The sequence below is a fragment of the Xiphophorus maculatus genome, chromosome 20 (genome assembly GCF_002775205.1).
Source record: "Xiphophorus maculatus strain JP 163 A chromosome 20, X_maculatus-5.0-male, whole genome shotgun sequence".
Lineage (NCBI taxonomy): Eukaryota > Metazoa > Chordata > Actinopteri > Cyprinodontiformes > Poeciliidae > Xiphophorus > Xiphophorus maculatus.
The window spans coordinates 640,330-712,418 of record NC_036462.1 but is presented as its reverse complement, the minus strand read 5'-3'; the positions used below and the strand labels follow the sequence as shown (position 1 = coordinate 712,418).

General features: G+C 39.9%; 1 protein-coding gene across 2 annotated transcripts; it reads left to right on the top strand.

Annotated features, from left to right (window-relative positions):
- Window positions 1-29,955: 29,955 nt before the first annotated feature.
- rybp (RING1 and YY1 binding protein) lies at window positions 29,956-60,551 on the top strand. Of its 2 annotated transcripts, none has more exons than XM_023325057.1 (5): window positions 29,956-30,109; window positions 30,745-30,870; window positions 51,946-52,263; window positions 52,928-53,026; window positions 57,336-60,551. In XM_023325057.1, exons 1-5 carry the CDS (start codon window positions 30,084-30,086, stop codon window positions 57,583-57,585), a joined length of 819 nt encoding a protein of 272 aa, XP_023180825.1. In that variant the 5' UTR covers window positions 29,956-30,083; the 3' UTR covers window positions 57,586-60,551. The 2 variants fall into 2 exon arrangements, with proteins under 2 accessions (XP_023180825.1, XP_005814371.1); XM_005814314.2 differs by having other exon boundaries at window positions 29,958-30,109; window positions 51,946-52,251.
- Window positions 60,552-72,089: the final 11,538 nt, after the last annotated feature.

Here is a 72,089-nt window from a genome sequence, read left to right as displayed (position 1 = left end):
TATCATCACATTTTTTTTGTTCACAGAAAACTTGCAGCTAAATGAAACCTAGTAGCTTAGAAAGACGTTGAAACCTCAACATTTTCTGCTGGATTTAAAATAGATCTGTTTACAAGTCAGCCATCTTGGCCTCCATTAAGCCTGAGTTGAACAATATTAATCCTGGGATAGATGAGACCAAACATGACCTAAACTCCTTCTCATGTGGACCTTTAGACACAAAGATTTAACAAGATCCCACATTACGTAAACATACCTTACAATCAATTTACACTTGTTTGTAAAGCTTTGAATTCCTTTTTGTAAAACAGATTTTACATCTTGTGGAAACATTCTCCACGCTATCTGCTCAACAAAGAATATTTCATGTGCTCAAACTGTGCTTTGTGCCGATAACATGCCACCCCTGTAGAGTTTGTCCTGATTTCATCACACTGTGGTGATTACATTGGAGCTGCATGAGCCTCTGCGTTTAACGCTTACTCCTGGGGCAAAGAAAACACAGGCACTATGGAGTGTTTCATATGTTTCAGCTGCATGAATGAGTACGACACACATCAGTCTTCCTGCATCCATTTCCACTAAGCAAGCACTCTCTTCACTTGACAAGGACAAGCTGCAATCTTCCTACATGACAGAGCAGTGAATCTTACACAGCTGCTTGACTCTTAACGGTGCGTTTCTTTCAAGACAGACCTCTTCCCAGTGCTATGACTGCAACTTGTTCATGCTGTTTGGGGCCATTAAAACAGCTGCACACTTATCTGCCTCTTTGACCTCCCAGGAGAAAAGATATAAGCATCTGTGTTATATGGAGCATTGTGTAGATAGTTTATGATGGTCCTTATTAAATCAGTAGAATTGGGACCATGGGAATGGGAGTGAGTCCTCTCCATATGGCGATGTTAACTTACTTGAAAACCAGCAATACTAACAGTTTTAATCATAGACATAATAAATAGTAGATGCCTCATGGAGCGTTTGTTGCCTATTGTCGCTGACGTGATGTAGGGCCGCCATCTTGTAGCGGTCAACCGCTCCACTCAGCGTTATGTTTGGAAGGCACAATACAGTATCAACGTGTTTCATTAATCATAACTCGCTAAATGCTAAACAGATTCTCACATTTTTTTGCTGGAAACCTTATTCAAACAGCTATAATAGCTACATGTACAAGAAATTTTTTTTTTAAGTTTTTTGAATTGGATTAATGGTTCAGCATATTTAAATACTCGTAGTGGGGAAAACAGAAAAAAATAGGAATAGAATATTCTGATTTTATGATGAGAATTTTACATCATAATCCATCCATCCATTTTCTTACACCTCGGTCCCTAGTGGGGTCAGGAGGGGTGCTGGTACCCATCTCCAGCGAGACATTTTGGGCAGGAGGCGGGGTCACCCTGGACAGGTCGCTAGTCCATCGCAGAATTTTACATCATAATGTTTTACATATTTATTTAGTAATATAAATATTTCTATAAGTATACAAACACAAAATACAAATACAGAGAAACAAAGATGATTCAGTAATAATTAATACTGAATAATAAATATTAGGAAATACATATTTATATGCACATGTACAGTATATACATGATACAAATATATCTATATAGTTTTTTCATGTTTTCCAGCCGAGGCGTTTTAGCTTCACAGTGATTCTGAGATTCTTGTGCAGTGAATCCGTCTCTCCTTAAAGACACTTCCCACATCTTTATCTTTAGAAAACCTTCAAAACAACAACAGGAGATTTGGGAGGTGTCTTACTTTGATAAATAATAATAATCATCATCATCATCAGCAGCTTTATTAAAGACACAAATAGGTCCATAGATAATAATAATAATAGACCATATTCCAAATAATTATGCAAGTGATATTTTCTCAGATTTTCTTAAATGGTCAATGCAAATGATGGTCAGTATAATTTGCAAGTCATGAAAAGTCATGAACTATTACAGTATAAATCAAATTTTCCTGAACAAAGCTCCCCATGAGAACAGTAATTTTTTTTCAAAAATAATAAACTCAAAATGCGCTGTTCCAAATTATTATGCACAGCAGATTTTCTAAACATTTTATGGATTATAAAGAACTGCAAACGGTCGTTCTTTGAATGTGCAGCATTAAGTGTTCACATGTACTAAAATCAAAAGCTATTTTAATCAAAAACATCTTAACACAGTGTTTCCCAACCCTGATCCTCAAGGCACACTGTCCTACATGTTTTAGAGGTTTCCCTGCGTTAATGTGCCTGATTCAACTGACTGCAGTTCAACAAACGCTGATTTCAATCAGTCATCAATTGAAATCAGCTGGACTGAAGCAAGGAAATACCTAAAACATGCATGGCAGAGTGCCTTGAGGACCAGGGTTGGGAAACACTGTCTTAACAGACCGAGTTCCATGTTAACATAGAACCTTCTTTGATATCACAGCACAATTCTTGATCCATTGAACTTGTGAGTTTGTGGAAAGTTTCTGCTTGAATTTCTTTGCAGGATGTCAGAAAACCTTCCTAGAGCTGCTGTTTTGATATGAACTGCATTCCATCCTCACATCTTCTGCTTGAGGAAACTCCAAAGGTTCTCAATAGGGTTGAGGTCAGAGGTCAGAGGAGGATGGTGACCATGAGTTTCTCCCCTTTGATGCCCATAGCAGCCAATGACACAGTGGTATTCCTTGCAGCATCAGATGGTGCATTGTCATTTATCTGCATTGTCATTTATCTGCGTATGTTTATGTATTATATAGAGTGTTTTATGTCACTGCATTGTTGGTTTTTATGTGTTTTAATTTTGATTTTTATTTGTTTAATCTTGTGATTGTACAGCACTTTGGTCAGTGGTACTGTTTTAAAGTGCTATATAAATAAACTTGCCTTGCCTTCCCTTGCCTCATGCATGAAGATGATTTTGCTACAGAAGGTACGGCTCTTCTTTTTGAACCATGAAAGAAAGTGATCAGTCAGAAAGTCCAGATACTTTGCTGAGGTCATTTTCAGACCTTAATGGACCCTGAAGCGGTTGACCAGCTCTCTCTCTCTCTGTCTCTCCTCATGATTTCGGCCCAAAAAATGACTCCACCACTTCCTTGCTGACATCACAGCCGTGTTGGGATGCGGTGGCCATCCAACACCAATCCACTATTGCGTCCATCTGGACCATCCAGGGTTGCACAGCAGTCATCAGTGAACAAGTCTGTCTGAAAATGCATCTTTATGTACGGGTGGGCCCACTGTGACCGGTTCTGCTTGTGAGCTCTGGTTAGGTGCTCATCTGGTGCACATACTTTACTACTAAGATGCTTTTCTGAATATTGTTTCTGACATGACTCTGTTTTATTGTCTTTGAATGCATGCCATTTTCTGTTGTTACTACCTGCTGGTTCAGGAAGAGTGAAAACTGACTCATTGCAATCTGCTGGATTTTATTAGAAAGAGACATTTTTAAACTATTTTGAATAATTAACTGTGCTTACTGTATTGTTTGATTACTAGGATCAGTTGGAATATATGTTTGATTGAATTGAAAAGATTTCTGTAATGTTCAAGACGACATTTGTTGTGAATGAGTGGACAATCTCAGAAACAAACTCTTATAGCAAGTAAGCAAGCATGTAGAAGCATGTAGTGACAGAGAGCAAACAATTCCTTATACATACACTGCTCAAAAAAATAAAGGGAACACTCAAATAACACATCCTAAATCTGAATGAAAGAAATATTCTCATTGAATACTTTGTTCTGTACAAAGTTGAATGTGCCAACAACAAAATCACACAAAAGTCATCAATGGAAATCAAATTTTATTAACCAATGGAGGCCTGGATTTGGAGCCACACACAAAATTAAAGTGAAATAACACTAAACGCTGATCCAACTTTAATGTAATGTCCTTAAAACAAGTCAAAATGAGGCTCAGTATTGTGTGTGGCCTCCACGTGCCTGTATGACCTCCCTACAATGCCTGGGCATGCTCCTGATGAGGTGGCGGATGGTCTCCTGAGGGATCTCCTCCCAGACCTGGACTAAAGCATCCGCCAACTCCTGGACAGTCTGTGGTGCAACGTGATGTTGGTGGATGGAGCGAGATATGATGTCCCAGATGTGCTCAATCAGATTCAGGTCTGGGGAACGGGCTGGCCAGTCCATAGCTTCAATGCCTTCATCTTGCAGGAACTGCTGACACACTCCAGCCACATGAGGTCTAGCATTGTCCTGCATTAGGAGGAACCCAGGGCCAACCGCACCAGCATATGGTCTCACAAGGGGTCTGAGGATCTCATCTCGGTACCTAATGGCAGTCAGGCTACCTCTGGTGAGCACATGGAGGGCTGTGCGGCCCTCCAAAGAAATGCCACCCCACACCATTACTGACCCACTGCCAAACTGGTCATGCTGAAGGATGTTGCAGGCAGCAGACCGCTCTCCATGGCGTCTCCAGACTCTGTCACATCTGTCACATGTGCTCAGTGTGAACCTGCTTTCATCTGTGAAGAGCACAAGGCGCCAGTGGCGAATTTGCCAATCCTGGTGTTCTCTGGCAAATGCCAAGCGTCCTGCACGGTGTTGGGCTGTGAGCACAACCCCCATCTGTGGACGTCGGGCCCTCATACCATCCTCATGGAGTCGGTTTCTAACCATTTGTGCAGACACATGCACATTTGTGGCCTGCTGGAGGTCATTTTGCAGGGCTCTGGCAGTGCTCCTCCTGTTCCTTCTTGCACAAAGGCGGAGGTAGAGGGCCTGCTGCTGGGTTGTTGCCCTCCTACGGCCTCCTCCACGTCTCCTGGTGTACTGGCCTGCCTCCTGGTAGCGCCTCCAGCCTCTGGACACTATGCTGACAGACACAACAAACCTTCTTGCCACAGCTCACATTGATGTGCCATCCTGGATGAGCTGCACAGTGCAGTCCCACACAAAGCACTGACTGGACATGCTTAAAAATAACATAGAACTTGTTCAATGTTCTTCATCTGGTTCTTGTGAAACCCCCACACCCTGTCCTGAGCACATGTCCAGGACCACATTGGGCAACTGCCTATATCAGGAGTGGGCAATCCTGGTCCTGGAGGACCGGTGTCCTGCAACTCTTAGATGTCTCCCTGGTCCAACACACTTGAATCCAACAGCTGAATCACTTCCTAAGTGCAGTCAAGTTCTCCATACTCCTGCTAATGACCTCATTATTTGACTCAGGTGTGTTGAAGTAGAGATACATCTAAAAGTTGCAGGAGACCGGCCCTCCAGGCCTGGAGTTGCCCACCACTGGCCTATATGGACAATATAAAAGAAACGTCACTATATTTGTATGTATGATTTTGACCTTGCATGCATAAAAAATTGCTTTGCTTATAATGTTTTGAAATCCATCTTGTATCATCATTCTACTGTGAAAATGCATCAGTAAAAGACCCAAACTAAAGTTCTGATCGACACAGGTCAGCCAAGAACAGAACAAGAACCAGAACATAGTATTCCTACACTTTTATATCCATGAGGAATATTAGGAACACCTGTCTGACGGGAGTTGAGCTACTACAGTCCACCGTGCTCTCATTCAAACTCTACACTGATTTGTCTTGCTGCCTGCTTCATTACTGGTGGTAACTGTATTTACATAGCTGCTTAGATCCAAGTGTTAGAAGCAGCCTCTTAATTAAATCAAATGCATTGTTGCACTCTTGTCTAAATGTTCCCCCAACAGACAGCAAAGGGCAAACTGCCACCCAACGCAAAGGAAATTAGGTGCATTAACAAGTCAATGAGAAATTCATGTGTGTATAATTTCACAGTGAGCACATCTGACCTTTGTTAATGATGCCACTCAGAACCCCGCAGGTGGTGTTTCTCAAATAAACTCCCGGGGGATCCTCCGTGCATCGCTGGAGCTGCGCTCCCTCCTCCTGACGCACGGAGGAGGAGAAAGGAAGAGAACACATTCTATTAAAAAGTGAAAACAAACGGAGAACATTGTCCGTCAAAACTCAGCAGGTGTTTGCTTTATTTTTTTTTTTTATCAGCTTTGTCTTCTTCCCCTTTAAAGCTCAAAACAGAAATTGTGTGGCAGAAAATTCCTGAGAGGCATGTTTTCATTTGAGAGTGCTCATCTGTGAATGCATGTTATTTTTATTCCTCTCAGCAGAAGACAGAGAGAAAGCGAGCGCGTGAGAGAGATGAAGAGTGGGTGAGGGGTGGAAGTGCTTATCCCATTCACAGGCTGGCTTTCTTCTCCTGTGGAGAGAAACAAAAGAGAGAGAGAGAGCGCGCATGAACAGTGTCCTCCATTCACAATTGCTTAAATTCACTCTTGCGTTTTTGCTGTGATAGATCGCTATTGAGATCTGCCTCCAGCCCATACTTGTCAAGTTTTGGACTTGAGAATATGGGAAATATTTATCCGCTGGACCAGGGGCCTGGGGTCTGTGGTCTGGGTGTTGTGAAGGGTTTTTTGAATGTTAATTTTCTTTTGTTAATATTGTATTTTACATGGGCTACACTGTTGCCTTGCAGCAAGAAGGTCTTGGGTTCGATTCCCGGCCCGGGGTCTTTCTGCATGGAGTTTGGATGTTTGATGCGCTGCTTGGAAGAACTGGACGGTTCCGAACTTCGCAAGGAGTCACCCCGGTCCTGCTCAACCTTTTAAACACACAGAAACTTTTAAATGTCCTTTTCTTATCATCTTTTAGTTTAATTTAACTGACTAATTGTATTTATTAAGGAAAAAGTGAAAATGTTACGAATTTCTGTATAATCTTGCAAATGCCATGTCTGAAATGTTTGAAGTATCAATAAACTATTTTGAGAGGGGAAAAAAAAGAAATCACAGTTTGACCTTTTATTGTTTTTGTTAAAAACCGCCGGGATTGACTTTACTGTTCTGAAATCTGACTTTCTGAAAAAAATTTAGTGGGTTGAATTTGTTAGATTTGTTTAATTAATCCAATGAAACAAACAATATTAATGTTTCATTTATTTAATTCAGATATGTCAACTGGTTCCACTAAACTAGGTTATTTATATTGAACATGAGAATGTTAAATTCAGTCAACTAAATCAGTCAACTCAATAATGTTGAATAAACTGAACTAAACTGGTGTAAGTAAATTCTTTTAGCATCTTGTAAATTTAACTTCAAAAGCCAGGAAAGTTAAAGTTAAACAAACTTATGTCTAAATTTTGGATTTACTTAAGTGAATCTATTTGTCTTTACTTAAATGATTATGTTGAAAGTAAATGTGTAACATTTAATTAACAAGGTTTAGTGGAAACAGTTGACATAACTTTTTCCCCCAAAAAAATCTTTTTATTGTCTTTTATATTTCAAAAGAGACAGAGACAAGTAACTCACAAAGACATAAAACACCAAGCAAAATCAAACGAAAACACATGAACAACTTAAACCTTCAAGGTGACAAACATTAGTTGATTGCAGTCAGACAGAGTACTTTAAGTTTGTTATCTCAGGGATGTATGTTGAGACTTAGTCCAAAAAATGTAATTACAGTCCATAAGGTAGGTGGAAGGTGATGGCATCGGCCTCCCTGAATTTAGGCTTCCAGACATCAGTAGCTCAGTTTTGTACATTTGGAATTAACATGAAGATAACAGACTTACAGCCACCATAAGAATAAAAACAAAAGCAAAATTAGTTACAGTACATTCAGTCATTCATCATAATGAGTATTTATATTTTCCAAGAACAGCAAAAACTTTTCCCATATATATTTTTGAACACAAAATATTTACCCTTAATCATAAAGCTGAATTTCTCCAAGGCAAGAGAGTTGCCTTGACAAGAGTTGACATAACTTTAAGTAAATGTAACATTTAATTTCTTATAGTGTAGGATTGTCAAAGAAAGAAAGTTTGTGCTATTCATTTGTATTCTACGACAGCATATTAGGGCCACTAATTAAAAAATAAAAAATAAAAATTTCAAGAAAAAAGCCATAACATTATGAGAGTAAAGTCGTAATATTGAGACTTTACTCTTGTAATACTACGATTTTATTTTCTTATCACATTGGAGAAAGCCTACAAAATAGTCCCCTTATTTTCAACAGCCTACAGGGGGCATCAACTTTTCATGAAAGCAATAGAAAAGTTAATCAAGGGACGAATGACAGATAAGTTGTTGTTTTTTTCTGGTGCTTGTACGCCCCTCCCACCCCAACCCTTCAGTACCTAAACCACACACCTCCGCCTGCCCTATCTGGTGTCACCCTGGGAAACTGCCTATATCGAAAAGCGGCGCAGCTAAAAAATGAGAAAATTACTTCATTGTATTGAAAAAAACCCAAATGAAACTAATATCTTTTAAATCAGTTTTAAATTTAAAAACATTTCTCTGTTGCTGTCCAAATGTGAAAAAATTTTGATGTGCACTGAAAGTAACAAAATGTGTTCAGTTCAAGAGGTGTACATTTTTTACAAGGCACTTAAAAGCAGAAATTAAAAGGACACCTGGTAGAGAAACACTGTGAGGTCAAAACGGTGCACAATTCTCATTTGAGAGACCTGAAATAAAGCATATTGATTACAGGACTGATGGCCCACCATCTGTCAATACAGCAATCTACCAAATTGACAGAGCCTCCCGATGCATCGTGCGGATCCAAACAGCTGGATTCACTCACAGAAACCAAACACATTGACCTCAGTCAAGCTGGAAGCTTTCCAGAGAGTCTGTGATTTATAATCCCTGAGATCTGGTGTTTCAGCCCACATGTGGGAAATAACCCAGGCTGTGGTTTAAACATGAGGCACAAAATGCGTTCATGCAGCTGCAATGCAAGAAAAAGACTGACTCACTCTTCAACAGACCTGGGACTCCATGTCACTTCGTCTGTGTGTACATGTGAGAATGTATTTATATGGATAATAGATATCATTCATTATTGTAAACTGATGAGTCTATAGAACTGCCTTGGCTTCAGCTTATTCCTTATTTGGTAAATTATTGGTTTTTAAAATAGTGTTTTATTTTGTTTCCTTTTTTGAATGTTGTAAATTCAGCAAAATAAAGCTAATCTGAATCTTGGATTTAACTTCAGTTGTCATGGCTTTTTTGTGACTTTTCTTGAGTAAATTAGTTTTTATTTCATAATTTCCACTGCTTTACTGAACTTTATATTGAGAGGTAATCATAAATATTATAGGAACTTTATTTTTGTGTGTCTTAACTCTCATTATGTCATTAAATTTTTTTATGCCTGGAGATTTAAAAAAACAAAACAAAAACTTAACCATTAATCAATCAAGGAAAGAAAAAGCAAAAAAGTTCAGAATATTAGCAGCATTTTCATAAAGTAATTGTCAATAGTACTTTGAACCAACCTTACATCTTTATAAAGACTTTCTCCCTCCACATGTTTGGACAGCAAATAAGAATATTTGAGGTAGACTGGTTTGCAGTTTTATCTCACATCACTGTATTAGCTGGAGTGACAGGTTCCACTGATTACATGCATACACATATGAATGGACAGGAATAGGCCAAAAGGTGCTGCATAAACCCTGACCCTCACCAATCTGATTTAGATTAAGTAGCAGCCTCTGGATGCTGAAACCAAGAGAATACTGATGTGTCGTTTTGCCTTGGCCTGACAAAGCCGCTGCTCTGTGGAGTACAATCTGTCATTTTCAACGGCTGAACTCTTCAGCCCTGCAGAGACTGCTGCTGGCTCACCTTAAGGGTAATCAATTAAGAGCCTTCATGAAGTCAATGTAGCTTGCATTTGGAGAAATGTTTACAGCGATGTACAGATCACATGTTTTGATTTCTGTGACTCGTCCAACACAATTGAGCAGTCACTGTGATGTTGGCAGCTGTGGGAAACCCAACCCACTGGATTATTGACCACTTTACCTCTGGAGAGTGCGGTCAACTCCACAGGAAAGTAGACATTCACAGCTTTTCATCACCGTGTCCATCTCAAACTGAATTTTAAAATTCTAATTTTCTGCAGTTTTCACTAACAGTTAGCAGGTAGACAACAGGGAATGGGAATCCTTGATCTAATATTTTGCAGCAGGTTGTTTGGCCAGCACTATCAGGACAAAAAAAGCCTGAATAAATTAATTATGATTTCCTCCCTGTTTGTTCATCTAAAGCATTAATAAGGATAAATACATTTTAAAATACAGTTACTGTGTGATACAAACCACACGTCTTTATGCTGTTCTAAAGAAGTGCATTACAAATGGGATTGCTTTTCAAGAGCAGCATTTGTGTTTGTCAGGCTTTAATTACTATGACACACAGTCTTGCAGTTACCAAAAAAAGATGTCAAATATTTCACGATAACGTTTGTGATGACGCCCACCTTGTATCTTGTATTCATGTACAGTTTCTCTGTGTAAGAGAATGTCTGAGATTCACCTTCAAGCATGACAACTACCCTAAATATACAGCCAGAGCTACAAGGGAATGGTTGAGATCAATGCGTATTCATATGTTATAATGTCCTAGTCAAAATTATAACTTTAATCTACTTGACAACATGTAGCAAGGCTTAAAGATTGCTATTTAATAATTGTCAATTGTCAACTGTCAATAATTTTCAAGCCCTGTTGCTAAGAACAATAAGTAAATCAAACTTTAAGAATTCAGCAATTAATAAAACAGCAATCTAATATCAAAGATTGTATGATGTGTCATAATTTTCAGGTCAACATTTAAGCCAGTCAGATGTCGGCTCACAGGAGAAGCAGCAGGAGGTTCCTGTCACTGTGTGGAAATGCTGGTGCAGAGTAACTGAGACGCCTGGTTGTAAAAACTGCAGCCACATTACTCTCATGAGATTGTGGCGTCTGCAGCTGCATGATGTCAGCATGAGCAATGATCCAAAATCAAGCCAGGTGCTTTGGCTGACTGGGAATCGGATAGATACAAGTTTGGATGTGGTTTCATGAACCTATAATGCTTTTGGTAACAGACTCATTTACCCATAATTCTCCAAGAGTAAAAGGCAAGAATTATTGGCCAAATAGAAGAAACATAAATCAAGCCTGCAGTAAAACCTCAAAGGGGCATTATTATGTGTTTTCCAGTCACATAATGCCATTTTATAGCACAATCAAGTAACCCTACTACCTCCAGTTGTTATAAAAATGCTGTATATATCAAATATGATCTAAAAGAAACTTGACTTCATAATTTAATGCCTTGAAATTGGGCACATGCCTCTTTTTTTTTTTTAATCGCCCCGCATGGGGTCTTTTTTTTGTGGGCTCTAGTGTCCGTTTTTCAAAGTAGGCTGACAGGAAAGGGGGAAGGAGAGGGGGGAAGACATGCGGTACATGTCGTCGGGTCCTGGAGTCGAACCCGCGACGGCCGCGTCGAGGCTATGTTTGCCTGAATGTGGGTCGTGCTAACCCCTCTGCCACCACGGCATGCCCGGCACATGCCTCTTTAAAATATCAAATTCACCTATGTTTCTGTAGTTTTCGGGTTGTCCAGTCGTATCTCGTCACTCCGCCGTTGGCAGACAAAGTCGGACCTACGTCGCTGGCCCAGCGAAGAATTTGCTTCCTGGGTTTTCCTTTCCAGGTCCAATTGACTCTGGCCGTGCACGGATTCAGCGCATCTTCCTCTGCCTGACAGCGGGGGAGGTGAGAGATCCGGGTCACGGCACCAAATAATGATAGGTATTTTTCCTTTCAAACCTACATAAACGAAAGAACCACAGACAACGTATATGAATTTCATAATCAAGCTTTTGCAAAAGGAGAAGGCTCTGCCAACTTCTCCTCCGAGCAATTCACAGAGCGTTCTGATCTGCTTTCACATGAGCTCCTGTTTTTATTGTCAAAGAAGAACAGGCAAGGGGGCAGTCAGGAAAAACAACAGAGGTCGTAAAGCTTCTAACCCAAACATCTAACAACCCAGTTCCAGATGTGATATCTGATCAAAGGTCCGAGCCCGGTTCAAATCTCGGTCAGTACTGTCAATAAAACAAAATACGACTGCTCACAAGTAGTTACTAAATTAGGAGGTGTTCTTGCAAAAGGATTTAAGGTCTGAGAAACTCAGTGTTATCTATTTCTCGTAAAGTTGAACAGACAGTAGTGACCTCCATACACACATAAGGAAGAGAACACTTTAAACAGAAAATCACAATGATCTATAGGCTGAATGTGAACTAAAGTAATAATAAAATGATAATACCAAAAAATCTCTAACATCATACTCTTTCTGAAACTCCACCTTCAGAAAATCATTACAACTATTAACCCTTTATCTTTTTTTATCGCCATTTCCCTGAGAAGTAGCTTTTATAATGAGGTCAGCAGATGTGCAGGTTCACTGGGTGTTTGCTAATTGCTGTTATCTTTCACTAATATTTTTATATTAGCAAAATTTTCTTCTTTTCAGAGAAGATTCCTACTTTAATCTTCTCAACGTGTTGCAAGGTAAATAAATAAAATTTTTCTTGAGAGTGCCATTTTATACCATTTTAGATAAGTATGTTACCTTCTGTTTTCAAAATGCTTCATATATTATATGACAAAATAAATTTTAATTTGTAATTTTATGCCTTAAAATTGGGTCTCTATCTTTGCTCAGTCAACCTTTATTTCAGAGTGGTTAGTTAGTAAGTAATGAAAGAGAGGGAAGACATGGGGCAAAGGCCATCAGGCCGGGACTTGAACCTGTGACGTCCGTGTTGAGGACTTATGCCTCCATACATCAGCTGTGTTTTACCATTGTACCACCAGAGCACCCCAAGGGCCTCTGTCTCTTTAAGAAACTCCTGCTTTTTCTGAAACTCCACCTCAAGGAAGTCATCACAACATCACTGCTCTATTAACCCTTTAACAACGTTTTTACCAGTGTTTCACAGAGAAGAAGTAACTTCTATAAAGAGCTCCGCAAATGCGCAGTTCTACCAGGTGTTTGCTAATTGCTGCTGGCTAGTCTGAAGGAGCTGAGTGTGGGAGGGATGCTCTGTGAGGCAAAAGTTTGGAAACTGCAACTCCAAGGAGGAGCTTAATTAATGCTCGAAGGTAGGTCCACCCCAGGCATTGCGCCGCTAAATGGTTGCCATGGAGATTAAAGGATTTCTCAATCATGCATGAAAGAATCAAAGTATGTTTTTGATAAGGGAATAATATAACATTATTCCCTGTCATATTATTCCAATTTATTTCTTTATATATTTATAAAGAAATAATAATATATATAAAGAAATATATTTCTTTATATATTTATAAAGAAATAAATTGGGGATATTACTGGGCCTTAAAAGACTGCATCCATTGGTACATGTGTAATGTTTTCATTACACATGTACCAGCTTTCATGTGCAAACTGTTAAAACTGAGGTAGTGACATTGTCAGATTTTTAATCAACAGGCTAGTAATTGACAAGCAAGGTGTGACTGTTTTGGTCTGTATTATGTTTAAAAGTTAAAGCGTGAGATTGGGTTGTGCATTTATACGCTGCACTTTCTCAGCTTGCAGGCCTTTTGTTCTGAGGCTCTTTGTGGAGTCTGCCTCAGACTCATAGAAACTCACTGCTGCTTAGTGAGTTGAAGGAGCTGCTTCTTTGCACACACACACAGACCCCCACACACTGATACACACACACACATATACAGCACATGCACAAAGGCTCAAGCTCTGCCAGCATTTTGTGGGATAATCTACCTTCCTGAAGGTTTGCTAAAGCACCCCTCCCATCTTCTCCTCCTCTCACCCCTTCTTATCAGCCCCCAGTAAGGAGTATGCGGTTTCCTGTCAGCTGCTGGTAGCAGTGAACGGCCTCTCCAAACAGGAACAAGCATGAAAACATTCCAAAGCTGAAGGAAACTGTGTCCTCAAATTTCCCCCGTTCCTTCCTCATCTGCCTACTTGTTCCCCCCACATTGTCCCTCCAGACATGTCCACATGTCTCATACTGCTCCTTCTGGAGTTTCACCATGGCAAGACACAGCACAACAAAGAATGAGCATGGAGATAAAGATGACTGTTGGTCTGTCTGAAGAGCAGGTTGGAGATGAGAAGTAATGTTATGAAGCAAAGTATGTGTCTATGACTCTAAGCCAAGGATGGTCAAGTAGACTGTTTTGATTTGGGACCAAAATTGAAACATTTGTTACATTTTCAGCTGGTGCAGTTCACGTTCATGCTTTGAAAAACCTGTTTCCCCCCCCTGCCTGTGGTGGCACTACACCATGAACCACTGAAGGACATGCCACAAAAACCTCTGAAGAAGACACTGGGCGCAACTTCCTTCCTCACAAAATGTGAACAAAAATTGAGAGGTGTCAGATTTTAGTGGTCTTTTGTTTTTCATAAAAGAACACAAAATATTTCTCCCACTAGGGTTGGAATCATATTTGTTTTGGTTGAAGTAGGCGGAGCTCCACTAGGGTTGCTAGGTGAGGGACAATGTTCGCCAATTGTGATGTCAGTATTGAAGGGATTTTGAAATTGTATGTTCGTATTTCTAACCTGATATAATGTGGAAAAGTTCAAGGCAAACACAGTATATGCTTTCACAAGGCAATGCTTTTCTTGCAGAGAAGTTAAAAACTACCATCATCAGAGTGTCTGTTCTCCAGAGCAGGAGTGGAAACACTTTCCTTCAGTGTGCTTGTTCACCCCCCTATTCTTTAAGTTGTTGGAGAGTTTGTTCGAATTGTACGAGGTTGAACAGAGAGCCAAGTCAGAAGTGGCTGTTCAAAGCGAGCGTGGCGGCAAAGAACTGTTTGAGGATCTGTTTGAAGAGTAAATTTGTGTAATGTCACACGAGATTGCTCTCTGAAACCAGACAGCAGGTGTGGATAAAAAAGAAAGATGGGCAGAAAAAAAATGAGCTAATTATATGAAGGCAACAACTACCAAAGCAGACAGAGGCGGCGTCCTGTGGATGTTTTCTGGCAGTTGAAAGAGGGAGGTGATGTAGATCTACATGGAAAAATAGCGGACTCTGGATGCTGTCACGATAACGCCGACTGCATCAAAGTCAACAAATATTTGGTTTCATGTCAGTGTGCATGCTCCAACATAAGGCTTTAAAACCTTGTCAATCTCTGTGGGTTTCTCTCCTGGCATGCAAGATTAGGTCGAGAACGTGTCAGGGAGTTCTGTGAAACGTGTTTAATAACAACTTGCTTTCTTTCAAAGAGTGGTAAATAGATAAAGGTAGAGCAAGATGTCTTCACTAGTCTTCTGCATTTTTTAGAGTTCTAATTTTCCACTCACTCAACTTATCTCTTTAGTTGGATGATTTCGGGAAGCAGAAGGAATAGGGACCAGGCTGAGATGAGAAAAAAAACGATTTTTCCTAAATTTTTCCCAGGTTCGGCAGCTTTTTCCAGACTATGATATGCTGCAGCATCTTTCCGAGCTCCCACATAAATGATTTAGCAGCATATTGAAATTACACAGTGTGCTCCTCTGTTTAAATTGCAGAGCTGCTCACTGCTCAAGTACTTGAGAAAAGAGGGCCTTTAGAAAATGGAACAGACTTTGCTTTATTAAATTTAATTGCCAGACTGTTTGCTGCTTGAGCGAAAGTGATGATGTCCTTGTGCAGATTTTTGTTTCTTTCTGTGGTTAGCCTATGAAAACCTATAAGAATACAGTTGAATGGAAGTAACTTTTCGGATCCGGCAATAATATTATAATAATATGTAATATTCTGAGAACGGCTTTGGAAAAAAAAGATTTCAAAAACAGACAGAAGCAGACGTCCTTCAGGAATACATCACTCGAGCTTATAAAAGTTTAATTCTGAAAAATGTTTTCTTTTTCTTTTTTGTTTTTGCTGTTTTTAAAGTTTTCTTCTTACTATCAAATCTCATCATCCCCAGTAACTGAACTTTGTACAATTTAATTTAATTCCCTTAAATTTACGGTGATAAGATTCAGTGTGGAAACACAATTTTTCTCATCGCATGATCATCAACTGGAGGTTAACACTGGAGCAAACCACAAAGAAAACAACAGGAAGTAAAAGGAGGATCATGACACAACATGTCTTCTAAAGACGTATGGCATCTCTCATTTAATGGCAACACCACAATTGTAAAATTATATTTTTAGTAAAATATTGATAAAGTTTTGCACATATTTGTAATGACGTAGTCGTGTAACCAAAATTGCATCATCTTGTTTGTAGGGAATTGTCCACCTCCTTTTCTCAACACCAGGTCCGGATTAAACTATTTGACGCAAAGTTCGCTGCAAAGTTTTGTGTGATTGGTCAGATTTTGTGGCCATGTCTTATGCAGTAATGTTAACATTTCACTTCCACTACTCAGTTTTTGCATTCGCAGGCGACATGAACACTTTTGAGTAAAGTTTATCAGATGCAGTAAAGAATAACTTACATTTGTACAATTCTTCACAAAATACCAACAAAGATTGTCAAATAACTACAAAGCCTTGGATGAAAATTGCTCAGACGTTGTCCACGTAGGAAGGTGCCTGCAAGAAGGTGTGGCACACTCTTTGCAACAGTTTCATTAAACTGAATGCCGTGTGTGAATTGTGTGTGTGTGAATATAAACACCGTGCAACCTTTTGCCGTTAAATGTAAAGTGAGGTAGACTTTAGGCTCAACTGTTCGTCATGCACTCTCCAAACCGTGACTTTATAGAGCAGGAGGAAGAAGAAAGCAATTGTTAAAAGAAAGCCTAAAGATGTCCCATTTCCAGTTTGCCACAACTCGTATTGTGGACACAAGCAAAGAAGTTCATGCAAAACACTATGCGCGGGTGGAAAAACCACCTTAATCACATTAATTCGCATGATAAAATACAGTGGTGGCAACATTCATGCTGTGGGAATGCCTTTTTTTTTTATCAGGGTCAAAGTTGGTTGGAAGATTGAAAGAGCTGAATGCAGGGCAAACCTGAATGAAAGAGTCTCAGTTCTTGGGTTGTTGTGACTTTTTTTCCTTCCTGCTTGGCACCGTGGTGTGTGCAGGGCTTCTGCTTCACACCTGAGAGTCATCTCATCAATTCACCCACTCAAGACATGATACTCATTCATCACTACATAATCAGCGGACGGGGTAATCCTCTTCTCCTGCTCTCCATGTCTTTCATGTCATTGTCTTCTTAGGAACCAAATTGAATCTTTCCTCGAGTCCTCTCTGAAGACTCCTCCATGGAAATCATGACTTCAGGCTATGACCAAGAACCAATCAGTTACTGTATAATATTTTTATTGCTCTATTTTGGTAAAAATCAGGCTCTTGATCTACGCTTTGCTTCGAAGGATTGGGTCTGGACTCTCAGCTGTTGAGAAACAATTTCTTCCTGGAGGTTGAAGTTTTAAACTTTACCCAATAGCTCATGTTTGACATACACTCATCGGCACTTTACTAGGTACACCTGTCCAACTACTAATTATCACAAATGCCAGATGGGTTGGTCTGAGTATTTCACAAACTGCTAATCTACTGGGATTTTCATGCACAGTCATCTCTAGGGTTTATAGAGAATGGTCCGATAAAGAGAAAATATCCAGTGAGCGGCAGTTCTGTGGGCACAAATGCCTTGTTGATGCCAGAAGTCAGAGGAGAATGGCCAGGCTGGTTCCAGCTGATAGAACAGCAACAATAACTCAAATAACCACAACCGAGGTATGCAGAAAAGGATCTCTGAATGCACAACACATCAAACCTTGAGGTGGACGAGCTACAGCAGCAGAAGACCACACCAGGTGCCACTCCTGTCAGTTAAGAACAGGAAACTGAGGCTACAATTCACACAGACTCACCAAAAGTGGACAATAGAAGATTGGAAAAACGTTGTCTGTTCTGATGAGTCTCAATTTCTGCTGCAACATTTGGATGGTATGGTCAGAATTTGCCATCAGTAACATGAAAGCATGGATCCATCCTGCCTTGTATCCACGGTTCAGGCTGGTGGTGGTAAAATGGTGTGGGGGATATTTTCCTGGCAAACTTTGGGTCCATTAGTACTAATTGAGCCAATGCCACCTCAGTATTGTTGCTGACCATGTCCATCCCTTTATGGCCACAGTGTACCCATCTTCTGATGGCTACTTCCAGCAGGATAACGCGCCATGTCATAAATCATGTGAATCATCTCAGACTGGTTTCTTGAACACAACGATGAACTCACTGAGCTCAATGGCCTCCACAGTTAACAGAACTCAATCCAATAGAGCCCCTTTGGGATGTGGTGGAATGAGAGATTCGAATCATGGATGTGCAGCCGACAAATCTGGAGCAACTGTGTGATGCTATCATGACAATATGGACCAGACTCTGAGGAATGTTTACAGTACCTTGTTGAATCTATGGATTAAGGCAGTTCTGAAGACAAAAGAGGGTCCAGCCCGGTACTAGCAAGGTGTACCTAATAAAGTGGCCAGTGAATGTATGTAATGTGCAAGTTCTACACTATCAAGCTTGTTGAAAATTGTCTGCGCTGTAAACAACCATCTTCCACTACAAAGAGAGAAGTGCCAAGCCAAATGAGGTGACTCAATGTCATTTCAAAATTTTTAAGTGTGGTCAACACGGACTGAACGGCTTTGTTCACTTCCTCCTCTGCCAAATCTACAGGCAGACTACAATTCTAAAAAAGTTCAGAAAATCAATGTCATTGTTCACAACCTCTCCTTCTGTTTGCTGATTGGACCTGTATATATTCTAATAGAGGTTTCCAAGTAAACAGGAGGAAGCCTAGACTGAGCTGTGAAACAAGATTAGAATTGAATGGAACTGCATAGGAAGGCAATGGCATAGCTAACTTTGAACTGACTTGTTGCTGAAAAATGCTATACAAATAAACTTGACGTAACCTGACCAAGAGTCCTACTCTGAAACCACCTCATTAGCCATGCTTGGCAGTCTGGGAATATCCACCTGCGGCAACCTGAGAACATCAGCACTCCCTGGGCCAACCAAACATTAATATCCAAGTAAGTCTACCTAAATAATACCTAAGAAATTAAAAATATATCTACCCACTACCAAATACATCAAACACACACCTTCACTCACCCTCACAAACTCTCTCAAACTCTCCTTTACTTCTCAGCGCCTCCTTAGAAAGTACTCCCAGGAAACCATGGTTCTGAAACAATATCGCCAAATATCTTATTTCCCAATCAACCATGAAATATTCCATGATGTTTGAATGTAGCTGTGTGTAGAACTAAAAGTTTCAACAAACCAAAGGCTTCAAAAAGCTTGAAACTGAGGAAAAGGTTTCATACACCCAAAGCTATTAGTGAATGGTCCAGATCAAATCATATCCAGAATCCCATTGAAATTGAGTGATTTTACAAAAAAGATGGGGTAAGTTTCAATCACCAGGGGCCTCAAGTATAAATGAGTGTGCAGTTTTCACACTAAAACTTGGTGTATGGACAAATTTAGAAAAGTGCGGCGCACTAAAACATCAGCATGTATAAAGCCGTTGCCACGCACGTGGCTGAGCACCTTTCCTTTAAATATCCCAATTTGTGGGAAATAGAGCAGCTGCTGGCCTGCCCTGTCACCATCCAAAAATACATATGTAAATTAGTATAAATACCGGAAGTCTGCCACCACGTGAAGCAATAACCATGGCGACGTCCTTGTTTGTAGCAGAATAAGTATTTATAATAATAATTATTATATATTTGATTTAAAAGGTGCTTTCATGGCACATAAGGTAACTTCACAGAAATAAAAATAATACATTTTAAAGTAAAAAGAAAAATCCAAATAATAAAAAAAGAAAATAAAGAGATCCAAGTACAAATGCCTGTTTGAACAATAGAGTGTTCAGCCGGAATTTAAAGACAGACAGCGAGTCAGAAAGGAATTTGAGTGGGGAATGTGGACATTTATTCTAAATAGAGAAATCATGTTCATAAGTTGTACATTTACAGAACAGAGATGCTTTCCGTCCATATAGGCGCATTAACAAAATGGGCCTGGCTCAATTGAAGGATGACTGCAGTTACACCGGCACCGTTAACGTACGGCTCCTTCTTTAAGTTTTGCTCAGAGCTCCGGGATGGTCAGTCCGGGCAATCTAAACACTAATAACCATCATCAACGTTTCCCAGCAGATCAATATGATCTCTGAACACACGTTCTCTCTGAATCCTTCCATTGGCGATGTTCTCCATCAGAGCCAAAGCGCTTCACAATTACGCGGCTCACCTTAGCGCAGCTAAGTATATGTGATTGTATACACACTTTGGTCACCTTAAAAATAATCAAACCTGACCTGTTTAGATTCACTCTGCTGATCCAACCATGTTTTCTTTTTTATAGTTAGAATAAATTTACCCCATAGACGCTTTCCGTGCGCTTTGACGTGCGTTACATCTTTATGAGGAAAAGATTTGAGTGAGGTTTTCACATCCTTTTATTTTTATTTTCTTTATTTTATGTGCGTGTTACGTTATTGTCTGAGGATAAAGTTCAGTTCCATTGTTTACATTTAAACAATAAAATATTAAAATCATGAAAATAACATCGGCTTTTATGCTTCTTGGTCTAAATAGCAATAAATGTAGTCAGATTTAAGTGTATTTAGGTGAGTTTTGATGCTTTGTAGTTGGATATTGTTCACAGAAAACGTTTGTGTGGTTGCCGCACATTTTCACGCCAGGGAAAAGTGTGTGTATATTTACGCAAACTTTGACGCATAGTTCATTTTTATACATGCCGACTTAAAGCACCGCTTTATACATGAGGCCCCAGAAGATTCTTGGTTTGACTGCTGGAGGGAAGTGGAACTTTGTAAACACAAAATATAGTGTGTTTATATATGCAAAATATAGTGAAGTGTATTAGATATTTACAAAAATATGTACAGACAAATACTTGAAATGTTCAATACCATGAAATCCCCCAGAAAGTTAGTTTTTCCTTTCCTTATCCAAGGCAACGGTTCACAGTTCAATTCCTTGACAGAAGTAAGAGGGATGGTGGAAAGGGATCCACTTCAGTTCAGTCCAGAGAGAGAATGAGAATATGGATGTGGCTGTAGGCTTGATCACCTTCTACCACACTGGAAGGATTAGAGGGGATGTGACAGTTCTCTTGGTCCGATGTACCTAGGTTCATCGGACCAAGGTAAGTTTGGGTCGATAAATATAATTAAACTCATGTGAGTTCTCAATATTCATTCATATTAAAATCAGTTATTTATGTATATTTTAGATTTTAAAAAAGAGTAGAGGAAAAAGAGAGAGAAAGAAAATACTTTGAAAAGTCATTAACATGACAATGTATGGAAATTCAAGCTGCATAGATCAGTTAGGAGAAGATTATGAGGATTATGATGATGACTGGACTCCCCCAGCCATGGATGATATAGATCAGCGTTTCCCAATTCCGGTCCTCAGGCCTCCCTGCTCTGCATGTTTTAGATGTGCCTCTATTCCAGAGCAGCTGATTCAAATGATTGCATGACCATTAAGTGCTGCAGAAACCTGTTGATTACCCATATATTCAATCCAGGTGTGTAGCAGAAGGGAAACACCTAAAACATGCAGGGCAGGGAGGCCTGAGGACCGGAATTGGGAAACGCCGATATAGAGTATTGAGATGCCAACTATAATGAAGACTATCAGGATCAAATATCAGACCAATGTAATTGAGGTTCAAACAACTACTCTAGACACAGTCAGACATGAATCAGTGAAGACCAATGTGAAAAGCAAAGAATACAAATGGAGAAAAATACAGTCAAGCTCCATATGTTGATGTCATTGCCAGTGTTGAGGAAGGCACAGAGAACAGATGTGCCATGACTAGGAAAAACTACCTAAAATGTTCCATACTTTTTAAATGTTACAGGCAACATTTGTTTTTGCGTCTAAAACTCACATTGTTGAGAACCAAAAGTTCTAAGAAAAGCCTGCCATATCAAATGTGATACAAAAATATATAATAAACTAAATGATGTGTCAAAATATTGTTTTAGATTTTGTTTCAAGGCTGTATCCAGATCCGAGTTCTAACAAATTAAAAAATGTTGATGGGTTTACAGGGCTATGGAAATGAGGACTTTTTAAATAAATCTTTAAATTAATAAAATGAGTAAAAATAAATAATTCTTGAAGAAAATGTATTTTGGGAACCTAACTTCAACAACAAAAATAAAATGGTAAAGGAAAAAATATATATTATCAACAGAAATGGGAAAAATTACCCTGGTCACTATTGACTCCAGAAATTTTTATACTAATGACTGCCACTCTTTTCAGATTTTGTTTTATGAAGCAGTGTACAATTTCACTTCGTAGCTATAAAATACTTTGTATTGAAATTTAAAATTTCAATTAAAATACATTGAAGTTGACAAAATGCAAAATAAATCAAGGCTATCAAGAGTAAAGCACTGTGTCGGTGTGTTTAAGCTTCAGCTGGGTGAACGGTCGGAACACCTTGTGTCGGTTAACCCTGAGAACAGAATTTTCTGAGTTCCATCTCCTAGATTCAAATATGAAGAAAGTTAAGACTGTGTTATTTTCACTCTGCCTTCTGCAGATAATTTGAGCAGTACCAGGAACATGTCACAAAAGGCTTCACAAACTCATCAATTTCATATAACCCGGTTGTAGATTTTGGTAGAAAGTGAGGTTAACTAAAGGTGAACAGTAACCACAAGTTTTTGGGTCGACGTAAAGACTTTGCTTTGTTTTTTTGTGTCTTTTGCGCTGGGAAGAGAGAAGTGTTTGCTGACTAGTTGAAAAGCCCCCCTTTGACTCTGCTGTTCAAACATCTGCATCTGGTCCAAACTGGGATGAGATAAGAACTGAGCCAATGGTTGGAAGTGTTTCCACTCCAGATTCTGGTACTTATTTGTAGAAATGTGGAGATGGCAACCAATGTGTATGTATTCCATCTGAGATCAGAAAACACATCATACCAATTCTGCTCTGCCCTCTAAATGTGTTCATCCTGCACTGTAATACCGGCAGGAATAGGAGATAACCACAAAATGAGTCTGCAGAGCTGTTCAATTCTACAGATACACTAAAATTCACAACGAATTCACTCACCCATCCAAATAATTGAGTTTGAGTGTTTCAGTCACATCCATTGGCACAGATGTATAAAATTTAGCACTTGTGAAAGAATGGGCTTCTAGCTCAGCGAATACTTGTCAATTGAAGTCAATAATGCTGGACCTCCAAGCTTTGCTTCCATGAGAAATGTGCACAAAACTTTGCCAATACTATGTTAATGTCGAAAAAACATAATTTCACAATTACAATGTTTCCATTAAGTAAGAAACTCAACTAAAATCTAGTCCTGGTTTTGACACAACAGAAACCTTGAAGACAAATTAGGCCTTCTTGTCCAACATCAGTGTCTGACCTTATAAATGTCTTGGAAGATGTCCATCAGTGTTAGTAGTCTTAAGCTACTGACACAAACCACGAACAAGGAGATGACAGAAAATGGTTGGAGTATCATGGAGCTGCATGTTTTTTTAGTGACTTTTTAAAGTGTGATTCTAATTGCATTTTTTATTTAATGGAAACAACGCAATTGCCAAATTTTGTTTTTTCAACATTGTTGGAACATTAGCTGCTTTTCCATTTATCTTAAAATTACATAAGTGTTTACAAAGATTCCTACATGGATTACAAATCTAATATAATATTATACACGCACAGGTATTGACACTATTTTCTCTCCACAAAGTTGTCACTTAACTTGATATGTGTGTGAAGTTAGTTGACTTTTAATGCAGCGATACTGATGTTTGATTGGTGCTTAGACTGCAACAGAGGCCCGGCCTCGCTCCTCCCAGCACTTTAGAGAAATGTGACATCATACGTGCCCATAAGCGGTATCTCCTCAATCTTCATTGGCCAGACTCTTCTGCAGCAGCTCTATGTAAGAACTGGAATTCAGGTCCGCCTCACACTTCAAACAAAGCCTCTGCTTAAGATGAGCGACACAGTCAGATTAAGAGGGGTACTGAATTTTAGATAAACCAACATCCTGACAGTGACTAGCAGATTCTCAAGGGAATTCAATTTTGCAGTTTCCCCCCACCAGCATGAATGGGAATTCAGTCATCCTTTTTTCCATGACAAAAAAAGTCTTTAAAGTTCTTTCAGAGCAGGTCACAAGCATCTTGTTTCATTGTGTTGCTGGAGCTTCACACCTCTTATAAATAATGAATGAGGACTAACTGTTTGCCTTGTAAAATTGTTTCCAAGTAATGTAAGCCCCATGCTCAGAGGGTGCAGTCAGTGAGGGAATAAAGTATCTGCACTTCTTTCACCTTTGGACCAGCTGCTCTCAATAAATGTTTCTAAACGTCTCTTTTACTACACACCTCTTTTCCCTTTTGCACCTGTGATTTAAACAATCTGCTCAGATTAGTTGTTCTTTCTTGGGGAAAAAAAACAAAATATGCAGCTTCAAGAGCTTTTCCAGTGAATACAAATTAACTCCATCTGGTATTTATTGTTAGCCTGGTTAAAAACTAGCCTTTTGCTCTACCGTATTTGCTTTGTCCAAATGATCTGGGCTCTTGACTATTGAGAAACGATTGCTTCCTGCATGTGGGATTCTGTTGAAATGTAAGATTTTAACTAATGCTAACATTTGGCCATGGCTTATGTAATGCACCATTTCCATGCTATGTAGCTTACAGGAAAATACTGCTGCCAGTGCCGAGGTGAACAAGATGGCTGTTAATGTTAGTTAAATTTCTGGAAGAGTGGCCAATATAGACTGAATGACCTTGTTCACTTTCTCTGCTCCCATTGCTAGAACTACAATTCTAAACAGTGACCCGGTTGAAACTCTACCAGAGGAATTCAAGTGAATAGGAAAAAACCTAGACTATGCCGTGATGCGAGATTATAATCGAGCAGAATTGCGCAGGAAGGTAATGGTCAGGCTAAATTACTAAGCCTTCCAAGTTAAAAAAATCTAACAAAAAATGAGCATTGGAGCTCATTACAGAACTAGTGAGGTGAACCTTGTGTTGTTTTGACTGAATTAAAGTCATCAGTAAGCTCAATTAAAACAGCATGCAATGAGATGAGCAAAAGGCAAATCTCTGGGTGGAGGGCAAATGAAAAGTGGGATGAGAGGGGTTACATTCACACCGAACAGGGGGAAATCAAGGGATTCACAGAGGGAACCTGGGGTCGTGGAGAGTAGCTAATGAGCCTAGATGGTTCACTCTCCGTCTCCCCCCGCAGTGAGCGAAGTCCTATGCAGACCGGAGGAGCAAGAAAGGTGTGTTTGGGCCAACACATTCCATGACGCAGCCTGTCAGAGGCCAGAGGGTACAAGGCAGAGTGGGGGGAGAAGAAGAGCTATTAATGCAGGTTGAATTGAAGTCTTTTGCATATTGCTGAATAAAACTGCCTTTCTGCGAGAAAGCAGAGAACAATAGGGCCATTAGGCTTTTCAAAGAAAAGATGATGGCGGCGCCCTGTATGGCTGCATGGGCTCTCGACAACTTGCGAGTATTTGAGCAAAATACGCCGCCTAAAACGCTACAAACTTTGCACCCACTCAGTAAGTTAGCATATGATCGCCAGCGTCTGCTGGAATTACGATCAGCAAGTGATTTTGGACTCATAAATACGACTACTCTGGAGTGTTTACGTGATCTCTGAGTGCTACGGAAGCAAGACCCAGCGGCCCGCAGCGCAGCGGACTCACGTAGCAGCACTAGTCGGAGGAGGAGAAACGAAGGCGGTGCGACCGGCAGCGGAAGCGTGGCTGTCGAAGTGGACTAACAGCTAAGCTAAACGCTAACCCTCACAGATCGCCGCTTCCGTCCATCTTCCTCTCCAACGTCCACTCTCTGGACAACAAAATAGACCATCTGCAACTAGAACTGTCTTCAAAGAGAGACTTGAGGAACTCAGCGCTCTCATTCTGACGGAGACATGGCTCAACTCGTCCATACCGGACAACATTGTTAGCCTGGAGGGGCTGCGCTACATTCCGCGCAGACAGGAGCAGCGCTCTCAGCGGTAAAACCCGAGGAGGGGGGCTGTGTATTTACATCAACAACAACTGGTGTAAAAATGCCATGACTGTCGCCAGTTACTGCTCCCCGGACATCGAGCTTCTGACTGTTAACTGCAGACCATTCTAACTGCCCAGGGAGTTTACTGTTGTTAGCATCACTGCTGTGTATGTGCCCCCCAGTGCTAACACTAAAGAGGCTATGAGTGTTCTCTACCGGACCATCAGTGAGTTGCAATCCTCTCACACAGAGGGCGTTTTCATCATTGCTGGGGATTTTAACCATGAAGACTGTTCTCCCTCACTTCAACCAGTATGTGGATTTTCCAACCAGGGGAGTGAATACTCTAGACTTGGCCTACACCAACATCAAAGAAGCATTCAGAGCAGCCCCCCGCCCCCACCTTGGCTCTTCAGACCACCTATCTGTTATGCTAATTCCTGCATACAAGCCCCTGCTGATCAGAACAAAACCTACAGTGAGGCAGGTGAGAGTGTGGACTGAGGGGGCTATGGAGGCACTTCAGGACTGTTTTGAGTGCTCTGACTGGGAGATGTTCAAGGCAGCAGCCACTTACAACGACCAGATCAACATCGATGAGTACGCCATGACTGTGTCAGCCTACAACAACAAGTGCACAGAGGACGTCAGCATCACTAAGAACATTATCACCCGGGCCAACCAAAAACCCTGGATGACTAAGGAGGTACGGGAAATGCTAAAAGCACGGAACTCAGCCTTCAAGTCTGGCGACAAGGAGGCACTGAGGACAGCGAGAGCCAACTTGAACCGTGCTATCAGGTTAGCAAAGCGAACCCACAGTCAGAAAATACAGGAGTTCTTCCACGACACCAGCAACACCAGGAGTATGTGGCAAGGCATAAAGGCGATCACAGATTACAATCCATCCTCCCCCCCAGTGGGTGAAGTTGATGCTGACTTTGTAAATGGACTCAATAACTTCTTTGGGAGGTTCGAGGCACTGAACAGTACTCCGGCAAAGAAAACTGTTCCCCACCAGGAAGAGGAGGCATTCTGCCTGGACACAGCCGATGTGTTGAAGACTCTGAAAAGAGTCAACCCACGGAAGGCCCCAGGCCCCGACAACATACCTGGGCGGGTGTTCAGGGAATGCGCAGGTCAGCTGGCTGGTGTCCTAACAGACATTTTTAACACCTCACTGGACCAAGCCACAGTGCCAGCCTGTCTCAAAACTGCCTCCATTATTCCGGTGCCAAAGAAACCTCAAGTCACCTCTTTCAACAATTACCGGCCTGTGGCACTGACTCCCATCATGATGAAGTGCTTTGAAAGGCTGGTAAAAGAACACATCGTCTCCAGACTCCCCCCCACATTCGACCCGTTCCAGTTTGCCTACCGCCGAAACCGCTCCACTGAGGACGCCATCTCCTCCGCCCTACACCTGAGCCTGGCTCACCTGGAGGAGAAGAACATTCATGTGCGGATGTTGTTCCTGGACTTCAGCTCAGCGTTCAACACAATCATCCCACAGCATCTGGCAGAAAAACTGGGACACCTGGGCTTCAGCACCCCCCTGCGCAACTGGCTGCTAGACTACCTCACCGACAGACCTCAGTCAGTCCGGATCGGACAACACACCTCCGATGTCGTCACCCTCAGCACAGGCTCCCCTTAGGGCTGCGTCCTGAGCCCTCTGCTGTTCACTCTGATGACACACGACTGCGTCCCCAGGTTCGCCACCAATCACATCGTGAAGTTCGCGGACGACACAACGGTGGTGGGCCTCATCAGAGACGACAACGACCTGGACTACAGAGAGGAGGTGGAGCAGCTGGTGGACTGGTGCAGAGACAACAGCCTGATCCTGAACGTTGACAAGACGAAGGAGATGATCGTCGACTTCAGGAAGAACCGGCCCAGCCACGCTCCACTGCTCATCAACAGCTCGGCTGTGGAGGTGGTCAGCAGCACCAAATTCCTGGGGGTGCACATCACAAACGACCTCACCTGGACTGGGAACACCACGTCTCTTGTCAAGAGGGCACAGAAACGCTTGTATTTCCTGCGGAGGATGAGAAGAGCACACCTGCCCCCGCCCATCCTCAAGACTTTCTACAGAAGCACCATAGAGAGCATTCTGACCAGCTGCCTCTCTGTGTGGTGTGGAGGCTGCAGCGCCTCCGACTGGAAGAACGTGAGGAGAGTGGTGCGGACAGCAGAGAGGATCATCGGGGCCCCCCTTCCCTCCATTCAGGACATTTCATCCCAGCGCTGCCTGTCTCGAGGCCGAAACATCGTCAGTGACCCCTCACACCCCCACCATGGACTGTTCTCCCTGCTGCCCTCTGGAAAGAGGTTCCGCAGCATTCGGTGCAGGTCCACCAGGTTCCGAAACAGCGTTTTCCCACTTGCCATCAGACTGCTGAACTCTTAACTGGACTGCACTCAAAAACTGGTCTCCACTTCATACCTTGCACATAGCTAAATAACTTCCATTTTACTGTCAGTCCTGCACTTTATATTTTATATTCATATTTATATTCATATTTTATACTGTATTTTATTTTATTCTGGAGTAACCTCACAACATTGGAACCTCAAAACATTGTCCTGAGCCGTATGCAACGAAATTTTGTTCTGTATACACCCTGTGCATGCAAAATGACAATAAAGTCAGTCTAAGTCTAAAGTCCTTGGAGGAAAGTGGAGTTGAACTGCAACATGCAGCTACAGTGCAAACAGTCATACTCTTTGAACTTTTCACAGTTTTGAAGACATTTCTGCTCATTTTTCTTCACATAATTAGTGAAAGCTCATTCATTCAGACCAGATAGAGGATCAGTAAAAATATTACATTGGTACACATTCTCAATGGCTTCATGTGGATCTCTGCAGCTCAGTCAGAGTAAAGTCTGGAACATACTCCAAAAAACCTGAAAAATTAGTTCTCTTTCTTAGAGAAGGAGCTTATTGTTTTCCTTCAACTCTGGTTTGTGAGTTTATGCAACTAGTTGTTGAAACTTCACTATTTTTATTATGTGGTATTCAATTACTCCACAAAGGCTAATGAGAAATGTGAAGATAAAGAAAAAAAAAAGTTTCCTTGTAACTCCATTTCAGTAGCTTTGTCTTTTGTTCTTGCTCTTGCCATCCTTAGTAAATGATCAGCTGGTTGAAACTGATTGTATTCAGAATAGGAGGATGAATACAAATGCACACGATACTTTTAGAACTACTTTGCAAAAATGTGAAATGTCACATCATTTACCTTGTACTTATAACAACAATGCATCATTAAATCTCCACAAAGTCCTTTGAGGTTTGTAGTTGCAACATGTGAAAAAGTTAAATGGCTGTAAATACATGAAAAAAGTTGAAGTTCTCAAAACACTTAAAAATCTGGTCAAAACAGTTGAAACCTCCCTTTAAACAAAGTAGGAACGTAAAAAATAATTTACCAAATGAGCTGCAATCACTTTGTAATTGTATGATGACAAACATGCTGATCATGTTCTGAAGATGCGTTGCAGGGGAATTTGAAAGCTGTCGGTTTCAACAAGTGGCAGAGAGAGAAGTGACATTTAACAGCTGAGGTCAGAGAGCCAAAGGGTAAGGCATTATCCAGACGTAGCTTTTCCCGGTGCACCTGCTTCAGTTTGAGTGACATGTCTGTTTTACAGTTGCTCTTTTGACATAAACTTTCTTTACATTTCTGTATATTACCTATTATTTTTGCTTCATTTTAATAGTCTCGCCCTCTTCCTTGGACTTTTAAATTCCCTCTATTCAGTCGTGGCAAACATTTGATTTACCTACAAGCATTACGAACAATATTTAAATTGCAGCTCGGTGTATGCTGGCGATAAGCGCGTGAGTTGGGGAGAGAAATGTCAAATATCTCTAGTAGTTATTAAAATAGATACTAAATATCCATCTAGACTTTTAAACCTCTGCGGCCGCTGATTGGCCAGCGCCTGGTCACATGACCACGTGCAGTCAGTCGCTGTGCCGTGCCTCGAGCCAGCGCTGAGTGGAGCCTGTCTGCCAACAGCTTCAGCAGCGGCTCTATCTGGATTCTACTTCACTCACTGACAATTAAAGGAAGGCCCCCCTTTCTTCTCATTTTCGAGGATTATTCGTCACCATGGGCGACAAAAAGAGCCCTACCAGGTAATGCGACCGCTCTCGGTTGGTTTAGGTTCGGGTTTGTGCTTTCTGGGATCGAGATTTGGATGCGTTTCTCTCACGCAGAGATCGTTTCTCCCCTTTTTCAGTTGGGTATGCCACTGCTAGCTAGAATAGTGCAGTCACTATGGCGGCTTCTCGTTCCCTGCGAGCCAGTCACTTAACAGACAAAGAGAAATTTTTACGAGGAGACGCCGGGAATTCCATGTAACGCTACTCTGTTTCGACGAAGCCTTTTGGAGGGTCAATGTCGAAATTGGCTTTGTTTGGTATAGGTTTCGCGTGCCGACCCACTAAGCTTCGGTACCGAATTTTTTTTATATAGCAGCGCTTCTCAGCCCCACTGCTAGCCTAGCTGACGATACAGTTGGACGCTGTGGATAGTCGCCCGTTTTTGTGTGGATACGTATAACCCAAAGGAGCTCTCCTTGGCCGGGTCTCGAACACGGGGTGATAATGACAACACCGCTATACCTTTGTGCCCGTTTTGAGCTGTCACTGTCTTCTTCTGTTCTGTTGTTAATTAATGAAACGTGTTGGTGGCATTTGTTAACCCAACTTGACCCTTAATAGTCTCTTGTCTGTGTTTGGTTTTTTTTTTGTTATTGTTTTTTTATAAGGCCAAAAAGACAAGCCAAACAGACGGTGGACGACGGCTACTGGGACTGTAGCGTGTGCACCTTCAAGAACACCGCCGAGGCTTTCAAATGCAGCATCTGCGATGTGAGGAAGGGCACATCCACAAGGTAACGTAGTCTCCGTCTCTACCTCCTCTCTTCTGTCTGAGCGTCTCTCTTTTTTTCTCTCCTTCTCCTACTCTCCTTGCAGCTGCTGTTGCTGATGCTGCTTTGCATCGCACTTCATGGGAATGACAACTTTGATCGACTGCCTGCTTCTGTCTATGAGCGGATACTTGTTGATTGTGGCCGTTGTTCGGATCCTGTTTTTGATTTTTGAAGGCGACGGAAATCGCACCGTTGTTATGCATCCGTCTAGGTAGGCTGGATGGATTGGATTGTTTGTACAGTAGAGTATGAGGCTCCTTACTTCATAATAGCTGGATGAATACAGTGGTGAAGGCTGTCCTTATCGTCATGATGTGAAACATTGCACGCATCTACCTGTAGGATTACAGGAGGTTATTGTAATGGTCCAGCAAGTGTGATTTATTACTTTGATGGAAGTATAAAAGAGTCATTCAGCTATATGATCTTGTAATGGTTTCTAAAACATTTGTCCAAAAGGTCAAGCTTATTACCTTTTTGCTATTTTTGCTTGTATTGCTGTCAAACACAGTATGCCACAGACAGTTCATTAGCAAGTTGGACATTTTGATTTGGGGAGTATTTAGTGAGGTGGTAGTTAAAGGTTGAGGTAATAAATATTAGTTTACTTGTATGGAACTTTTAAAAACAGGTTGAAACTGCAACACAGTTCTGTAAAGACACATAAAAACTATAAAAATAAAACTTCTCTTTTATGATATTACAACAGAAATTGCAGTACCAGATCTCAATTTGAATGCCAATGAATAAAAATAAGTTTTGAACTGTAGTTCTATAACTGCTTGTTTTGCTAGGATTTTTCTTACTGTTATCCCCTCATAGGTTCTTTTTTACTGAGAGACCTGTCTAATTCCCAGAACTGCACTCAGTCAACGCTTTATCTCCATTCTTAACTCAGCTTAGATGTCCCAGGCATTTCCCCCCCTGAACCTGATGCAGAGTAGGACTCTGCAACGTCAGCACAAAGCGCCTTCTCTTATGGGAAACTGAGCTTCAAAAACATGGGTGCGTCGCGACGGGATTCCCTTTCGCTTCTTGCGTACGGCAACACCTACTCCCGCTCTGGGGAATGTTTTCTGGTGATGAGTCGCCTGTGCCACAGCTCACTCACATCACCAGTTGCTTGTTGATAGAGACAGATGAGTCATGTGTGGTTTTGTTCACAAGTCCCTCCGCTCTAACCTTTTTTTTTAGCTGTGGTTTTTACAATAAGTGACTTGACTGACATCACACAAAACAGGGGAGCGATCCACGTAACTGCTTCACGATGAACTCAGTAGATGGAGTTCAATCTTATTTGTCTGATGATTAGCAGAGAGTGGTTGCACTCTGAAACTGGAATCACAATACTGGTCTTGGCAGTAGTAGGTGATGTGAGCTAATGAAGGCAGGGGCATGAATTGAGAAGTTATTACCTCATAGCTTCTTAAAACTTTTGGTTTAAATCCTGTCCAATGCTGGACCCAGCTTTTTTTTTATTATTTTTTAAAAAAGGTTGTTTTTTTTGGCGCTAGTGGCCTTTATTTGAAAAGGCTATGACAGGAAAGTAGTGTTAATGATAGAAAGGGAAGACATGCGGCAAAGGTCACCAGGCCAGAAATTGAAACTACAATGGCCGCGTTGAGGACCAAGACCTCCTTATGTCGGTTGTGCTTAACCCCTGCGCCACCACAGCACCCCCGGACCCAGCTTTATGAGTGTTCCTAACTCAGGCCTGGACATCCCGGACGAGGCCTCCCTTTCTGCAGAGGCACTTGTTGACCCGAAACACAATGCCCAAGGAGGAATAATTTACTCTTCTCCCTTTCTGACTTGTAACAGGAAAAGTGTTTTGCTTGTTTGCACCTGATCTTGCCTCTAATCTAAAAGTTTGTGTAGGAACAAATGTTTAGCCTATTATTATTTTGGTGAGGGGGGAATAAGTTTACACATCCAGTGAAGTTGCTTCTATCGTATTAAACCTTTTCTGGCATCTGAACCTTGTTGCTGGGTGAATGACTGTGTGTTGTTGCAGATTAGGTTTGCTGTATTTTACTGTATTCACCTCTGGTAGCCTTGGGGCCAAAGGAAAACCATTAGGAGAAGTTTGAAGCTGACGGATGGTGGGGATCACAGGAAGTCTGGAGGTGCCTCAGTCTTTGACTGTTGCACTATTATCAGCCATTTCAAATAGCTTTCATCTGCGTTGTATTTTAAACAGAATGGATTTTTTCCCCTCATGTCTGAGAAGCTGAGAGCTCTGACTTTAGTCAATATTTTATTTAGGAATGTTCTGATCATGTTTTTTTTTAAATCAGTATTACATGGTTAAAAGGTTTTCCCATCTTTTCTTAATCTGTCGCAATAACAAATTTTGCTGCCTGATATTGCGATAAACAATAATATTGTTGTTTTTCTGAGACAGTTTTCATGTAATATATTGATAATGCTATTATATTGCAGGTCCACCCTTTCAACGATTAATACATTTTTATTTTGTACAGAACAATTTACACTGGAACTGAGGGACATTGTAAATATCCCAAATAAACACAATCAAAAACAGTAAATGCAATAGATTATGAAGTCTCTGTAAACAAAATTGCCGCTCAAATACAGTAATATGAAAAAGTTTTGGCACCCCTATTAATCTTAACTATTTTTATTTCTAAATATTTGGGTGTTTGCAACAGCTATTTCAGTTTGATACATCTAATAACTGATAGACACTGTAATATTTCAGTATTGAAATGTGGTTTATTGAACTAACAGAAAATGTGCAGTATACATTAAAACAAAATTTGGTAGGTGCATAAATTTGGGTACCCTAATCATTTTATTGTTTTGAATACCCTTAACTACTTTTCACTGACTTACTGAAACACAAAATTGGTTTGGTAACTTCATTAAGATTTGAACTTCATAGCCAGGTGTAGCCAATCATGAGAAAAGGCAGGGTGGCCTATTGCCACCCTGCCTTTGGCAATAGGCTCCAGAGGAGATTCCTGTTTGAATCTCCTCTGGAGAGTGACATCACGGGCACCTCAAAACAACTCTCCAATGATCTGAAAACAAATATTGTTCAACATGGTTGTTTAGGGGAAGGATGCAAAAAGTTGTCTCAGAGATTTAAACTGTCAGTTTCCACTGTGAGGAACATAGTAAGGAAATGGAAAACCACAGGGACAGTTCTTGTTAAGCCCAGAAGTGGCAGGACAAGAAAAATAGAGGCAGAGAAGAAGAATGGTGAGAACAATCAAGGACAACACACAGACCACCTCCATAGACCTGCAGCATCATCTTGCTGCAGATGGTGTCCCTGTGCATCGTTCAACAATTCAGCACACTTTGCACAAGGAGAAGCTGTATGGGAGAGTGATGTGACAGAAGCCTTTTCTGCAAGCATGCCACAAACAGAGTCGCTTGAGGTATGCAAAAGCACATTTGGACAAGTCAGCTTCATTTTGGAAAAAAGGTCCTGTGCGTTGATGAAACAAAGATTGAGTTGTTTGATCATAAAAAAAGGTGTTATGTATGGCGACAAAAAACACAGCATTCCAAGAGAAACACTTGCTACCCACTGTAACATTTGGTGGAGGTTCAATCATGCTTTGGGGCTGCGTGGCCAATGCCGGCACTGGGAATCTTGTTAAAGTTAAGGGTCGAATGGATTCCACTCAATATCAGCAAATTCTTGAGAATAATGTTCAAGAATCAGCTATGAAGTTGAAGTTATAGAAGGTGAAGGATGGATATTTCAGCAAGACAATGATCCAAAACACCGCTCCAAGTCTACTCAGATATTCATGCAGAGGAACAATTACAATGTCCTGGAATGGCCATCCCGGCCCCCAGACATGAATATCATTGAACATCTGTGAGATGATTTGAAGCAGGCTGTCCATGCTCGGCGACCATCAAACTTAACTGAACTGGAATTGTTTTGCAAAGAGGAATGGCCAAAAATCCCTTCATCCAGGATCCAGAAACTCATTAAAAACTACAGGAAGCAACTAGAAGCTGTTATTGTTGCAAAAGGAGGATCTACTAAATATTATTGTCACTTTTCTGCTGAGGTGCCCATATTTTTGCACCTGTCAAATTTTGTTTTAATGCATACTGCACATTTTCTTTTAGTCCAATAAACCTTATTTCAATACTGAAATATTACTGTGTCCATATGTTATCGGTTGTATCAAACTGAAATAGCTGTTGCAAACATCCAAATATTTAGAGATAAAAATAATTAAGATTAATAGGGGTGCCCAAACTTTTTCATATGACTGTATTAGCAGAATGGAAATGATCAAGCTCATTTTAATTAATAATGCAATTAATTGCTTATTGCAACAGGTTGTCATCAATCATATGTTGCTGTAGCCCATGATTAACTCAGTTTAGAAAGCTGCTTTACTGACTCCCTGTCATTTGTTTATGAATATTTCCCTGACTCGGCGTATTCAGCCTTCGGAAAGCCTATGTTGCTCTTGCTAACAATGCTTCTTATGAGTACCAGTTTGCAGAAGTTGTAGGGTATTGTTAGCATACATATGCTGTGCTATTGAATAACATGGTTCATGTACTCGTTGATAAGTCCAAACATAAAATATTTGAATGTGGTTCTGACTAATTGTGTGCGGATATAATTTGCAGAAAAATTGTTTTACAGCATCGAAAAGTTGTCATATGCTGTAAAATCTAATGAGTGCTTTTGCTGTGTTGGGTTGCTAGGACACATGACACAGACAGGAAGTTGTAACAGCCAATGTAGTCTGTATTTTAATGTGAGCCCCATCTTATTGGGTAAAAAATACTTGGATTGCCAGAGACCACACAGACTTGCTAGATCCAGAAAAAAGTTCTAATCCCATTGTAAAGTATTTTTTTCTAATCCAGTTCATCTGATTGAGAAGCACCTCATATATGACAGTTTATAATAACTAATGCGGAAAACTCCAAATCAAAGAATTGTAGTGTATAGATCTTCAAAGCTCATGTTTTTTTTATCTATGGGTTAATAGTTCCAAGCTGAACCAGGCTTTTGTGCTTTTTGAATAAAATATTGGAATAAAAATGTGAATTCAGTTGTACTTAAATTTGCTTTAATAATGATATAGTCCAGATAACTTCACAGGAAAATCAGACTAGTTAGAGCAAAATATACCTTTAAGCTTTGTTGCATCTATGTATGAATGAGACTTTTTTTTATTAGTAGCTTAAACTGAAAACAAGAGCTACCTGGATATGTTAACCTGGATATTAAATCTCATTGATCCAGATGGTAGACATAAGTACTGTAGATCACCTTAACTTTCTGTATTCCTCTACATTCTTTATAATGTAAAGATTATTTCTTTTCACTTGCTTCTCTCAGCACCATCATGCTTTAAACAGGAAAGATAAGGATAAGTAGAGACTGAATGGATAAAGTATGAACACATACTGTGTGTCTTGGTGTGTGTGTGTGCAGGTTTGTCTGTCTTTTCCAATGATGGATTAGACTCATTCTAATAATCTGTGGATTCCACCACTGTCACATTATGGCAAATTGTTTGGGATAATGGAATTACATAAGAGTAACACGCCGGCACTCAATTTCTAAATGCAGGTCTCTGCGCCCCACCCCCTCTGCAGACGGCAGCCCCCACTCAGATAAAAAAATCCAGCATTATCAGCATCTGTGCTGAAGTCCGGGTAGGCCTAATCTTTACGTGCTAATTGCTAGCTTTAAACGTTCCTAATTACTTCATGGGATTTGACTGTGTGTGAGTGATTAAATACAATAGCCAATTTGGCGATCTGACAAAACAATGAGAAAACTGTTGAATCGGGGGGCTCCACCCAGTGAGTGGAGGGAGAAAAGATGAGACGAGCGAATAAGTGTGACAGGCAGAGAGGGGGATGGGGGGAGTCTTCATAAAACACAGAGGAAGGCACATGAGGACAAGAAAGAGAGTGGGGAGTGTTTTCAAATGTGAGTTGAAGACTGTTGGACGAGAACAAAAGGGGGAAAGCAGGAAAGTGATGGGAACAGGGAGAGGCGTTAGGTTGAAGTGAGAAGAAGAGATGCGGTGCTCACTCAACCAAAAGTTCCCCAGGGGGCTAAAGCAGAGGACATCATCGACAGACTGGACGGCTTCTTTGTATTTACACCACAAACCAGCCATTGGGAACCAGAATAGGTTTGGCGTGTCAAATGCTCCAGATGAAAGGTAAAGATCTATAGTTAGGTTCAATGCTACCAAGGAATCCCTTTGGTGCATTTAGGTCCCGTAAGGAGTAGCCAGCATTTCAGTTAATGGATTCCGGTTTCTCCTCACGTCTTCAGGTAAACCATAATTTTGTTGCAATCCAGCCGCCTGTTTACAGGACACCAGTGACCAGTGTCTCTGGCTCTGCCACTTTTTGAAACCAGGTCTCAGAGTGAAACTTTTCTGCAACACCCCCCACAGAGGTGTGAAGTACTCTACTGGTCTGAAAGTGGACAGCTCTTAATGGACAGCTGTTGCGTTTATTGTACACATGCATGGACAAATAACAGAAACAATTGCGGATAGAATTTTGCTTTGTTATGCTACTTAATTTGTTCAGTTAACGTAACTTTTAATATGGAATATATGAACACTTTGCAACATGACGTCACACCGGCGATGACTACTGTTGGTTTTAATTGTCAACATAACGTACTAAATCTTAAATTTATATGTGATATATCAAAGAAAAAGGGACGCAGTAATTTAATACTAATAGTCAACATTACAACAACTACATAAGGTAGAGAGTATCACATTTCATAGGTCAGTAAATGGTTTTAATAAAAAAATTGGGCTGCTGTAAACTAATATTTCTATCGATTATTCTAACGATTCATTGAGTAATCGGATAAAAAAATTTTGGACAAAATAAAATATTGGTAAATCTAACATAACAGCTGTGTTACTATTGGATATCAACATCAGTCCAATTTTTCATATTTGAGCATCCGTAACAATTATTTTTCTGTAGTTTAGAAAACTAACCTGTAACAATAATAGCTCACTTTCTAAGTTAACCTGAAGAAAAGTTAGACAAAAATCAGAAATTATATTTAATTTAATATTAAACAATTTTTAGTCTTATGTATTCAGCTTCAGGCAATCTAATAGATGAACTCACCCAGCCATTTATAGCTTTTGTGTTCATGTGAGCAACGGGATATCACACCTTCATTCATCACGCATAGAAACGCATCTACCAGCTACATACCGCCGCGACGTGCTCTGCCACCCATGTGTTAAGGCCGGGATGAGGTGAAATTTATTTTCTGGTTCGTCTGTAAAGATACACTTACATTAAGCATCGACTACAGTGCAGCTGCCCACCATGTTCAGTCTATCTGCTCACCTGTATAAATACAAATGCAGTGCTCTTCCTCGCCGTTCATTCTGATAAAGGCACCAGTTGTGGGAGGAAAAAGGCTGTTGTGCTCAAGGCATCGCGCCAGTCATTTTAAGGATGGCTATTGGTCCCCCGAAAAATGATAAAAACCAGGCATCATCATCCCTCAATAAAATCCTTCCAGACCGAACTTGAAAATTGGATCTTATCCTGCTAACATTCAACTTTGGTCAACAACTCATAGATGGAAGTGAGAGCGCTGTGCAACTCAAATAATCACCTGGCCGGAACACGGTGCGCTAAATAATGAGACGTAATATAATGAAGCTTTGAGGCAGATTCATTTACCTCGTGGAATTTTAATAATCAAATTACTCGAATCACTCGAGGAATTGTTACAGCCCTAATAAAAAATATAAGTAGGTCAGTTATGTTAGCTTGACTTTGATAATCTTAATGTGTAGCTCTGCTGAGGAATTTGGTGGTTCAGTTAAAAAGAAAAAAAAGCCACACAGCAACTCTCTGACAGATCACTAGTAGAGCAGGTGTTTAAATTAGCTAATCAACCACCACTGTGTTCAGACTATCACTTAAGTGATATTATTATTAATAATATTAGTACAAACATTATTTATTAATAATGCTTCATAAATAAACATCAAGCCTGAAAATATAACAAACTGAATGTTCTGTTCTTTGTGTGGGAAAATATTTGCGTATTTTTAACACATAAACTCTGGATCTGTTGTCCCTCAGTTGCTATTGCATCTGACTGTGTAGCGTAAAGCTGACAGAATGAGGAAGAATACGAGTGGTTTTGAGTTGTTCTTACACTGTTAATTTTCCATTTGCTGTGGAGCATTGCACTAAATTAGTAATTTCTACATCTCCAATCTTCATTTTGTTAACAGAATTGTTTTACAGCGTCACTGTGTCTATGTATGCTAAGTAAAGGACAACGCTTTTTTCCCTCAAGTGTTGTCCGCAAGCTTGAAATTTCCAGATGTAAACAATAACCTGCAACGTATGCTACATGAGTTACAGTCTTTCATTCGGAACTGCTTACTGTTTACTATGTGGTGGAAGCTAGCGGTCAAAAGTGCATGAACCTTCAAAATCATGCTAAAATCACAGCGCCTAACTTTGGCAAATTAGAATGTACTTTTATAGGCATAAGCTTATTATCTGCAAAAACAATTATCACCTTGGCTTGGAACAATTTCAACAGACCTAGTGCCACCCAGTGGTTAAAGCAGATGTCATCTAATTTGCCACTAGAAAGAATAGTATATATTAGGAAAACAAAACAATATGTTTTTTAGAGGATTTGGGGTCCTTTAATTAACTTTATTAAGGACTTACAGTTGTCAGAGGGGTTGTTTGATTTTTGATTTGTTGGAACCTGCAGTGTGCCATGTATACAGATATATCCACCCTAGTTGCAATTGCTCAAATACTCTTGTTTTGAGAAGCTGTGTTTTAGCTGCTATGTTGGTTACTTTAACTTTTTATTTTGTTTTTCATTTATCTAATATGAGAGAGAATAATTACTGTCATGAAATAACTACAAAGAAAAGTTGTTCAGACTGATACACGATTGTATTTTCATAACGGAAAATCTCAATAAGAAATTTTTTATTAAAAAAAATCACTGCGCCATATTTTGGCCAGACATCAGATAACTACAGCTGACCCCAGTTGTCTCAGGGGAGCTGCTGAGTAAATTTGGAATTTTTCCCCAATCAATATCTGAAAATAGCGCCAGTTTCCAGGCAGGATTCTTGTTTAAACGCAGCCTTAACTTTGCCATATCTACCACGGCTGTTTGTCTGGTTTTATTTTTTTAAACAAATTCCAAAAGCATTTTCATTGAACAAATGGTAGTATGACTGCAGTGCAAAATAAAACTGTGCAGTTGTCTCTTTTACAGATATGTGAAACGAGCAGCAAGATGGAGGGAATAGTAAGAATATGTGGGACAGTAGACTCAATGGTGAATGAAAACAAAAGTGTGCAGACATGTAGATGAGCGATGCGGACCGGTCTGTCTGTGGAAGTCAAATGTTTGCTTCATCACTGATTATCCAGACATCACTTCCACTTCTCTCTCTGAAATCAGTCTGCCTCAGTCTCTGCTCCGGTGAAGCACAGATAATGATCCTAGCAACCAACATGTTGAACAGCTCTTACAGTCATAGCATAAAAGCTGGTATATCTTTCAAAGACCTTATCTGCTGAAATATATTTGCTCTATCCGGTGCGTTCAGTAAATGTGCCTTACTCTCCCATCTTCCCCTCTTCTAGTTTATCATTTTAAAGTTAATCAGTAAATGCAAAGAGTTGAGGTTAGTAAGCAACAAGGAAAACCACACAGGAATTATTTGTTTTAAATTAAAGTGTAAAATCACAGTTAATACCCAACAGAGACTGCTGATTGAACAGGTCAAATGAGTTTGCTTACCTATTGTGATCTAATTTTCTCAAAACAGCAAAATAATTTAGTAGCTACTGTTAAATCAGTAATATTTCTCGCTTCTTGTTAAACGCTTAGGGGAGGAGGTAGAGAAGTGACGGAAATATTAAGTCTTCTAAATCCAGCCTGCAAGGGGCAGATGAAGGGAGCAATGTTTAATGCCTCTGGGCAGTGGGAATGATTGAACAGAGCTTATAGCCCGGGGCAGCTCTTTAGGTGCTGTTCTCAGCCGGGCTCCCTGGGACTCGCTCAACTTCCCCACACATGGCTGGAGCTGACAATGCTCCTTGCTTTGACCTCTCTGACAACTGATGCCCCACAGCAATACATTCATATGACGCTTATCAACATTTTTTTTAATTAATAAAGTTGTGATAAATTCAGATGTAGAAATGAAACAAAAGAAATAGTTTATTAGTGGATAACATCACAACTTGTAGGGTTTGGTGCTTTCGTTGCTAAATTTGAGTTTTGGATTGTTGATGAAGTGTGTGTTGCACTGATCACTGGTCTTTTAAAAGGCTGAACTGCCGATTCCAATTTTGGCCAATACCGATTTATTATTATTATTATTTATTTATTTAATTTTATTTTTGTCTGAAAAGTTGCTAAATATAGTGATTCTCTCATGGAAAATAAAAGGGGACAATGACTGGTTTTCAGACCTTTGCAGTGATAGATGAGATCAGTTTCACATGTAGGCATTAGCTGACTGTCAATCTTCCAAAATTAATGAAATGGAATCTAATTTATTGGTTATTATGAAGTAGAAGTAGTTATTTTTTAAATTATTTTTTAAAGGCTCATACCTATACAGATCAGTTAACATACATTATCAAATATATTCAGACCTTCACTTTTGAATGAGTGTTTTATTAGTTCATTAGTTGTTTTTAAATATTTAGCTGTTATGTTTTTTTTTGTTTGTTTGTTGTTTTTTTTTTTTACATAAATATAGTTACCATTAAAAATGTTAAGCTCCTAAAATAACCAATCAGCTTCAGATCAGAACAGTGGAGCATGCATGTAAATTCACCAACTGAGTAGTTAACAAAACCAAGCGGGATGGGCAGCTCTGGGCTCGGCTCCCATTATCTTTCTCGCTGTTGGAGGGGAAGGCAGCATGTGTTTCTACATATTGACCAAGGCATAAAGCAAGTGTTGACACAGATGAATGCATGTTGATAGTCATCTAGAGGGTTGCCAGCGCGTCACAGCGAGCTGCTGCAATCAAACGGAAACCCTGCGGCATTGTCACGTTAGATACTAAAGACATGCGCTCCAGGCTCAGGCTGCGTTGTCTTTGACTGGCACAAAGCACATTCCACCAGATGTATGCAGATTGAGGTGCTGGTTTTTCCAGACAAGTGTTTTTTTTATTATCATTTTTCTTCTCAGATCTTCTTTTTGTGCCCATTTCCAGAATCTGGATAAGAAGATTTTTTTCCAACACTTCCCAGGCATATTGTCTCTCGCTCTCTTCTTTGCTCAGCTGTCTGCGGCTGCATGAATGCAGCCGGCAGGAAATAATTACTCGTCCTCCACACAACACTTGAAATAAAAGAGGGCTTTCCTTCGCCTCTCACTCTCTGTTTACATCACACTCTTCATCACTCACTCAGACATCATAACTGCATTTCTCCACAAAACATTTGAGTATGGAGGAAAATTTCTCATCATTATTCAATCAAACAGAATCTAATTCCAATTTTTAAAAATTATCAAAATGTTTTGAATTGTAATGAAATATTTTTGTAATAATGAGACAAATTTACCTCCATATACAATCAGACAGAAATTAATTAAAATTTTTGTAATGGAATATTTTATTTTTCAGCAAAGGTTTTGTCTTTTGTTATTGGCAAAACAAACTCTTATTTTTAACAGAAATCTTTGGTTGCAATTCTCAAATTTTTGATTTTGATGCTGTCTTTTTGATTCGAGATGTTTTGATCACAATTTATTTTTTTGATTGGACTTAGTTTTTGTTTGTCTGAATTTTTTTTTTCAGTCAAAATTAGGCCTGTCACGATAGCAAATTTTGCTCAACGATTAATTGTCTCAAACATTATTGTGATAAACGATAATATTGTTTGAAGACCTTTTTACACTGATTTAATGGAAATGACATAATGCATGCGATTTCCTGCCAAAGATAGATACACTTTATTTTCAAAAGAACACTGAACACTGGAACTGATAAACAAAATAAACAAAACAACCAAAAACAAAAATAAAATGGATTCTCAGTCTCCATTAACAAAAAACTCACTTGAAAAAAAAAAAACTAAACAACATAAAGCCAAAGTGGAAATAAATACTGCATTCAATCAAAAGAGTGCAGATTATGAAGTCTGTATACTATGTTGCCGTTCAGTAATAATTAGATTTAAATAGAGAAAATGGGCACATCCACTACCTGATGCAATAGTTCACACTACATGATTTTTTGCTCCTATTTTCCCCCTTATGACAATCTTAAAACGTTGGTCTTTCTAAGATTGTGTGGTGTGTTACGGTAGATAGTCGTTGCCGCTCCGATCTAAATCAGAGGTTTTCCCCGACTGGGATCTTAATGCAGCCTGTTGAATGTGACAGGTAGCCAATCAGAAAGCGAGGATTCTCCTCCACGCTTTCTGAGGGGAAATTACAGAGAGGAATCCCAAACAGCTGATACTGCAACCCAAAGTCCAGCGGACATTGGAGATGATATGTGGAAACAATATTAATGTTTATTCAACATACAAAGAATATAGAAATGTCAAGAGGAGAAGTTGGAGCGAAATTGCTACCGCAGTTGATAAACCCGGTAACTTTTCAGCTGTTCTTCGTTAATGTGACATAAATAGGTTATAATGATTTTCATTCAGTCAGGACTTTACACTGACACTAGCAACATGCATTGCAGGTAGATTGTAGTAAAGCATTGATTAATGCCTGGTTTTAAAATTATTAGTTGAGCCTTTTTCATTCGGTGTCATCAACAGAAAGAGAAAAAGGCCGGAAGAGACAATAATGCCGATAATTAAAATTACGTTGATAGTTTTAATTTATCATACGATTAATTGATTAACCGTTTATCGAGACAGGCCTAGTCAAAATATACCTTTACAATAAATTTTTCATTCCACAAGCTCATCACAATTTTAGCCATTTTCATCACAATTAATTTTTTTAATCAAAATTAGTTTTTATATGTTAAAAATACTAATACTAAACTAATACTAAAATATTACCTCAGTTAATTTGGCTCCATAACACCTACATAATATGGAGGTAAATTTGTCTCATTAAAAAAAATATTTCATTACAATTATAAACATTTGGTCACTATTTATTTTTTTATTGAAACCAGTTTTTGTTTGAAGAATAATGAGATAAATGTGCCTCCGTACTTGAGCTCATTGTTTTGGACTCTGTAGCTCTGAAACAGCAGTTTGAGCTCTTCTCCCCGAAGCTGTGCAGCTGAACGGATGAGTGTCCGTCTCGGTCACGGCCCAGACACGGAGCGGGGGGCTAACCACGGTGTCAGGCTGCCTGAATGGAGCGCTTTTAAGCATGATGGTAGTTATTTCAGGGGCGCCCTGCCAAGGGAGTCTCCCCCACTCCTCTCACCCCCCTGGATGGAGTGAACTTTGGAAGAGTTGTCAGTCATTGCTCTATTGTTTTGCAAAGGGAGAGCTAATATACTGTAAGCTCTTAGTGGGAAATTATTCTACACACACACACACATTCTCCAGCAATATTTTGGCAGCTGTAGGAGGTTGAAGCAGTTTTCTGCACCTGGGGTTCACTTGTGCTGCTGTATCATTTTCAGCTCTTCTTGTGCTCTTTACATGGCTCCTATTTGCTTTCTCTGATGTTTTTCACAGTTTCAGTTAAACTAATCTTAGCACATGCTTAGCTATACATTGAGTTATTTATGTATTAGCTAGGACTATTTTAAAGTCGAGAGCACCACAGCTTAATAAAGATAAAGTGGATCACACACACAGGGCAGGATGCCCAAGCTGTGGTAATGACTCTCAGGCCAGTGCTGTGCCGAGCCATTAGATGTGGTCAGTTAATAAATATTGCTGGCTTTATCATGTGAGCTGCTATTTGTGTCATGGGAGATGCAACTTGTGGTTGACTTGGCTCTGAATCACAGGGCAGCAAACAACGAATGCCTCCGCCATGCACCTCCTGCTGACACAAATCTAAAGCTCTGACTTGGCCTCTAGTTATCAATCACTCATTCACACACAGCCTCTTTAACTAACTGCTCTTTCTGCCAGACAGTTATTGCTGCTCCTGTGGGCTGACATACATTTATTCACAGCTGTTTTTTTTGTTTGTTTTTCTTTTGAGAAACATTTTTTTCTCTAGAGATCCATGGTGTGGGAACTTGTTGCTCAAGTAACCTCTGAAAGCTTTTCTTAATAGTTTCTAATGCAGAGTTTGATATTTAGATGTATTTTCAGTTCAGTTGAAAATAAGACCTAACTAAGGGGTCTGGTTAAATATCATGAATCACTTGAGTATGGTTTACTGTGTCTTGAACAAGTGTTTGTATCCTTAAGCTTTTTGCATTTTGATAATGTGTTTTATTGAAGTTTAATGCAGGGCTAGAGAATATGTATCAGGACATAAGGGTTTTATAGCACTTTATTGATAATTGATGGATTGATTTTTTGGATATCTGAAATGCTTCCAAACTGGTGGTGTAAGCTTTCTTGTTTTGTCCACAGTTTCCTCTCCAGCTGTGGTACACATTTTTTCCCTTCATTCCATGCTTTTGTTTTTTGTTTTTAAGCAGTTATGAGGCATGATGGCTAAACATGAAACTGCTGCTGCGCAAGTTACTCAGCAGATTCTTGGTAGGCAACCAATGAGAGAGTGAGTTAGTTGATAACCACCCAACTTGCTTAGCTTGCTGTGAGAAATTGAGCACCTAAAGTCTTTCCTCTACTTGCATCTTCCATGTGCTCACTATCTATTAGGCATCTTTTAGCCCAACAAAATACACAGATTGAACACTAAAGATAAGAGAAATGTTTGAAAGACTGAAGCAGCGATTTTGTTTGAACAGTTTTGAGTTTGACTGAAAAAACATGCTTATGCTGCTGGGATTTCTGACACATACTGTGAATACTCAATCTCGCAAGTTGGGTGGTTTGTAGATGAACCCCGATTCAGACCCTGTACGTCAGGAAAAATTCTGAGCTTTAGGAGTCTGACACAAGCAATGTATCTTGGCCTTTACTGTGGGAACGATGTGTTCAGGGTGCTGTCCAGAGTTAGTTTTCCTCTTGTTTTAGTGCTTTGCATGTATGCCATAAAGTTCTGATCTCATTTAACCAGAGCTCCGTCTGTCTCGTGTTTGCTGTTTTCCCAATATGGCTTGAGGCAAATGGTACTTATTATGGCTTCCTTACAACCTTTTTGCTTGTTGCCACATTCTTAATACCAGTGGATTGCTCCAGATGTTGCAGTGATTCACAAACTGAGCTGTGGATCGCTGCAGCTCCTCCAGAGGTTATCATGAACCGTTTAAAAACCTCTAGAACCTTCTCCCTGATGTGTGCTAGATTGTGAAATCTTCATGGTTTTGTATGTTCACTAATATTTTCCAACTAAACTCTGATCCCTTTAATTTAGGGATGCTCCCATTGGGTTTTTTGCTGCCGATTTCGATACCAATCATCCATGAGGCCGATCTCTGCCGATCCTTGCCGTTCACCTGGAATGGCTGTTAATTTTTTACTTTAGATATAAATATGTTATCTTGCAAAATGGAAAAATTATCTGGCAGTAAATTGATCTAATTTGGACATAATAGACATATTTTAATAAAATCTTTTTTTTTAAGTTACAAGCTGCAGCTTTAAGCAGCTGTTCGGTGTGAGAGTTCACTGTCTGGTGGAAGTTGAGCAGCGCTACGTCTGTGAAACATTACTACCAGTAGCGCGTAGCGGCAGTTCAAGAGCGAGAGCAGAACCAGCGTCTTACACTGCCAGCTTGAAGACTTGAATTATTTTTTGGGTTATTAGTTTATATTTCTGACCGTGATGCTAATCCGGGTGAGTGTTGTAGTTGTGTGCTGCTTTATCTGCTGTCTGGCCGCTCTGGAAGTCCTTTTTTCCTGCAGTGAGCCTCGATATAGCCAAACTCCGTCAAGTGTTTATTTTTTAAATACCATATTAGACTCGTTGTGTTGATGCCTTTAGACGTGCTTCCCCCCTGAGGTAATTTTTCCGCCACAACACGCAAACGTCCCCATTCACTCTCAGAGCGTTATAGTTCCACATGACAGGATTTGTTGCTGCATGCTTGCACAGTGTGAAGAAAAGAGGAGATGAGCTGCCCACGCAGGCTGCGAAGTGAGATAAATGTGATCGGTTTTGGTGATCAGCAGCAAGACACAGTGATCGGCGATCACCGATCATACACTTTTTCACGGAAATTGGCCGATTATGATCAGTGGCCGATCGATCGGCACACCTCTACTTTAATTGTAGATAAAGGAAATTCTTGTACAAACACAATATGTTGAAGTAAGAAAATGTTGGATATAATGTAATTTTCTTTCATCTTTTCACAATTATCCGTTACATTGTGCTGATCTATAGCATAAAATGAGACTATATGGAAATTTGTGGTAGAAATGTGACAAAATATTTTGAGACGTTCAAGAGACTTAAACATATTTTGTGAGGTGGTTAAAGTAATAATTAGGTATTTTATAAGGGCAGTTTCTTAGAATCCTTAGGTGAAAGGCAGTTAAACAAGCTACTAAAAAGACTATTATAATTTGTTAAAAGTTGTAACAAGTTGTAATAGTGATTATTCTCATAATGATGAGAATAATGATTCTCATCATTATTTGATGGGAATAATGAATATAGAATAGAAGGATATTTCGCTCCCATGCTCTTAATCCCTTCCATGGAGGTTTCACACAGAGCAACAAGTAGAAAAACTCCAGGGTTCTGCATCTGATGGATCAACTGCCAAACACTCATCAGTACTCACTGCAGCTCGCATTATTGTTTTTTGTGTAGCGTAAATGCTACATGATTCTCTATTATTCTGTAATTGATCACCTTCTGATGAGCCATGTGTCCCCTCCTCCTCTCTAAGGAGGCTCTTCTCGAGTGTGTAACAGCTCTTGGGGAGGGTTTTCCAAGAAACGTGCTGAGACATTTCTAAACGAATGCAGAGGATCAAAGTCCTCTACCGAGAAACAGAGAGATGTGCAGAGTGGAGAGAGTCAGTTAGTGAAAGAACCTGAGAATGTTTTGAGAGCAGAATTGAGTAACTGGACTATCATCAAATCGAAACACTGAGGCTAACCACTTTATTTCAACCACAGCTGTATGAAAGCCACTCTCAGCAGAAAGCCACTTAAAACGAAACGTGAAGTTCTAATTTGTTCAGCAGCAGCTCTTGTTTATCTGGAGTGGTGCTCAAATCAGACAACTTTCTTCAACATGTGTGTTTCCTAAACTCTCAGCTCTTTATTTGACTGCAGGTTTGCAGGTAAACTGGTAGTGAGAAGATCAAGGACTCTCCTCTCCTGGGATATAGAAAAATACTTGCTGATTTTCTATATCCCTGCTTGCTTGTGTGTCTAAGCTAGAATTTGAAGAGTTTGGTATACATTTGATTCTCCTGATAAGAGGCTAGCTATTTCAGCAGCCTACAGGTGTTGGTTTGTTTCAGGAACGCAGCAGTGGTTCCCTTCTCTCCATGAAGAGAAGGGAGTTGTTCTCTTCAACTGCTGGCAACTGCAGCCAGCAATTGCTGGCTGCAGTTTGGGCTGTGCAGTCAGCCTCTCCTCTCCCTGAGGGGTCTCCACAGATGTTGCCAGCTGCTGTCCATTAGGTTGCAGGTGTGTGTGTGTATGACTGTGTCTAAGCCCAGATGTCTGGATTAGTGCAGAAGTGTTCATACTTGGTGATGCAGAGATGCTCTGACCAAATAAGACCAAGATAAAATTTTATGGCCTGCGTGCAAAACATGATGTGTTCGATGATAACTAAGGTCTAGTTCACATGTAAGTCAGATATCTGAGGAAACAAATACATGGGTAGGTCTTCCAGTGTTCTTACTGTCAGTGCTATCTCTTCAGATTTTCCTACCGTAGCACGGATAGATAGCTATGTGTCAGTGCTATATCATGCTACCATCATGTTAACAAACTGAAAATTATAGCGGTTTGTGTTGATGTTAAATATCATTTGATAACATTCTTTAAGTGACAAGACTGAAGTGGAAGCTTCAGTCCAGCCACAAACAATACTGAGGATTGAGACATCCTGATGAAGGATGTCACAAAAATAGCTTACCCATTTAAAATGAAAAGCTATCGCAGATGTATGCACTAATTATTAGAATATCCCATCTTTATAAAAATATTTTACATGCAGAGGTGTTTGTAAGAATGACACAATATCAGACAGGGGAAACAAGTTTTTATTAAAATTAAATTAAACGCAGACATCTACAGATCACCGCAAAATCTTTTTTGCGCATTAATACGCTGCATGGCAGTCTTTAGCACAGCCACAATGTGTCCACCGAACTGCGCAAGTCACTGTGCACCTGAAATGATAGGATATACTTCTTATACACTAATATTACATCGTAGACATACACAACTTCAATCTCACATAGTATCACTACCAACATACTCTATTTAGCACGGTTTAATAAAAAAGTGTTATTACACCAACATTTTTTAAAGTATAGGGACAAAATAGCCCACAAAGCAACATATTTTGTCCTGATTAACATAGTTGACGCCAATTCGTCTTTACAGTGTACAGGCAAACTAAAGCCATTTATAAATATGTTTACAAACTGCCTGTCATGTAAACTTAAAACATGAAGTAATACAGCAGCTTAATGAAAACCATCTATAAAATAAATTAAATAAAGCTTACTGTAATCTTTCAAAATAAAACCGATGAAACAAAACTTCCACAGGCAGGATGTATTTATAAATCTGCTGAGTAAGCAGTATGTAACATAATATTGATATGCGCATTACCACAAGGTAGGACGGATTCATGGGTAGCACAAGTAGTTAGAACACCGGTCTTTCATTAACATGAAAATTCAGTTTAATATCCCCCAAAAAATTATTTTGAAAGACCAAAATGGAGATTTAAGAAAACTCTGAATTTGTGTTTTTGTGTGTTCGTGGGAAAACAGAGCTGTAGGGTCCATTTATCGCATTACAGTCTGCAACAAATAAGGCACTAATATATCTACATATTTGCTTTGATATGATTTCCAGTCAACATCGTCTTGTGTTTTATTAACTTTATATATGCTATTTAAAAGTATTCAACCTATTTGTCCATACAAATGAGCCTCTATGTTTAATTCCTACCAAAAAACCATGGTTGTGTTGAAAGATTCTGATTGGCTGATAGAATTTTAGTTTTTTGCTACACTGCCCCATGTAGGTTTGGCATGTTTAAAACACTGAGGGGTGGATTTGCTAGGATTCATGTGGATGAAAACCTTTCTAAAACTTTCTTTCTTTTTTTTTTTTAACGATGTGGCAGACATATTTGTTTTTATAAAGACTTGGCTACATGTGCACAAGGTATGCACATAACCTTGTGGTGAAACAAGATGGTGGCAGCATCATGGGGAAACATGGAAGGAGCTAACTACTGGGAAAATTCTGGAAGAAAACCTTTTTTATAAGTTGGAAAAGTGAATGATGAGAATTAATTTAATCAACCAGTAGAACTATCAAAGCTGCAAGGCAGTGATAAAGATCAAAGCATATGGCAGTATGGCCTAGTCCGTCCGAGTCTGGACCTAAATCTGTTATCAAACTTGAACTCTCTTAATACAATCTGACTGAATCCTTGGTGTTTTGCAAAGGAGAATGGGCCAAAATGTCAGTTTGAACTAAGAAAGATGACAAAAGTAGAGGTTCACCAATAAATTGGCCCCCATTTCCTCAGTTTTGAGATATCAACTATTGGCCAATGCTTAAATAAAAAAATTAAAAAATCTTATCACCGCTCGTATCTATCCAAGCAAAGGTCTGAAAATCAGCCACTGTCCTTTTTTGCTCTGAGACGAGAAAGGGATGACTGACAGACCAGCCCACAGGACGCATGTGGGTGGATAACAATATTCCCCCGTTACCAACTTACCAACTTTGTGGCTATATTTGGCGACTAATCAGACAATAAGAAATGGTATCGGCCAAAATTGGCATTGGCAGGTCAGACTTTTTAAAGTTTGGTGATCAGCTAAAAAACTGCAATTGGTGCCCAAAGTGTTTCTGTGAAGAACTGACAAAGTTGAGCTGAAAACAAACGCTTGTCAATTTTTTAGTTTTTAAAATTTGACAATTTTGAAAACCATGCATCATTTTCCTTCTAATTCACAATTATAAACTACTTTGTGTTGATTTATAACATAAAATCCCAGTAGAATAATAATAATCAATGTTATTTGTAAACCCTTTTATAGCTACAATTGAAATCTGAAAAGGCTCATTCACATACTGTTGATGACAAGCTACTAGATTGTAGCTACAGCGGCCGTGGGGCAGGCTGACAGAAGTGAGGCTCCAAATTTTTGTGCCATTGGCCCTTCTGACCCACACCATAAGGCAAGGCGGGTGAAGCAGGTGGACCAGGAATTGAACCAGCAATCCACTGATTGCAGGGCGAACTTCTACCACCGTCACCCCAAATACACCAAAGTTTGTGGAAAAAATGGTATAAACAATTTTGCAAGATGTTGTACTTCCCTACAGTTGGTCTTTGCAGAGCAGAATGAGGGAGAGGTCACAGTTTCTGTGTGGACACTGTAAATGCGTCAACATAATAGTGTGATTAGAGTTCAGGAGTGCTCTGTGGTTGCTAGAAAGCAAACACCATGACTGACTGAATCTTAGTCTGTGACAAACAGGGCCAACCCTGCAGTAATCAGATTAGAGAACCTTTGCGACATTCTGCCAACTTTCCACCTTGTGATCCCGTGCATTTGTTTTATTACGACCCTGAGTTAATGAGATTGCCTTCAAGACAGATGTGCAATGCTAATAAGCAACTCTACAACTAGGACTAGGTACCTGTGTTTGTTCACCCCTGTCTGCTGCAGTGTGACCATGTTGCTGCATGATGAGGGTCAGCTTACGGTTCCACTACGACAGTAATCCATGTTTGTGCCTCGGATTTTCTCCACAGGAAACCCCGGATAAACTCCCAGCTTGTCGCCCAGCAGGCAGCTCAGCAGTACACCATGCCTCCCCCGCCCAAGAAGGACCGGAGAGAGAGAAGTGAGCGCACTGACAAGGAGCGTCCACACAGTGAAGGAGAGCGGGCCGGTGGGGAAGGACGCCCTGAGGGAGAGCGCCCTGAGAGCGTTGTACCAGAGGGGGACATCACCGAGAAGGACAAGAGCGAGATAGAGCAGCCTGTCAAAGACAAACCTGACAGGGAGAAGGACATCACCCCAGCTGTCACAAAGAAGCCCAGCAGCAAAAAGACCAAGTCAGTGTCAGAGTTAGTATGCTGGGTTGTCACTTGGGCATAATCAATGCGTCTATGTGTCATAACTTTCTCCAGCTGAACAGAAACATAACTGAAATTATTGTCCAAGCATTAGAGAAACACATTCAGGCGTTCATCTTCTAAAGTCATGCCACTGGCTCCCTGGAGCTCAGAGAATAAACTTTAAAATACTGTTGTAAGTTTATAAATCACTGAACGGCTTAGCACCAAAATACATTAAAGATCTGTTGTTGTATCAACCTCTCAGAGCACTATGGCCTTCTGGTTCTGGTCTGCTTTGCAGAATCAAACATAGAGAAGCAGATTTCAGCTTCTATGCACCACAAATCTGGAACAAACTTCCAGAAAACTGCAAAACAACCAAAACACTGAGTTCCTTTAAATCTGTACTTAAAACTCAACTGTTTAGAGTTGCTTTTGAGTAGTAAAAATGAACATTGATAAAGATATTTGTGTATTTGCTTATTGATTTGGATGATGACATTTGACAAAATGTAATGTTTATTTCTTGTTTCATAATTGGTGACTGTATGATATTTTTATGATGTAAAGCACTTTGAGCTGCCTTTTTTTTCTGAATTAGACTACACAGATAAATTTGACTTGTGGATGGCAGTTTTCCATAACTCCTCACCTCATTTCTGTTTTCCCGCAGACCCAAATCGGACAACAATCAGAGTCCTCCAAGTGACAAACAGAGCATACAGTCTGGGAAATCGGCAACAAAGTCCAACAAGAACTCTCACATTTCCAGGTGAGCAGTAAGTCTTCTATGGCTCAGCACACGACTGCACTTCTGGTTAATGAAACTCATCCAGTAAAGAGGCGTGGAAGCGTGAAGTGATTCACAATTGATCTCTTATACTAAACACCCACTCTGTTTTTCATGCACTTGTTCTGACTCTTGATGTGTCACCCAGTGAGTTCAGTAATCTAGTAACCACCTGCATGATGCTGGTAAGCATCCTCACATGCCCTTGGGACCAGAGATATGCTTGATTTTGGATTTTTACTAAATTTAATAATTTTCCATAATTGATTAAATGCTATTTAAAAATTTATATATTATTCTGACTTGTTGAAAAATTAAAAGTGTACTTTATTTCACTATTTTTATCTCCTCCGAGCTATGGAATAGTAGTATCTGTACATTTAAAATGTATTTATTTTATATTTTTGCATACATAGAATGTAGCAGTGTTCCCAACCATGGTCCTCAAGGCACACTTACATGTGTGTAGATGTCCCCCTGCTTCAACACACCACATTCAAATTCAGCAAAATCCTGTTAATCAGCCATCACTTGAAATCATGTGTGCTAAAGCAGAGGAATGCTTAAAAGTTGCAGGGCAGTGTGCCTTGAGGACCAGTGTTGAAAAGAACTGGAATATAAAACTGCACTATAACCCAATGTAATTCCCCACCCTCTAAAAGATCTCCTCAAAGTATAATATGTTCTTAAATAACAATATTTAAGTATTTTAACGCTCTCATTTACTTCCAAACATGTTAAACCAATCTAACCTACCTCCACATAAGGTCTGAAAATCAGCCACTGTGTCCTTTTCCTCTAACTTCAAAGCGGACATGCCCACCAGGTCACGTCTGCATATGTGTGGTTAATAGTCACTCCACTATTGCTGACTTGGCAACTTTGTCATTATATTTATCAACTTCTCAGACGGAAAAATATTGGTGTCGGCCAAATTTGTAATCAACTGACCCAGAGGTCACGCTAGACTTTTTTGTTCTCCATCATTTTGACCAACAGCATTAAAGAAAATTGGTCATGTTATATTTTTACCCTTCAAATTATAATCATATTAACGTTAGGCTGGATTTTTATGCGATTTAGTTAATATTCACATAGTTGAACCGTGAATCCAGATCCATCAAACATAAAGCAGATGAACGCTTCTAACGTTTTCTCCATAGTGACAAAAATCACTGACTGTGGCTCCAAAAACTTAGAATAACTGAAATTAAATGACTCCAAATAAATTACAAGCACTTCAGCTGCTGGGACCTGAACGCACAGCGCCTCATAAATTCCTCCTGGTTTGCATCTGCAGAAAAATCTGCGCTGGTTCAGTTGAATCTGTCTGATCCAAACTGATCAGTTGAACTCTACGAGTTTTTTATCCTCTGTGCGGTCTGGGCGTGCGCTTTTACGAGGATTTTTAAAAATTTTTTGTGTGGTTTTGCTTTCCCGAAATGGACAGATGCTACGTCTGCCGTGCTCCTCCTGAGCGCTCCTCCTTGTGGGCAGCTCCATTTGTTAAAACCGCTGGATTAGTTAAGTTTATTTCTTCGCAGCATTGATTTTGCAGCACACTGTACATATTGCGTTCTTATTAACTTCTTCACCTTTATTTATTTCCTCAAGATAAACTGCCAGCACCTCTGTTTAGACCAGGGGTCTCAAACTCCAGGCCTCGAGGGCCGCAGTCCTGCAGTTTTTAGATGTGCCACTGGTACAAAACACTGGAATGAAATGACTTAATGACCTCCTCCTTGTGTAAATCAGTTTTCCAGAGCATTAATGACCTAATTATTCTGTTCAGGTGTGGTGCAGCAGAGGCACATCTAAAAGTTGCAGGACTGCGGCCCTCGAGGACTGGAGTTTGAGACCCCTGGTTTAGACTATAAATGGATTAACACAACATTGAAAACTCTTTGTTTTTCTCTGGTTTTTACTGGAAACTGGAATTAAACGCGCCATTTCTACCAAGGATTGGAATGCGCCTCTGAACCAGATGCTCCAAAGCCTCCGGTCCATAACTCTTCAACACGCTGTCAGCTCCCAGTGTGACAGGCATTTAGTTCAGAGTCCATGAGATGATATTCAGAAAGGATCTTTTTACTAATTGATTTTAGTTGCCTCTGCGATGAACTCTTTGCGTAAAATCTATAATTCACTTCAGTCAAGGGTGTGAATTATAACCTGTCAAATGACCGACCGGCTTCAAACTTTCCTGTCGTTTAAAAAAATAACTGGTCAAATACGGAAAATATTCTGTTAACGCGACCTCTGAACAGACCAATAAGATTTGCATTGGTGCTTGAAATCCTTGAAAATGTTTGCATTTAAAAAAGGTGTTTTTAAGGTTTGGAAAGTGCTTGATTTTTGTATGAAGTGTTTGAAAGTACTTAATATTCACACTGCACAGTTTTGTAACAAAGTTTTAATTAACTTTTAGGAGACGAACCGCCTTACAGAAAGTCCAGTGATAATTCTTATGTTCAAGCATTTCATTTGAGCAGGAAGATCATGTACCTTAACAAACTGATTTGTTCAATGTAATATATATTTATTACTCCTAATGGCTCAATTACCTACTGACCAAGTCATAACAAATGCAGGAAAAAATGACTCGATGTTAACTACTCACAAGCTTATAAATTATTCTAAATAAAAGAAGCTAAATTTTCTGTGTCGATATCATTCTCACAACTTTCCTTTTAAAAGTTTTGCCTGTCATTACTTCTGATCTGACTCAATAGTAAACTCATTCCTCTCATTGGTTGTTTTCACTTGGCTTCAAAAACAACAGTTATCAAACCACTGATTAAAAAGAACAATCTGGACAACTCACAACTACAGAATTACACTGTTGTAATTCAACAGTGCAAAAGCCAATCTGCAACCTTCCATTCATCAGCAAAAACTGTGTTTCATCAGTTAAATGGCTTCCTAACGATAACCAAACGCTTTGATATCTTTCAGTCTGGTTTCCGTGGTCTCCGGTCCACTACTCAGTTGGTTTTAATCTTACCTAAAAAACAGAGATTTCTTTGTTTCAATAGGTAGCTCCACCATAACTGTGCAGATGATACAGAGTTCTACATTATGTCAACTCAGAGGATAGATTTTAAAATACTGTTTTTACTGAACAGCTTAGCACCAGGATACATTAAAGATCTGTTGTTCTTGTTGTATCAACATTATTCTTTTTCTGTATTTTATTCCTTTATTCAGACTAGGTTAAGTGCATGGGAATGTGGATTAAATTGAAGATTTAATCTGGTGCCTCAAATGATAACACCCTCTCCTCTTCACCCAGACTTTAGAGAGGGCTTATAGGGCAGTAGCTCAGGGCCCCAATCTTTTGGAGCATCCCAAAGTTGTTGTTTTTTTTTGTGTTATGAATTTTTGGAAATATTGTACTTTATATAACACTGGTTTGGCCCAAACCATGTAAGCTGTACTAGTAGTTTTTTAAATTTTCTAAATATAAACACTACTCAACTATTTATAAATTATGAAATTGTAGAACTTCTTTTCAGGAACAAAGCGGCACCACAGTCATTAATTCATATCTGCTAATCTACCTACAAATACACCTTGATTTGCATTAGTAAAAGAATTTTACCTCAGTAATTGGAAGAATAGCCAACTAACTCTTTTTCTCTCAGTAACAACTTCCACACTGAAGAGTGTTATCACTAGGGACGCAATAATACCCTTTTTTTCACATCTGATACCAATATCTGAGGTTTAGAATCAGCCGATACAGATGAAAAACAGTGTTGAATTGAAAATGTTTCTTGTTTTAAAAAGACATTAATATAGTGAATTACAAATTAATTTGATCTCTGCACCAGTACAATATCCTTAAATCCACTAATGGCTTCACAAGCCTGGTCAAACATGTAAAAACAACACAACTTGAATTTGTTTAGTCAGTGCAACTAGGAGTATAACAGCCAATGTAAAATAATAAAATGGTTCAGAAAGTGCAATTAGGAATTTTATATGTAATGTAAAATAAATAATAAAGCAAGACATCATTCAGAGAACAAAGCATAGAATTAGACTGAACAGGTCTGCCCTTATGGGTTGGGCACATTGTCACCGATACCCAATCTAGAATTTTTTGAAATTTTGGGACTGATACAGATATTACTATCAGATTGTTGCATCTCTAGTCGGCACCATCTAAAAGATGACAGATCAGGACTGGCGGTTTAATTTTGCTATTCAGTCAATTTTTTTCCCCCCTCTGTGAAACTGTAAATGTTTTTTTTTTTTTTAAAGCGTTTCTGTTTGTGTACGCCATCAGGCCCAAGCTGAAGAACATTGATCGGAGCACTGCCCAGCAGCTGGCCATCACCGTAGGCAACGTGACAGTGATCATAACGGACTTTAAGGAGAAGACCCGCTCCTCATCCACGTCTTCATCCACCATCACGTCCAGCGCGGGCTCTGAACAGCAGCATCAGAGCTCTGGCTCCGAAAGCATGGACAAGGGCTCGTCGCGTGCCTCCACCCCCAAAGGGGACCTGTCTGTGGGGCACGACGAGTCATTCTGAGCTCCTGCTTCTCTTTTTTTTGTGTATCCCCATTGCCTCCCAGTGCTTCACTCCCCCTCTCCTCTTCGCCCATATATCTGAACACTATGGATCCCATTGAAGGTGGGGGGCTGAAGAGGGAGTTGTCACCATTTCCCATTGCTGCCCTGCCCTCCATTCCATGATTTCCCCCTGGATGCTGAACGGAGCCGGCTGGATGAGAGACGGTGTGTGGCGCCTTTTAAGGGGAAACAAACTTACCTGTGTCGTCCTGGCCGCAGGGATTAACCTCCCTCCCCTCCTTCTGGTAGCATCCAAATACTTGTCTGTATTGTTTTATATTTGTACATGGGTGTGAGGCCAAGTCTTTTCTTTTTTTCCGTTTGTTCTGTTTTTGTGAAGAAGAAATCTCTGCTGGGCACAATAACCACCACCATTTGAATAACTATTATTACCCTTATTTATTACCTGTTGCACCTATATGCTTTGATATTTTCTGATTTTTATGTTCAGGCTTTTGCTGCGTAGCTCTGCTGGTTGATCAGTGTTTTCACTACATTAAAAATGTTAGGATTACACACACACAGGTGCTAGATACACTGTGAAGTGATTCTACAGATCTGGGAGTCCCCATTTTTTCCTCAATGTGAGAAAGTGCTTATGAATCAAACTGTCCTCCACGTTTCTCAACAGCACTGTGGAAACCTCAGCAATTTTTTTTATTCTCTAACCGGCTTGACTCCCATTTAGTATGCTCTCGCAGATTGTACAATACCTTCTGTCCTCTCACTGTACAGTGTAGGCTCTTGTGTAAAACACTAAAAGCTGTTGATATTTTCTGCATTCCATGCTTCACACGTTGAGTTTCGTGGCTGAAGGTCAGAGTTTGGAGTGGCCATGCTTTCTGGTTTCTTTAACTGAAGGATGCAGTTCTTGGTGAAACCAAGTCACACTGTAAAAGCAGACCTTATGGTGTCAAAAATTAATAATTTTAATTATTTTTGTTGTGGTCCTGAAGACAATGTTTGGATCTTCATCTTCTTCACACGGAAAGTGCATGCTAGAAAAGTGAAAAAAAAAAAATCAGATTTGACAATTCAATTGACTTGTCTTTTTATGTGTATTAATTTAAGACTCCTGTCACTGAAGGCAAAAAACATGACAGTACTTATTGGAATGCGAATAAAATTTTATAGCAACGAGGCTTAATATAAGGATTTTAAAGAACTTTACACCTTAGCTGAGAATAGACCAACATAATTTCCTTTAACCTGTAAGAAATTGTATAAAGCATAAATGTGTATATGATATCTTAGTTTTATTTATTGAAGGACCAAAGGAATTTCATAATGACATGATACATAGACAGATGAATAACAATTTGAAATGCAATTATCTAATGTGTGAGATGAATAACAGTTTAAATAAAGACTAATATAATCCATGTAAATGGTGTTCTTATTGTACACTCAGTGTCTCTGTGTGTGGCTAACCCGGCGTGGGGAAAGGGGGAGGAACGGGCTGCTGTACTGTAGACTTTTGCCTTAATGGAATAAGAAAAAACAAAAGCTTCATTCTTCTTGACTGAAAGCTAAGTTATAGTCGCGCTTTTGAAAGTTTGTGTTCAGCGCGCGAGACAAGCCATTTGGTACCGCGTTTATAGTTGGCACGTACATTGTAGCCGTATTCTCCTAAAATGAGCCTTCATGGAGGAAGTACATCAACGCCAGTGTGGTGGGACCGGAACCGTCCAAAACCTCTAGTTTGTGTGAACGGTGGCGCGCGCGGCGCCGTTCACAGAAAAATTCAGAGGCGCACAACCGCGACACGCGCGAGGCCAACGCGTTGGCCTAGTAAGCCCTCGCGCCCAGGTTAACGCGTTAAGTATGAAGCTAGCTTCACGCAGTGCAGCAACACGTAGCTCCCCCCACAGGTCACCAATAGAGCAATAGAAACTCCCAGGAACCGTAGAGGGGAGGATGAAATCTGCTCTGCAGATTCTCACAAAAGAACGATAATCTTGTTCCAACAAGTCCAGGAGTTAACTTTCTTTTTTTAACCACCCTTGCATTTAAGCTACAGCTACAGTTTTGTGCTTTATTGCATACAGAATCAGTGTTGAGCAGAAACGGAACTGTAAAAATTATGCTGAGGCTGAGAAGGAGGGAGAATTAAACACAATCTGAACCGATGAGGTCTGGAAAAGCTGCTTTCTCTCACCTGCCTCAGCTGTAACCACATTCACAGGGATGGAGTACTCACGGCATTCATTGTTAAATTAACAGATGGCCATTTTGCTGGGTATATGAATTATTGCTTGTAAATAGAATTTTAAAAAGGTGCAAAGGCAAACACTATGAGTAACTAAGCTGAGGTCCTTTCTTTCTGTTTTTAGTTTTCCAGGTTTTTTCCCCTCCCGCGCAAGCAGTTCTGTTCTTGTGTGCGACCAGTAACCTTAATTTACTGTGTAAAGATGGTTACATATTTTAGCTTTGTTTGTTCAGAGACCCAAATATAGAATGCTTGTTTTATTTACTGTATAACCTTAAACGTGAACTTCCAATTAAGTGTATTATACAAAACTAATTTTTCTTCCTGTAACAATGTCTTGTACAATACTTTTAAAGTTTTTGCTTGGTTTAAGAAAAAAGAGAGAAACTTTTAGGGACAGTACAAGTATCCATTCTTTGTTTAGTCCTGTTTTTTGTTGTTTCCTCCCTTTTTGTTCGACTTCCAGCTGATGTGTCATTGTTTCCTTCTTGTGAAATGGTCACCTTATGTTCCTGGTGTGGAAATGTACGCAGCATTTTCAGCAAATCACGGCTCCTCGTCTAGCTAATGATGTTAACTAATACATGTTTCTGGCATGTGCACGACTTTGCGCTTCTAGGCTAACCTGATAATTTTTCCCCCGTTTCAAATAGAAATGTCTATTTATGAATTTTGCTTGTAGTTTTTCACAAATAAAACTGTCAAAGTAACCTGTCCTCTGGTTGCCTCGGGTTTCTCATTGACATCTCTCACGTGTGTAAAGAGTTTTTAAGTGAGGTTCTGACAAAGCACTGATTCTATTGGCTATTAGCAACACAAATCAAAAGCAACATGTTTCTCTCCATTTTATGCATACAAAACACAAAGGAATATCCTCCCCCAATGTATATTGTCTTAAGAATTACTAAATATTTCACACCTGCTGCCTTTGGCAGGGATAGATGTGTGTGTGTGTGTGTGTATGTTACATGTAGCAGACTGAACTCGGAATGCTGAGCAACTTTTGACCTTCCCACCTAGAATTCCAACTTAAGGGTCATTTTGTTTTCAGTAATTCACACTGGGAGTGCCCATAAATAGTTAAACTATAAAAATACTTGATACATTGTCTAAAAACATTTAAACTGCATATTTTAATAGTTTATGCACCAAATATACCTCAATATGTGTTGATACGGACAGCTGGAAACTGGCTTAGCGCTACTGCAGAAGCTAACGGCTATAGTCTTCCTTTTCTCTGCTCTTAGGGGTAGAGGTGCACTGATTTATCAGCCAGCCGATTTATCAGTGACGATTTATTTAATTTTAGGAGATCTGTGATCGGCCAATACATACATATGAAGTATGACAAAGGTCTAAAAATCAACCGCTGTCCTATTCTGCTCTCTCTCTCATGAGTGAGATTTAACTGACAGACCAGTCCATCAAGTCATGTCTGCATGTTTGCAGTTATCAACAGTCACCCCACTGATGCAAACTCAGCAATTTTCTTGCTATATTTAGTAACATTTCAGACAAAAAAATGGCATCAGCCAAAATTGGAATGGGCAGGTCAGGCTTTTTAAAGATTGGTAATTGGCAATCAGCCAAAAAACTGCAATGGTGCACGCCTACTTAGGGGTACAGCCAATCAGCTCCAAGGAAAAGAAATGGTACACCTGAATTGTGTCAACTAGCATAGCCCCCAGATATTTTGCCTTCCCAAATTGCATTTTCTTTCAAGTATGCTCAACAGAAAATTCCATTAAGAGTCATTCCACAAAAACTTTGAAGTGACTTTCCACACTCCAAAGTTGGAAATATATTCACAAATAGATGTACTAACAAAAACTGTGGTCAATTGGGGTCTACTGTATATACTTAAAGTGATTATATTTTTACTTCTTACACCACTTAGCTTTCACATCAGAAAATTCCTCTCAATACGTATTTCATGCAGGAAGACTGTTGGTGGCACGCTGCTTCCTTTTTTAAGCAGAACTTTACTTCAAAAATCCTGAGTTATATTATTAAGTTCCTTTACTCATTCAGAAAATGTGAGCGGTGAATTGACTGAACTTATTGACTGTGATGTTAAGGCTGCTCTTGTGGAATAGCAACATAACACTTGAATGACTCTCACATTGACAGCAGCTTACAGTCGCTGTGTGTCTCTCCAGAGGTTAGTTGTTATTAGTCATGTGACTGCTGTCATGGCTTATAATGTATTTTCTCTGTTGGCAGTTAGTCAAAAGATGGGTTTCCCATTTTTTCAATGCCAAAAATGCTAACATTTTTAACATTGTTGGTGTCTGAAGGTGTAGCTTCAGACACCTCAGTAGTGGCAAAAAACATTCTCTCACACAACACACATACACATATATGGGCCATTCTTTCATTCACCAGTTAAAATTAGTACATTTGTTAGATTGATTTCTTTTTTAACCTCTTGTGTTTTTTAAGCCAGTCCAACCAGCATTTCGACATTTTTCCCAAAGAACAGGCTGGAGTTGTCCTGAGGAATGCAATAACAAGCTGTGACAACAAGCAGATATATTTGAGTAAATATATTGACTGTGTTTAAATAATTTCTTAAGTGCTAATCCTTCTTCTTTATAACTTACAGAAGTTCATCTGGCATCTTGAATATCAACAGATCAAATCCAGATTGATGGACGACCATTATTTTCTTTTATGTGCTTCAGCTGCACTACAGTTGGTTTGTTTCTGCTTATCCACCACTTTTTTTGAGAACCCACCATCTTCTCAATAGCACTAAGATCTGGGAAGTTTTCAAGCCTCTGGTCTTAAATTTCATTGTTCAGACTTTAAGTCAATTTATATTTTGCTGAAAAATATAAATTACTCCAAAATTGTGCCAGACAAAGTTGCTCTCACAGGACGTTGTGATCCCGCTCTTAATTAACAGCAGTGTTCTTGGGTGAAGTTGGTCCTAAGCCCAGTCGCTTAAGAAGCAACCACACCCAGCAACAAAATATGCAGTTTGGGATATTCCTAATTTGGTCTATGTTAGAGAAGTCAAATGTTTCAAGAAACATTAGTGACACTTCCTGTCGTCTTCTTTATGGTTTTCACCAGTAGTAACATCCAGTTGTTGATCACATGACTCATGTGATGTGAAAAGTGTTTCCATTGCAGTTTTATAGAATACACTTATTTTGATAAAGCCAAAAAACCACCTGACCTACCGTCAAAGTAGATCAAAAAATTTGTTTTTGTCAAAATAGGCATGTTTCAATGAAGCAAATTTATTTTGTAATTTCAGTTTGTGCAGTTTTAATGGAAACACAGCTAATAAGCAGATTTATTTAATGTGTTTTATAGCAAGCAGGTGTAAGATCCAGTGCAACTTTATACAGTTTCTTTTTTCTTTACTCTTTTGGTTTCTCTTCAGTGACTTGACATGATAAAAATGTAAATGTTCTGGATCTGACTTACCTTGTTGATCCTTGAGGCCTGATAGTTCCTGAAGATCTACAGGGTGTGAAGTAGAAAGTGAAGCCACGCTTCCTTTCAAACCACAAACTCTGTGATGTTTACAGTTGGGGCTGTGCTCTCTCTGAGGAAGTGCTGAGAAAGATGGAGGGTTTTAAGTCCTAGAAGATGTCTAACATCATTTACGACTTCTGTTCACTGGGGCTTTAAGCTTATCGGCAGAAAGAGGAAGATTCAACTTGTGATTCAATGTAAATCCTCATCACCACACAAGTCTATCTGTACACCATCAGTTTTAAAGGGGCAGTATCATGTAAAATCGACTTTTTTGAGCTTGACAAAATATAGCTGGAGTGTTGCTTTGATTTTTTCATGCATGTTTGAGAAATCCTTTAATCTCCATGGCAACCACTTAGCTGTGCAAAACCTCTGGATAGACCTTGTGCTGCCTACAAGGACAAAGCTCCTCCTCCTGCAGTTTCCAAGCTTCCACCCCATAGAGCAGCCCTACTCCAATCAGCTCCTTCAGACTAGCCTGCACCAATTAGAAAAGCCCTGGTGGAACTGCGCATCTGCAACACTGTCTATGTCCAAAGTTGAAAAATGTATTAAAAAGCAAAATAGACATAAACCAAACACAAAATGATCAAGAACACATGCAAAAGTTCCCAGAATACACGTAATGCAATGGCCACCCAAGGTGAAAGCAAAAAGTGAAGAGTAAAGTGACAGAGACAGAGGGAGAGGGAACCCAGCGGACAAACCCCCAACCTCCTGAGCAAAGGGTAAAGTCTTAGTGAGCTGTGTGGAGGTTGAGTTAAATCTGTGCAAATTCTAGTTTGAAGTAAGCACTTCTTTGGATGTTGAGTGAATAGAGCAGTGATAGGACATTGCATGCACACTTATGTTTAAATGTTTGGCAAAGACTAAATAGTAAGTGCAGTTAATAAACAATGTGCTTTTTATGTCACTAGTCATCACACTAAGACAATTTAGATAATTATCTGTCTTACAGCTCTCTTTAGATCTGTCAGCATCCTAAGAATGTCCCTGGCATAGATCCCAACAGTAGGCTGAAACTTTGCACGCACACACAGCCTGATAATTACAGTAATCCTGCTCCATTATGCACAAGGTCTTACCGTCAGAGAACTGCACAGAGCAGTATTTTTTTTTATTGTTAGGATGGTATTTAGCAGAGCACATTGTGACCTGGAACCAAATCTATCGCTAGTTTTCTATCAGGGGGAAGACAACATTCTTGGCCTGTGACACCAGTCTTTTCTACACACCACTAGGCAAGCAGAGTCTCAACATTTCAGGTTGGTGATATAGCTAGCATCTGGTGGTAGCCGCTCATGGGAAGAAATGAAGAGGTAGCATCCACCCATTGTCTTACATGTTTATCCCTAATGCGTCAGGAGGAGTGCTGGTGCCTATGACCAGCGGTCAACGGGCGAGAGGCGAGGTCACCCTGGACAGGTTGCCAGTCCATCACAGGGCAACACAGAGACTGACAGGACAAACAATCTTGCCAATTCCTTTAGATCTTAATTTTACATTTTCAACAGTCACAAGTTGTTTAGAATAGTGGTGAGCATGCCCACCTGTCACCCGACAGGAAGTGTACATTTCATTTTCAACACAGATAGAGGCTCAAGAGAAGAACATAAACGACTTCCTTTCAGTTCAGCATATGACTCGTTCTGAACACTAGCTCTCTACCAAGTCCCTCAGACTAAAATGACCCCCTCCTCCACATAACCACCTCCACTCATTTTATCTCTACATGTACAGCTTTTCTCTGTTTTGTCTCATTACTTTTTATGTTTGTGTGTGTATCTTTGAGAAGCTTCATATCTGTCTAGAGGGCTCATTTCTGTCTCTAAACACAAGACAACTGCTGCTCTTGATGGAGCAAACATCTGTGTGTATCAGAGGCGCCTCCCAGGTAAAGAGAGCACTCACCCTAGGAATGATGTTAGGCAGCAGAAACACTTCAGACCATTCCTGCTGTTGCTGGAATTGATGTTCTTATTGCTTGTTTCTTGACGAGCGGGTAAGACCTGCTGACCTGCTGACCTGCCTCTCCTGCTTCTTAGGTTCAATGGCAAATGTTTTTTTTTATAGTGTTCTTACTGTCTAATCACAATCAAAAACTGCTTTATATTTTCTCATGATCTCATGATGTAATAAACCAACACAAAATTATGTAGTTATAATTAGTTATATAAAAATAAACACAGCCTAATTACATTAATAATTTGTTAAACTGAAAAAAGTGGCTTTTATATTAAGCCCCCTTTACTATAATTAGCCTAAATTACAGTTCAACCTTTTGCCTTCGGTTGTCACCAAATTGTGTGGAACTCAAAAGCTGCACCACAGCAGCTGTTAATTGAGAAACATACAGCTAATGCTACCATAGAATCCTTTAAATCAAATGACATGTTTGGCACAGATATGTGCCATTCCACCACAAAGTGGAGTTAAGTCAAATTGAAAATCATTGCCAATACTTTAAAATTGTTGTTAAAATATGGTCAAATATTTTTATCCTTCTGACCAGCTTAAGTTAATCTGCAAAGCAAAAGAAATATATATATATATATATATATATATATATATCAAGCTTATAGTTATGGAAAATTGCAAAAGACCTACCACAGAAGACTTGCAGGTTTAATGGGAGCATTTATTGAATTATTTATTCTTTGTTCTGGTATATACTTTTATTTATTTACTTATCTAGTAAATGTTTGTTCTTTGTTCTGAATGTGTCCATCTTAATTTATACCTCATTGTTTTTTTGTTGCTGTTATTTGTTCTCTTATGTTATTTTGCACTAATTTGTTGCTCTGTAATATTTGGTACTAATTGGTAAATAAGTGCTTTGAGGACCAGCATTGAAAAATACTGGTCTATTGCATAAAACCAACATAAATTGCAGGGTTATGGTTCCTATCACAATTTATTAGATGCTTGGATTTAGTTTTGTCAATTTATTCTCTGTGATTATTTTTCAGTGCCTCACTTCCCTGATCTTCCACACCTAATTCTTATTGCTTCACTTTCTCACATGTTTCCCTATGGAAAATTATTGAAAAACACCGGCCTATTTATTTTAGGAGATTTATCACTAAGTGAAACACATTATATAGATTAACTACACAGATGGATGTTTGAAAGCCTTTATTAGTTAGTTGAGATGATTTTTCACTTACACTTAATGAAAATATGACATTTAACATTTTAATATTAAATTACAGCAATAAAAAACTATTTTTTAAAACAGAATTGTGGGCTTAATGAACAGTCTGTTTAATACCTCATTAAATGTTGTTTTTTCAAAAGGTACTTTTAATCTAACAAACAAGACTCATTAAGACATATATTCTAATTTATTGAATATAATTCAATAAATTATTAATTATTAATAATTAATTACTAATTATTCAATAAATTATATATATAATCACCTTACCAGCATTAGTAGGTCTAAGTCTGTTCAATCATTGTCAGATCCAACCTCTGTCAGTTCCTGCCAGCCTGATTTCCTCAGTTCTGCAATTAAAATCTGGCCTTCATCTCTGGTTTGGGTCCATTATCATCATCATCAATAGTAACGCCACGAAAGGAAAAAAAAGTTCAAGATATATGATTACTTAAAAAAGATATTGCAGAGGAGGAGGCCTTGGAGATTCCCCGGAAGAGTGGCCCAAGTGGCTGGGGAGAGGGAAATCTGGGCCTCCCTTCTTAGGCTGCTACCCCCATGACCCGACCCCAGACACTTGGAAAAAGATGGATGGATGGATGGATGGATGGATGGATGGATGGATGGATGGATGGATGGATGGATGGATGGATGGATGGATGCTGCAGAGGTAATGATGTTTTAAAGTGTGGCTCTGACCCCTCAAGTAAGAGTAGTACTATTTTAGCACTCAAGGAAAAGTAAGATATATCCATCCAAGAAATGTTGTAACTGATCAAAACATCAGTCATTATTTTTAATATTTAAAAATAACATCATCAGATGGACCAAAATATATAGTATAATGGAAATTTTGGCATTTCAAAAGACCAGCATGAAAATAATTCATATAAATATAATAGTTACAAAATAAAATTAGGCAAAATAAAATTTTTTACAAAATAATTTCTTTCAATATAAAACTAGTGAAAGTTTCATAAGTTAGTGGATTTTTTGTTTTAAATAAACTTGCTCTTCATTCAGTAAATTTACTCACAGTATGCAGACATTTTGCCCAACTAAGAGTAGCGATACTTCATAATAAAAATACTCAAGTAAAAATAAAAAGTACAACGTAGTAAAACTACTCGTAATTATTATTGTTATTATTATTATTATTATTTTTTTCAAAACGTTACTCAAGTAAGTTATCCTGTACGGACCTGATAGCTCGGGCCTGTAGATAACCACACATCCGGTTTGATTGTGAAGGTGTTGATAATATAATGAAGCTAACAGAGATTTCTCAATCGGACTCGTGTCAGGTCACAGGCCACGCAGGCGTCCGGTGCGGGCTCGCGCAGGAAGCAGACGGAGTCCCCTCTCCAGAAAAGCTCCGCTCGAGCCGTGATTCCTCACAACATGCGCGCGCCTCGCTCAGCCACAACATGACACCGAGGCGATGACAGCCTCCATGTTTGCTTGCGCTCCAAGTACAATGGCGCGTTTGTCTGCTCTGGTTCACTACAGAGCCAGAACGAAAGCAGAGGGATTTTTAACAACATCTGTCTGCTGAGATCACATCTCTCTATAAAAGCACGATGATAAAGGATTCATTGAGCAGCAGCCTCTCTGCTCATAAAGTGGAACAGTGAATCTCTGTGGAAGAAGTTTACTTGTGTTTTTTTTTCTTTTCCAGCCGCACTGAGGAGATTTTTTTCTTTCTTTTTACAGCTGCTGCATATTTTCTTCCTATTTTCTTCTAAGAAGAAATGCTGCTCACAGACAATTCTGTGCATCCCTGAAAGTTTGATGGCATCTCAAGTCAACCAAGTTCCTATTATGCACTGCTCAAGATGATACAAGACGACAGAACATTTTTCTAAAATTCTCACTGTGCTATTTGTGAGCTTGTAGTAGTGAGCTTTACAAACTTGTAGAAAGTGTGTGTGTGTTTGAGAGTAGGCAAAGCCTTAAAGATAGTGTAATCGTTACTGTAGGTGTGGTAAATTATTGATAAAGCCCAGACTCATAGAGGCTTGTGAAGAAGCCTCACCTCAAGGTCAAAAACTATGAGGAATCCTGAATGCTGCTTCCTCACAGCATTCAGGATTATAAATGCAGCTATTATCATTCCTGTAGGTTTTGTTCAGTTTTCAGACCAGTGTTTATCTTTGTTTCAGATCAGGATACACACCGTATTTGAATAAGTCTCAGTTAAACAGAGAAATCAGAAGATGATATCATCCTCCTGACTAAAATAAATCTCCCTGTATGCAGTGTGGATGCTGTGTCTGCAGATTTACCCCTGTGCTGAATGCTCTGCCTCTCATCCCTTAATGTGGGTGTATTACTTTATCATTTAAGCTAATTGCTGTTGAATAAAAGGTTTCCTGCTGCCTGTCAGTCTGCATTGAGTAATCATTCTCAACCTACTCAATGAACTCCGTGTTTTAAGTGCGCCATCCATATGGTACTGGCACTGCTTATTTATTAATAGGATCAAACAGTGTGGGATTATCCACTCATTTAATTTCTACTACTAATGACTGAACTTCCATACCTTGTTTTCCATTTGTAATCATTTACATTACTAACACATGTAAGGAAGATCATTACCAAATGCTTACATTTAAGTTTTTGATATTTGTGTATTTTTACAGAGTTTAACCTGGATTTTTATGTGCTGAGTTTGAATCAATGGGTTGTTCTACTGTACTACTTGGGGAAGATTGGATCCTTCAAGGTTTGCAATAAAACATTTCATATCTTCTATAAGTCTGTTGTTGAAACTACAATGTCTACTGCCAAAATCTATTAGGATAAGAGGTGTTGGGAACCAGAGTTTTGGGTTCTGTGTTGGTTGTTTCTATCTCCTTCCACTTCCTCAGTTTCTCCACCAGATGGAACCATGGAACTGGTGTCACTGGAGGGTGGACCAGCTGATTATCACACACCTGCTGATTATCTCCTCCAATCACCCAGGGTTTAAGAGGAGCAGGTTGCCAGTCCACCTGTGCCTGAATATTAACCATCCATGGTACTCTGTGCCCCTAGAGTTTGTTTTCTCTATATCTTCTCAAGTTTTTCTTGTTGACTTTGTGCTTACCTCTCTTATCTCCTTCAAAGTACCCTCAGTGGTGTTTGAGTTCCACTCACAGTCTGGTTCATTTCCCATGACTGGCAACCCCAAGCCATCACCGCTTACCTGTCCATCCTCCGTCATCACCTCCATACAGAAGCTCCAATCTGTGAGAATCCAAGCAGTCTTCTTGCCCTCCATAACCAATCCATCTGGCCAGACCCCACCAGAACTCAAGACCCAGAATCTTTCATCTTTTGTTATCTATTCTGCTTCCAGTGAATCCTGTTCCCCTCTATCACCAACCACTCGGAAGACGTCACTCAGTAACGTATCATTTTCTTCAATAAACTTTATTCACTTTTTCTTTTTACCTCCTGAGAGTATTCTGTATGTGGGCCAAAACCATGACAAGAGCATCAGAACGAGGTACATAAAATGCCTCCAGGTAACTCTGAATCCATCCAAGCACTGAACAGATCCTTAAAACAAATCAGTGTATGGAAATACCATAACTTTTTTTCCTTTAGCTCACTGGTGATCCAGGATTTATTAGGGAAGCAACTCACTGTTAGGATGGTTATGGTGTTACCCACATAAAAGTTTATATAGTCATGGCATGATGTCCCCTCATCAATGCCATCAATGTCCCCTCCATGTAACTGGCAAAGAACAATACAATCTGTAGCCTCAAAACAAATCCTATGTCTTTTTTTTTTCTTTCTGTGGTACAGCAGTTGACAAACCGAAAAGTCATGCGTCAGGCTTAGGGACAAATGATGTTGATTGGGAGATCTCACCTTAAGGGCAAAAGTTCACCACAAAAGTCATTGTAATAGAATAGAATAGAATAGAATAGAATAGAATAGAATAGAATAGAATAGAATAGAATAGAATAGAATAGAATTACTTTATTCATCCCAGCAGGGAAATTATTTCGCAGTTACAGCAGCATAGAGACAAGACACACAACAACCACCACTGAGTAGCAATTGTAGACAAAATAAAAATAAAAATAAAATATGACATGCTGTCAATATAAAAAGCAACTTAGAGCAGTCCTAGCAAAGATTCAAAATGCAGAACAGTATGTATATGCTGTTTATTGTCCATAATAGACAGAACCTTCTTCAGTGTCTTCCTCTCCACCACAGTTTCCAGGGACTCCAGCCTTAGTCCCAGTACAGAGCCAGCTTTCCTGATGATTTTGTCTAGTCTATTAGAGTCGCTGGCTCTGATGCTGTTCCCCCAACACACAGCAGCAAAGAAGATGGCACCGTCAATAACACTGTGATAGAAGGTCTCCAACATCTTGCTGCACACATTGAAGGATCTCAGCTTCCTTAAAAAATAGAGTCTGCTCATCCCCTTCCTGCACACAGCGTCAGTGTTAGATGCCCAGTCCAGTCTGCTGCCGATTACAACTCCCAGGTATTTGTAATCCTCCACCTCCTCCACCACTTCCCCTTTGATCTTTAGTGGCCGTGAAGGTATCTTCTTCCTTCTGAAGTCAATCACCATCTCTCTGGTCTTACTAATGTTGAGCCTCAGGTGATTCTGGTCAGACCACTTCACAAAGCTGTCCACCAGTGTCCTGTACTCCCCCTCCCCTCTATCCCCTATACACCCGACAACCGCTGAGTCATCAGAAAACTTCTGTAGGTGACACGATTCAGAGTTGTACTGGAAATCAGTGGTGTACAAGGTGAAGAGAAAGGGAGAAAGCACAGTTCCCTGTGGAGCTCCTACGTCACTGACCACCACATCAGACAAGACACTGCCCAGACGGACAAACTGTGGCCTGCCTGTCAAGTAGTCAGTCACCCAGGAGATCACTGAGTCGTTGACACCCATCCTCCGCAGCTCCTCACCCAGCAGCAGAGGCTGGATGGTGTTGAAGGCACTGGAGAAATCAAAGAATGTGATTCTCACAGTGTCTCCTCCACCATCCAGGTGCGACAGTGCTTGTTGCAGCAGGAAGATGACGGCATCGTCAACTCCTAAGTGGGGCTGGTAGGCAAATTCCAGGGGGTCTAGAAACGTCCTCACCTGAGGCCTCAGCAGGGCCAGGACCAGTCTCTCCATGACCTTCATCACATGAGATGTGAGAGCGACTGGTCTGTAGTCCTCTGGGTCGGATGGCCTTGGCTTCTTGGGAACAGGAACCACATGTGATGTCTTCCACCGCAGCGGGACTCTCTCCAGCCTCAAGCTCAGGTTGTACATGTGTGCCAGTACAGGGGCCAGCTGGATGGAGCAGGTCTTCAAGATCCGTGGTGTAATGCCATCAGGTCCTGCAGCCTTCCCCTGGTGTAATCGCTCCAACTGTCTCTCAACCTGGCCTGTAGTCACCGTTAGCTGGGGGTAGGTGTTGTTGTCTGCAGTGGAGATGGGGGAAGAGGGAGTGATGGGGGGCTGAAGGAGAGGTGGTGTGCTGGAGAATGCCGGTAGGTGGATTGAACAACTTGGGGCAGTGTGGATGTGTGGGGGGCTGGTGGTGGTATGGGAGTAGCAGGAGGTGAGCTGAACCTCTTGAAAAACTGG

Coding starts and splice junctions, on each gene's coding strand:
- rybp (XM_023325057.1), top strand. CDS start 30,084: ATGGGCGACAAAAAGAGCCCTACCAG. Junction 30,110..30,744: donor GACAAAAAGAGCCCTACCAG/GTAATGCGACCG, acceptor TTTTTTTATAAG/GCCAAAAAGACAAGCCAAAC. Junction 53,027..57,335: donor AAGAACTCTCACATTTCCAG/GTGAGCAGTAAG, acceptor GTACGCCATCAG/GCCCAAGCTGAAGAACATTG.